The 72,089-nt window shown below is 37.2% G+C and overlaps 4 protein-coding genes across 12 annotated transcripts in view; all 4 read right to left on the reverse strand.

Moving 5' to 3' along the window:
- Window positions 1-964, reverse strand: part of LOC137736984 (flowering time control protein FPA) — a 14,245-nt gene extending 13,281 nt beyond the window's left edge. For 4 of the 7 annotated variants that reach the window (XM_088682677.1, XM_088682678.1, XM_088682679.1 and 1 more), the window contains exon 1: window positions 415-954. In XM_088682677.1, coding sequence (XP_088538803.1) covers window positions 415-690 — 276 coding nt within the window. In that variant the 5' untranslated portion in view covers window positions 691-954. Of the gene's footprint in view, window positions 1-414 lie in introns of all 7 variants that reach the window. The other 3 variants (XM_068476317.2, XM_068476318.2, XM_088682680.1) reach the window with 3 other exon arrangements.
- Window positions 965-27,890: 26,926 nt separating this feature from the next.
- LOC137735886 (3beta-hydroxysteroid-dehydrogenase/decarboxylase) lies at window positions 27,891-37,166 on the reverse strand (the record flags this gene model as incomplete). Its single annotated transcript, XM_088683368.1, is given in 14 exon segments — window positions 27,891-28,218; window positions 28,562-28,738; window positions 28,828-28,894; window positions 32,203-32,359; window positions 32,465-32,639; window positions 33,234-33,354; window positions 33,795-33,990; window positions 35,058-35,139; window positions 35,236-35,322; window positions 35,325-35,349; window positions 35,588-35,758; window positions 35,864-35,997; window positions 36,091-36,180; window positions 36,887-37,166. Coding segments are annotated over 14 exon segments (1,809 nt in total), but the record flags the coding sequence as incomplete, so codon positions are not given.
- Window positions 37,167-38,207: 1,041 nt separating this feature from the next.
- LOC148691642 (uncharacterized) lies at window positions 38,208-39,014 on the reverse strand. Its single transcript, XM_088683369.1, has 3 exons — window positions 38,952-39,014; window positions 38,752-38,905; window positions 38,208-38,659 (listed from the first exon to the last, which is right to left on the reverse strand). Exons 1-3 carry the CDS (start codon window positions 39,012-39,014, stop codon window positions 38,208-38,210), a joined length of 669 nt encoding a protein of 222 aa, XP_088539495.1.
- Window positions 39,015-46,170: 7,156 nt separating this feature from the next.
- On the reverse strand, window positions 46,171-54,942 carry LOC137737216 (uncharacterized). 3 transcript variants are annotated; one of them, XR_015955223.1, is made up of 7 exons: window positions 54,315-54,924; window positions 51,811-51,910; window positions 51,194-51,259; window positions 49,285-49,399; window positions 48,393-48,475; window positions 46,902-47,549; window positions 46,171-46,854 (listed from the first exon to the last, which is right to left on the reverse strand). XR_015955223.1 is itself a non-coding variant. In XM_068476639.2 (7 exons), exons 1-7 carry the CDS (start codon window positions 54,512-54,514, stop codon window positions 46,548-46,550), a joined length of 768 nt encoding a protein of 255 aa, XP_068332740.2. In that variant the 5' UTR covers window positions 54,515-54,942; the 3' UTR covers window positions 46,171-46,547. The 3 variants fall into 3 exon arrangements, 2 of the variants coding, with proteins under 2 accessions (XP_068332740.2, XP_088539452.1); XM_068476639.2 differs by having other exon boundaries at window positions 46,171-46,656; window positions 47,455-47,549; window positions 54,315-54,942; XM_088683326.1 differs by having other exon boundaries at window positions 46,171-46,656; window positions 47,448-47,549; window positions 54,315-54,839.
- Window positions 54,943-72,089: the final 17,147 nt, after the last annotated feature.

Genomic DNA, 72,089 nt, shown 5'->3' on the forward strand with positions numbered 1-72,089 from the left:
TCCTGAAAATTATCGACTTTTGCAGCATTTAGAAACGCTGGAATGAAAATTATTGATTCTAAGCACTCTAGAATGGGATATCTAAGAACATACGGTGGCGCAAAACAAGGGTTACTTAGTTTCCCACTAAAAACATACGCTGGAAGGAAAATTATCAGTGTTCATATACTTCTCAGTTTCCCATTATAAATTATGTTTCTTCAAGCCTAACCTTTTAGATTTGTAAGCGAAACTTTCCCAATTTCTTTAGTTTATAATCTAATAAGCGCATCACTCATACTCAACTTCGCGAAAATTGGGAGGCACAATTTGATTGAAATCAAATAAACCCCGCGTTTGAAAAACAAAGAAATCGATAAATATCAAACAAAAACAACCAAATAAACCTAACGAAGCACAAAGATCAATACGAACCGGTCGGGCAAACTCAATCTTAACAGGGTTTCCGCGCAGAAGGGCACCTTGCAATGCCTCCTTGGCAGCGGCGGAGTCCTCGACGCGCTTGAAGAAGACGAAGGCGTAGCTCCGGGAGGAGTAGGTGGTGACACTATCCAAAGCACCGAATTGGGCGAAAAGGTCCATGAGATCGGCGTCGGTGACGTCGCTGGCCAAATTCCCAACCCAGAGATTGTTGGACGGCGTCTCCGAATCGTCTGTGGCTAGCTTGTTGGGTTTGGTCGGAGGCGCCATTGCGATTGAATTGAATAGAATTGAAACCCTAGCAGTGTTTAGACTGAAGATGGCTAAAGTAATTAAGTTTGTGGATATGTTTTTAGGGTTAGGGTTAGGGTTTGGGAGATTTGATTGATAGTGAAGAAGGCTAGAATTGTGTGTTTTAATACGAAGGATGAAGGAACTCAACTCAAGCAAGTGAAGATATGCCGGGAAAGCCAGTTAAGATACAATAGGCTTCTTCCCGAATCCAGACCCATCTAAAACGTCAATTTATCGTCCGTACGTTTTCAAATTTGAAAATGCCATTTTGTCTAGTTATTTCTGACTGGGGCCCACACGGTCGGACATAAATTATCTGGTGCAATTGGACCATTTTCTTAACTAACCATATTATCTATTCTAAAATCATCTCCAACTCAAGAAATAAAACTTAGGGTTAATTACAAAAAACTACCTCAAGTATGGGTCAAATGACACTTTCATACCTCATCTTTTAAAATTGACAATGTTATACCTCATCTTACGAATTTGTGTCAATGTTATACCTTCCGTTAGTTTGGCCGTTTATTTCTCAGTTAAATGCTGACGTGGCTTGATCGGGGACCCATTTTTATTAAAAAATTAATAAAAAAATTATTAAAAACAAAAAAAATCATTTAATATTATTTAAATATTAAAATAATAATAAAAAAGTACATAAAAAAAATAAAAAACATTAGTCATCATCTATCTTCCCTCTCCTTTCGTGCATCTCCCCCCTCTCTCTTCCCCATCATCTTCTTGCAACCCAGCAACCCAGAAAAGAAGAAGGAGAAAGAAGAAGAAGAAGAAGAGAAAAAAAAAAAAAAAAAAACCCAAACCAAACCAAACCCAGTTCATCCCCCCTCCCCCCACCACAAACTCAACCCTTGCAACCTAGAAAGGAGGAGGAAGAAGAAGGAAACACAAAAAATAAAAAATAAATAAAAAAAAACCAATGGGAAACCCAGTTCGTCCCTTGCAGAAGAAGAAGAAGAAGAAGAAGAAGAAGAGAGAAGGGAAAAAAAAAAAAAAAAAAAAAAACACTAGCAAACCGTCCCCTCCCACCCAACCCCCCCCCCCAACCTAACCCGCAGAAGAAGAAGAAGAAGAAGAAGAAGAAGAAGAGGGAAGCAGAAGAAGAGAGAAGAAGAAAAAAAAAAAAAACCCAGTTCGTCCCCCTGCAGAAGAAGAAGAAGAAGAAGAAGAAGAAGAAGAAGAGAGAAGAAAAAAAAAAAAAAAAAAAAAAAAAACCCCAGTTCGTCCCCCTGCAGAAGAAGAAGAAGAAGAAGAAGAGGGAAGAAGAGGGAAGAAGAAGAAGAGAGAAGAAGAAGAAAAAAAAAAAAAAAAAAAAACAAAAAAACCAGTTCGTTCCCCAGAAGAAGAAGAAGAAGAAGAAGAAGAAGAAGAGGGAAGAAGAGAGAAGGAAAAAAAAAAAAAAAAACCAGTTCGTCCCCCTGCAGAAGAAGAAGAAGAAGAGAGAAGAAAAAAAAAAAAAAAAAAAAAAAAAAAAACCAGTTCGTTCCCCTGCAGAAGAAGAAGAAGAAGAAGAAGAAGAGGGAAGAAGAGAGAAGGAAAAAAAAAAAAAAAAAAAAAAAAACCCAGTTCGTCCCCTGAAGAAGAAGAAGAGGGAAGAAGAGGGAAGAAGAAGAAGAGCGAAGAAAAAAAAAAAATGGTTTTTTTAAATAATTTTTTTTTATTATTTTAATATGTAAATAATATTAAATTATTTTTTTTGTTTTTAATAATTTTTTTATTAATTTTTTAATAAAAATGGGTCCCGGATCAAGCCACGTCAGCATTTAACTGAGAAATAAACGGCCAAGCTTACGGAAGGTATAATATTGACACAAATTCGTAAGATGAGGTATGATATTGTCAATTTTAAAAGATGAGGTATGAAAGTGTCATTTGACCCACACTTGAGGTAGTTTTTTGTAATTAACTCTAAAACTTAAATATAAGGGAGGTGTAGTCAAACTTGGATTTGAGAGTATTTTAAAAGACTTTAAAATCCTAGTGTAGTCAATTAAAAGATTTTAAGAGATTTTAAAATCTATCCAAATCTAAGTGTATTAAAAAAATTAAGATTTTGGAGGATTTCAATAAGTTGTGGATTTTGTGGAATTTGAGAGCAAGAAGTATATATAACCAAGACTAAAAAGAATCCAACCTCACCTCATAAGATTTCGAATCCTTTTCCATCTAGGCAGTCCTCAAATCTCTACCAACCCCAACCACACACAGGTAACCACCATATACTTTGGTGGAATCTCTTATTATGGCCCTTAGACCTTAATTAGGCATGTATGATCATCGAAGGACATGATCAATCTAGGATTTTGGTTAATACTACTCTCTTGCCATTCTGATTTTTTAATATTTGTGGTACGTGGTGATGGTTGTTGGTGGTGTAGTGCTCAAAAGATCACCAAAGTTATGTTGATCTATCAATTGAGAAAGAGATGGAGTCATGGTTGTCTGAAAGGGGACCCAAAAAAGAAGGGGATAAAGTGGCTATTGAGTATAGGCCAAGGGGAAAGATTTTTCCATTTTTTTTTCAATAAAAAAATTATATGAAAATTCACCACAATCCACCAAAATCTACAAACTAAATTCATTCAAATTCTTTAAAATTCATATGAATTTTGTAGGAGTCTTAAATCCTCATAAGTCTTATCAAATCTATCACTTTTAAAATCCTTTAAAATCTTAGTTTGACTGTCATATCCCGGTCCGGGCTGGACCACTTCCCGGGCCCGATTCCACAGTAGCACAATATTGTCTACTTTGGGCCCCAGCACACCTTCACAGTTTTGTTTCTGGGAACTCACACGAGAACTTTCTAATGGGTCACCCATTATGGGAATGCTCTCGCGCGTTACTCGCTTAACTTCGGAGTTCCGATGGAACCCGAAGCTAGTGAGCTCCCAGAAAGCCTCGTGCTAGGTAAAGATGGGAATAAACACATAAGGATCACGAAATGCTCTCGCGCGCTACTCGCTTAACTTCGGAGTTTCGATGGAACCTGAAGCTAGTAAGCTCCCAAAAAGCTTCATGCTAGGTAGAGATGAGAATAAACATATAAGGATTACTCCCTTGGCCGATGTGGGATGTCACAATCCACCCCCCTTAGGAGCCCGACGTCCTCGTCGGCACACACACGGCCAGGGTTAGGCTTTGATACCAAATTGTCACATTCCAGCCTGGGCAGGACCACTTCCCCCGCCCGATTCCACGGCAGCACGATATTATTCGCTTTTGGCCCCAACACACCCTCACGGTTTTGTTTCTGGGAACTCACATGAGAACTTCGCAGTGGGTCACCCATCATGTGAATGCTCTCGCGTGCTACTCACTTAACTTTGAAGTTCCAATGAAACCCGAAGTCAGTGAGCTCCCAAAAGGTTTCGTGCTAGGTAGAGATGAGAATAAACATATAAGGATCACTCCCCTGGGCAATGTGGGATGTTACATTGACTATCTTTAACTATTGTGCTAAAATAAGATCTAGGGGAAAAAAATATATTTTTGGGTCAAACTCCCCTCAGAAATTAAGTCTGGTTTAAAAAATTCTAGACCCATCAAACTCATACTCTCCCCCCACTTGCGAATATACTCATACTCTCTTTTGTTCCAAAGGTCCTCCTCCATTTTATTTGTATATGTTAATGCTTGAGATATAAAATGATATAAGATGTTCTACGTCTAAAAGGCTTACTTTTTTTAATTTCCAAATAAAAATGCACTGCATATTAAAATGACATTGGAAGTTTAGAGAACTAAACCAAAAACATAAACAAACAACATACCTAAATTGAAAGGCATTACAATTTAGCCATTAGATGAAATCTTATCTCTGATTTTAGATAAACAAACTAACGAATAAGATTGAGATATGAAAAACTAATCTAACAGTTCATAAGTGATGATATCTAACTTTGCCAGAATTTGGCTTTTTTAAGGTTGAAATGTTCCCAAATTCTTTTTGAGATAACATGTGATGACCCGTCCCGAATTAAAATATATTTTATCCTCGAGTGCGTGGAAATGACTATTTTGACTTTGTGGGCCTTGTGACGTGGATGTATGTATATAGTCTTCAATTTTTTTTTCATTGACGTGATTAAGTTGTATTCGACGTTACAAGAGCGTGGATACAAGTTAGGGCCGAGTCGAGTATGTAGAGAAAATGTTATGTTGAAATAAGGGAGATTGGGTTGGTTCTTTTAGTTTGATCCAATTGCATGGATCTTGGGTTTGGTAGCCCAATCAGGGCTTGAGGTTGTTTTAGGTGACCAACCCCGTAAACCACACACACACGTGGAACCTTGTTCTTTCTCTCTCTTTCGAAAATTCCTTCTATCCGTACGATCCGATTCCTCCAGTCCTCAAACACCATTAATCACCCACAGATCGAGTGATTGGAGGTCACCATCATATTCCTTGTGACTCCACGAGTCTAGTGACACTTTTGGGACGAAGAACAGTTCACGGGAACATGAGAACTTACAAGCTATGGCAAAGTACCCTGTTACCTTGACGTGATTGTCAAGGTTTTACTTGTTTTTGAGACTTAGAAAGGTATTAATACAACTCCTTTAGTTTTTTAGACTAATTTTGGTTAAGTTTGAACATCGAAATAAGCTCAACTGTGGGTTTCCAGGTTTATCCGGAATTTCAAGGAATTTTCCGACAATTTCTCGTCAGTTTTAGGACCTCTAAAAGGTAAGAACATGTTCTACTCATTTAGGGCTTCAAATTGATATAAAGTTTGTGAAATTTGGTTGAAAAACGAGGAAGATATTAAGGTTAAAGATTTTTCCAGTTTTCGACGGCGCAGTGGTGATCGACGCCGGAATTCGACAAACCATCGGAGAAGGAAGGGGAATATTCCTTCAACTTTAACAGTATATACTAACGGCGTCAGGTAAAGTTAACGGTATATGCTATTATTTAATGGAATATTCCCTAACGGCGTTAAAGATTCCGTCAGTGTGCCAAGCACGTGCCTGCGCATGGCTAGCGCGTGTGGCCGTGCCTTGGTCGGCATGTAAGGGTGCTTTGGACGTCAGAAAATTATTCTAAAAATATGGGGATGCTCGTGGTGTTAAGTAGGACACAATGGTATTCAAACACCCCAATTGAGCAACGTATGAGAAGTTATTGCACGATTTTGGTTATGTACTTAAAATTAATGTTAAAATAGTGGTTTCACATACAGGTGAGACGTTTCCAGAGGGCGAGCGCAGTCAGGCGAGACTCGGGGGTTACAATCCAAGTACATACCAGTGAGTGGGCTTTTGGTTTTCTATATATATATATATATATATATATATGCTTTGCGTTTTCCCAGAAATTTGTTTTAAATGGAGTCACAATTTTAAATGCCATGTCAATTGCATTATGCTTTAGAGTATGCATTAGTATAGATATGCATATTGTTGCTTGATGCTGCGGACGCTCGGGTAAGCTTCAAGTGAGTATATATTGATGATAGTGGATGCATTGTTTGTGGTTATACGTAGATGCATTTAGAGCTCATTATCCTGCACCCCCGTGCTAGTGCTCCCACCCGTAGCCAGGGCACAGTCCTTTATGTGATGTTCACCTCCCACACCACACGCTCACCTTGGATCCAAGTTTGGTGCATAGCCCTGTCGTACAGACCATATTAGGTGGTTCCGACTCATAGGTGACTCGCAATTATTCGCACAGCCTTCACATGATCGTAGCACTTGAGCGTACTTATTTGCACCCAGACCTGTCGTACAAACCACAATAGGTGGGTCCAACTCATGTGCAGGCATATTTGATGAGCTATAGGTTCAGTCGTACAGGTGACATTAGGTGACTCCAACTGGCATATCATTTTACATTGATTTATTTCACTTGGTTACTCATTTCCATACTGGGACACTTGACAAGGCATATATTTGATTTTCACTACTCTCGAGCGTGATTTTTATATGCGTATGTATTTTTATTTTCTGGGAAACTATAAGGGTTTTACGGTGAAGGGTTATTACTTTTGGAAAGAGAAATGGTTTTGAAAAGCTTTGTTTTTACCCACTCACGTTTTCTATTTTGCGCCCCCTCCAGGTTCTAAATAAAAGTGTGTGTTGGTGGCTCATGAGGACTCTGCGGCAGTTTTGACAGACATCCATCAATGTAGGGTTTTCTTTCATACCCTGTATAATTAGTATTTAGCCTGCTTGACTGCACCTTGGCACCTACACTCTAATTATGTGTATCTACACTCTAACACTTCTTCCCATAGTTATTTACTTGTCTTGTGTGCATTAGTTAATTGGTTTTTGATTTCTCACATCTTCACTTCATTGTCACTTCCGCATTGTGCACATGGCTACATCACCATCACGTGACGGCCAACATGCCTCGATTTAGGTTGGGGTGTGTCATAACACGTCCAAAAATCCACTTAAGAAAGGTTAATACAAAAAAAAAAAAAAAAAAATATTTGTCACGTAATCAAATTACCACATAAATAAATATACATAGCCCCATATTGAGCCCGAAAGTAAATAGCCTCTCATTGGGGGAGATTCATTTATAGAGCCCTCGAAGCTCCAAAATTGGCTATATCCACCACTTTTCTAGCCTCATGTAAAGCCCTCACTGGGGATTCTCTAACAGACGCAACTTGGAAAAAAGTGATTGCGCAAAATGTTGGCAACATGGCCTAGCCCCATATATAGGCCACTTACTTTGCTCGGTTTAAGAAGGCTCTATAATGAACATGTGAAGGGACAATGTGATATGGCACTATGTGTATAATGATTTGATATAATTATCATGTTTTATAGTGTGGGTAAAGTAACATCGCTTGACTGGCATATTACATATTCTACTCACTGAGCAACGGTGATTGTTGTTCACCCTTCACCCTTTATTTTACAGATGAGTTTTTTGGTGAGACAGGTGATAGATGGCTGAGTTTGTGTTAGATGAGGGATTTAAGAGTTTTCTTTATTTTTCTGTACACCCTGTAAAAATATTTGATTTTTTTTTTTTTTTTTATAAGAGAAGCTCGGTTTTCATATTTATTTTTATTTTTACTCACAAGCTGGGCGTAGGATTTATTTTTCTACCAATCTCGGTCTGGGGTGTGACAGAATGGTATAGAGCCCAGTTATTAGACACTTTTGGGAAACTATGGAACCGGTTAGGTTGAATTGAATTAAGCTGAATTTTAAGAGTCTATGAATAAGGTTTAGTAAATTTCGAAGATTTGAAATTTCTCCAAGGAGGATGAATTGTAAGGCCCCGTATTTTAAATTATATTTATTTACTTACGAGAAGTTTTGTGATATTTTACAAACTTGTATTAGTCCCACTTAGCCTTTGCATGACACCTATATAACTTAATTTGGTCTCACTATTAGTAATTTAGTATGGAATAATCCATTTAAGTGCGTGTCAATTGTTCCCTCATCTTATTTGCATGCATTTAGACACCTCCTGCCTACAAATTATGTCCAGCACTACCTCTCCCTTCCTAAGTGTCAGGTCCTCATGTCCTTGCTTTAGCCATTCGACACATCAAGTGCTTATTCACCAACATGGCCGACCTATGTATCATATAAATAGCATCACTGCTTCTCAAATTGTATTCATATCATATCTTCACCTTTCTTTAGTTACGTTGCATTGCATGCATATTATATAGTAGTAGTCTTGCATGCATAATGTTACTATACATATAATAAATAAATAAATAAATAAATAAATATATATATATATATATAGGTTCACATCTCTATTTTTTCTATTTCATTGATTAAAACCTTATTTCTTTTCAATTTTTGATCAAGGGCATTAAGTTTTAATAAACGTCATTAATTACAAAAATAAACTATTTACATGTCAAGATAATTAAAATTTATTTCTAGATATATTCATTTAGTGTTTGAAACGTTACATTTGGTATATTTATATTTATAGCTAAACTTTTATCATATATTTCAATTTCTAGTTTGTAACCATTTTAATTTGCAACCCCTTTTTTAAATTGTACCACCATTTCTTTTCAATTTTAATTTGCACCCATATATTAATTTCTTTTGTCCATTATTTTTTAAACTTTTAAGTCTTTTATTTGTACTCATAATTTTTTTAACATTTTATTTGTACCCATAATTTATTTATAAGGTACCCATTTTCTTTACAAATGTACCACTTTATTATATACAAAATGTATCCTTTTTTTGTGTAAGCACCATTTTTTATGTAAATGTACCCATTTTTTAATCTAAAATCTATTTATTTATTTTTAATTTAAAATGTACCTTTTTTTATATATAAAATGTAGGGAACTTTAACAAAAAGCTCTCGATATTGTTCACTTTAACAAAAAACCACATTTTTACACTAAAAAGTCAATCCTGATACTATTCACTTTACCCTTTATTTTGTCTTTATCGTTAAAACTCAAAATTTTCAAGCCATTTTCATTAGTTTTCCTTAAAATGTATCCATTGTTTTTTTTTACATAAAATGTACTCATTTTTTGGTTTATAAAACGTGCCCTTTTTTTTTTGTATAAAATGTTAGATCTCACATCGCTCAGGGGAGTGATCCTTATATGTATATTCCCATCCTTACCTAGCACGAGGCCTTATGGGAGCTCACTGGCTTCGGAGTTCATAGGAACTCCGAAGTAAAGCGAGTTCGTGTGAGAGCAATCCCATGATGGGTGACCCACTGAGAAGTTCTCGTGTGAGTTCCCAGAAACAAAACTGTGAGGGTATGGTCGGGGCCCAAAGCGGACAATATCGTGCTACGGTGGAGTCGAGCCGAGATGTGGTGGGGGCCTCGGGCCGGGATGTGACAATTTGGTATCAGAGCCTAACCCTGGCCGCGTGTGTGCCGACGAGGACGTCGGGCCCCTAAGGGGGGTGGATTGTTAGATCCCACATCGCCCAGGGGAGTGATCCTTATATGTATATTCCCATCCTTACCTAGCATGAGGCTTTCTGGGAGCTCACTGGCTTCGAAGTTCATAGGAACTCCTAAGTTAAGCGAGTTCACACGAGAGCAATCCCATGATGGGTAACCCATTGGGAAGTTCTCGTGTGAGTTCCCAGAAACAAAACTGTGAGGTTGTGGTTGGGGCCCAAAGCAGACAATATCGTGCTACGGTAGAGTCAAGCCCGAGATGTGGTGGGGGCCCGGGCTGGGATGTGACATAAAATGTATCAATTTTTTGTATTTAAAATGTATCCACATTTTTATATAAATTTACCAATTTTTTGTATGTAAAATGTAGCCATATTTTATTATATAAATGTACTCATATTTGATGAAAATAAAATAAAATCCTTTTTTTTTTTTTTTATAATCTAGAATGCACCCATAAGCAATTATTTTATTTTATTTTTTATCAAAACCCATGAGCAATTTTGAATAATTAAATTGGTAGTGTACATGAAAGCAAAAAATTAAAAAAAAATAAAAAAATAAAAAAAATAAAAAATAAAAAGAGTTGAGTCTTTATTGGTATCATTCCATCTCTCTTATTATTATGTCATTTATGTAACAGGAGAAGGACTTCAATAAAAAACCTAAAATGCATAAGGTTTGAGTGTGTGTGTTTGTGTGTGTGTGTACACAAAGAGAGAGAGAGAGAGAGAGAAGAAATAGAGCTTAGGGTTAGTGAGTTGGTTATGTGGAGATTATTAGGGAGCTTGTCTTGCTGGGGTTCTAGCTATCGATCGAGGTGAGTGATTTATGTAATGTGTTTAAAATATCCTTATTTTTTTTATAAATAAAAAGCACGAATTATCATGGGTTTTGATCTATTTATAAATATTCTACTTTAAGTCAAGAATATTGGATTTGTTGAAATGTTTATGATGGGATATATATACGTTATATGTGGAATTACTTGAGATACTTCATGGAGCATGAGAACTTTGGTGTTGCATTAATACGAGGGATAAATGTAAACTGCACACGGGGACATTAGGGCAGAATGGCCATTAGGGGTCATGTGGTGAGTTACATTTGATGAAGGATATAATGAACACATGAAGGGATGATGTGATATGGTACTATGTGTATAATGATTTGATATAATTATCATATTTTATGGTGGTTGTTGCTCACTCGTCACTTTTATTTTACATATGAGTTTTTTGGCAAGAGAGGTGATAGACGGTTGAGTTTATGTTAAATGAATTTAAGAGTTTTCTTTATCTTTGTGTACACCTTGTAAATTTTTTTGATTTTTTTTTATAAGAGAAACTTAGTTTTCGTATTTATTTTTATTTTTACTCGCGCACCAGGTGCCGGGATTTATTTTTCCACCGACCTCGAGTTCGAGGCGTGACATGCTCCTATTTTTTTGGTGAATAGAGGGGGCGAAGACACCCTAGAAGAACTAATACATAGCATTAAGAACAATAGAGTGGCCCATAGGGGGCGCTACAAGATCATCCATTAGATGTTGCATAAGCCAATGGGGAAGAAACTGAAAAGAATACAACCCAAGGCCCAAATTGTAGCTCCATTTAGCTAGCTGATTAGCAGCATTGTTCACTTCCTTGAAAATATGCTTTAGCTCACAATGCTCAATTCGTCTCATCAAATCCTTGCAACTCTTCAAAAGGGTAGTAAGGGGGTGAAAAGAATCTAGCACAAACTGGTTCAATAACAATACAGCAGAGGAAAAGTCCATCTCGATGATTAACTTAGATATGCCTTTTTCAATACCAAGCTGAAGTCTGAAATACAAACCCCAAACTACAGCATCTATAATCTGCCCTTGCCCTAGGTTAATAGAGAAACCTCCAAAATAGTCACCATTGTGGTCATGGAAAATTCCTCCAGCAGCGATGTTGCTCGAAACTTTTTTCTAGATCCATCCACATTCAACTTGTGCCAACTAAAAATAAGAGGCTCCCACTTCAACATAACATGCATCTGAGGAGGTGGTTTATCAATTTTTAGAAGGGAATCCATCCATTTAGATGCACTCCAACAATAACCTTTTTAAAATCACTAGGGAGGGAGAAATCCACATAAAAAATCTAATGGTTCCTCAAATTCTAGATATACTAGCAAGCAAAGACAAACAAACAATTCCATGTTAGGCCACATTACATTGGACGTCACGTTAGCTATCAACTAGGCTTTGAAGTCTAAATCAAAATTATTGAGCAATTGAAAAGGAATTTGTAGAATATCCCAAATCCATCCAGCTCTGCTACATTCCCTTAGAATAGGCGTGATGGTCTCTAAAGGCCAAGAGCAAAGTTTGCAAAAGGAATCCATAGTTAAGTTTCTTTTGGCTCTTTGTTCGTTAGTCAGTAACTTACCTTGACCAATGAACCAGAGGAAGAATTTAAGTTTGGGGGGGGTGGATTTTGAGAGTCCAAATCCCAAACCAATAAAAAAATAATCATTTTTTCACAATCATATAACACATTATAGGCCATCTTTAGGGTGAAAGTTCCATTTGAAATGCACCCCCATATAAGTTTGTCCTCTCCAGCACCAATAGTCCCAACAAGCTAACTGATTATTTTTTGGACTAAGTTTTCTGGAAAAGCAAATCTTAGCTTACTGACGTCTCACCAACCATCCTGAAGGAAATAAGAGATGGAAAGTCTTCCTCAGGAAAGTTATTAGCATCAACATAATTAATTAAAGGATCATTCAACACTCAAGGTTCTTTCCAAAACTTTACACCATCACCTTTCCCAATTCTCCACTTTATTCCTTTGCACAATAAGTCAGTTCCATAAAGAATTTCTTTCCAAGTTTAGGAGCAGTCAGATTTCTCATGTAATTTAGTATCCAAAATAGAGCTTCTTTGCAAGTATTTTGCCTCATAAATTTTTGCCCAGAGACCTATATCCTTAGCATGAATTCTCCATCCAATTTTACCCAACAAAGCTTGATTCATCTCTGCCATTTTCTTTAATCCCACACCTCCAATGCATTTGGGCCTGCAAATAAGGTTCCATTGATATAAATGGATTTTCTTTTTCTGTTGAGAGTCCCCCCAAAAGAAGTTTATGTTCAACTTATCCAAATGCTCGCAAACACTAACTAGAAGCTTAGTAGTTTGCATAGCATACATTGGTATTGCATAGGTGACTACATGGATTAAGGTGGCTCTTCTAGCCATTGAAAAGACATTACATTTCCACGAAGAAAGTTTACTCTGAACTTTATCAATCACACCCTTATAAATTGACTTAGAGACTCTACATTGGATCAATTGCATCCCCAAATAATTTCCAAGATTATCAGATAAAGGAGATCCACAAATACCACTAATTTTTCTAGCCTTAGTTGCATAAGTATTAGGAGAAAAATACAACATAGATTTCTCAAAGTTGACTGCCTGGCCAGATGCTACGCAGAATTTTTCAATACATCTCTTCATCACCCTAGCTTGTTTTGGTGTTGTATCTGCAAAGAGCATAAGATCATCTACGAACAAAAGATGAGAGATGCCGAGACCAATTAAAAAGCTTTAGGTTTCCACTGACCAGAATTGAATTTATTAGCAATAATGTGAGATAAATTCTCAATACAAAGTACAAAAATATAAGGGGACAAAGGATCCCCTTGCCTGATACCATTACTAGATGTAAAGTTGTCAGTTAATTCACTATTAACACAGACCTGGTATTTAACGAAGGATATGTAGTCTATAATAAGATGGATCAAACTTTCAAGTAGGCCAATATCATAGAGCACACCACTAATAAAGCTCCAGTTTAAACGATTATAAACCTAGGAAAATAGTAGCCTGCGTTAAGAGTTTTTTGCGTTAAGGATCAGCCTCCGGAGTGATTTCCACAAACGCCTTCGTGGATTGAGCTTAGAACTTTTGGGTCGTCAGGAGGCGCTAGGCAGCGGAAATGTGGTTTGATGTAGGATCTTCCGACGAGAATGTTGTTCCACATGTAGTAGTGAGCTACATTTATTTGGAGTTTTCTAGACTCCAATCTTTCTGTGGGGAGTGTGCCATTGACTAGGTAGTCTATAATAGAACTTTGTCAGTTGGGAGTTGTACTAACATGTGACACTTCGGTTGTTGGCTTCGCCTCTATGCTTGGCTTGTCTAGATACTCCACCGGGATACAGCATTTGAGTTGGTGGTCAAAGGCGGAGCCTAGGCCGGCTAGCGTGTCTACGTGGACATCGGTGACAAAGACCACGCCTGCTCCTGAGCCTTTGTAGTTGGATGCACTGTAGACATGCAATTGCCAAAAGTTTCCATCAGGTGGATTGAAGGATGCGTTGTCGTTGGGCCGCTATGTTGCATCGCCTAGGCTAGGCGTGAACTCTGCTATAAAGTCTACCAAAGCTTGGGCCTTTATCGCTGTGCGAGGTCGGAAAACTAAATCATATTGGCCAAGTTCCAACGCCTATTTCAACACTCGTTGAGAAGCATCTGGACCATGTAAGATTGATTGCAGAGGATACTAAGTCATGACGATGACTGTATGAGCTTGAAAGTATGGTCTGAGCTTTCGAGTTGCAATAACTAAAGCCAAAATTAATTTCTCGATCTTTGGATATCTAGTTTTCGCATCGAAAAGAGCTTTAGAAGTGTAGAATACCGGCAGTTAGGCTCCCAGCTCTTCTCATATGAGGGCAGAGCTCACTGCTACTTCTGAGACTGCCAAGTAGATTTATAAGTCCTCTGTTGCTTTCAGCTTGGATAGTAAGAGAGGTGATGTGAGATACTTCTTTAGGTCTTGGAAAGCTCTTTCCCACTCATCATCCCATTTGTCTCATTGTGCACTCTTGATGGTCTTGAAAAAAGGCTTGCATCGATCGGTGGACTGTAAGAGAAAGTGGTTGAGGGCGGCTGCTCGTTCGGTCAAGCTTTGGATCTCCTTCAAGGTAGTTGAAGATTTCATCTCTAGGATCGCTTGGATTTGCTTAGGATATGCTTTGATTCCTCGTTGGGTTACTAGGTACCCTAAGAATCTGCCTAAAGATACTTCAAATGTGCATTTGGTGAGATTGAGCTTTATCTTGTACTTTCTAAGGATGTCAAAAGTTTTCGCCAAGTTGCCGATGTGGTCTGATCGATGCTTGCCCTTCACCATTATGTCGTCGACAAAGACCTCCATGGTTACTCCAATTTGCTTCTTGAACATCATGTTTACTAACCTTTGGTAAGTGGCTCTCGTGTTCTTGAGGCTAAAAGGCATGACCTTGTAACAGCAGGTGCCTCGCTCAATCACAAACATGATTTTCTCATTGTCAAGCTTGAACATGGTTATTTGGTTGTAGCTGGAGTATGTGTCTAAGAAACTGAGCAGCTGGTTTCTAGAAGTAAAATCTACTAATAGATTAATTCGGGGAAATGGATAAGGATCCTTTGGGCATGCTTTGTTGAGATCGGTGTAGTCTTTACAAACCCTCAATTTTCCCTTTTCTTTCTTCTTTACCAGTACGACGTTGGCAAGCCATGTTGAGTGTGCTACCTCTTCTATAAATCCAGCCTTCAGTAGCTTGCCCATTTCCTCTTCAATGATTGTTACTCGTTCGGGTGCAAATTGCCTTCTTTTTTGGATCATCGGTTTGGTAGCGGGGTCGACGTGTAGCTTGTGGCAAGCTATCTTGGGGTTGATGCCGAGCATGTCGGAAGGTTACTATACGAAGATGTCATGATTTTCCCTAAGGAAAGCTGTGAGTTCTTCCTTTTCCTTTGGGTTTAGACGTGAGCTGATACTAGTAGTCTTCTCCGACTAGTGGGGATCAAGAATGATGTGCTTGGCGTCCTCTTCGGGCTTTCATCCCGTCTCATCTGCTAGCGTGTTGACTTGAACACCATCTTCTTAATCCAACTACTGTAATTGCTATTTGGTAGCTTCATTGTCCATTTGGACCTCGGTAGCCTCTACGGGGGTAAATGTCTTCTTTCTTATTTCCTTCAGTACTTGCACAATGCATCGTCGAGATATGGCCTGGTTAGACTTAATTTCTCCGACTCATCCTCTCGGGATGTGAAATTGAATTTTTTGATACTTGACAGAGGTTACAGCATCCAGCTTGATCAGCCAAGGTTTCCCAAGAATCCCATTGTAGGGAGACGGGTGACTTACGATCATGAACGTCTGCTTTAAGACAACTAGCAGTGTTCTCACATCAAGTGTAATGTTATTGATGACAGTCGAGGTGTGCCCGTTAAATCTGGTGAGTACCTCGACTCAACGTATAATTGTACTTTCTAGGCCTATCTTTTGAATTACTGAGAGTTGAAGTAGGTTGAATGCACTTCCATTGTCAACCATCATTATGTCGACTATAGCATGGGCTAGTTGGATAGATACCACTAGTGCATTGTCCTGTGGGAAGTCGACGCCTTCTACATCCTACTCGGTGAAGCCAACGATGGGTCTAGGTTGGGTGTTGACTGCCTAGACTTGTGAGACTAGTAGAGCTTGCTAGATCTTCATTTTCTTAGAGTTATTGGTGGCCCCCAAGTGCTCATATTTGACGAAGATGCCATTAATCCGAATCGTCTTGTTGGGTGGTTCTTCATTGACATCTGCATTCCTTCTAGGTTGAGCAGCCGACTTGTCTAAGTATCTGTCGATTCTTCCAAGTGTAGCAGTCGGTTGTGTTGTGTGACCGGGACCTCGGTGGAATGCACAGTACTTGGTGTGGTCCAACTTAGAAGTATCTCATTTTGATTGTTTTGACAGCTTGAACCATAGCTCGTTCTTGATGTCGCAAAGGATTTGGTTGATCAAGATTGAGAACTTAGAGTAGTTCTTGGTCGTCGGAGCCTTCTTTGGTCATGGGTCGATCCCTACACTTGGCCTCATGCCTGCTTTTGTTGTACTGCTTCCCATCCTCATTCTTTTGAGCCACTGCCGACTCTTTTCGAGGCTGTTCGGGCACCTTGTCTGTTCGCCGAGCCTTGTCCCAAAGTGCGTGCTTCTCTGCTAGAGCAAAAGAGTCTGCCAGTGTTAAATCTTGTTTCATGATCAATTCTCCAAACAGTGGGTGGTTAGCTGGAAGTTTTTTTTGGAAAGCTGCACTTAATATTGAGTCATCGCATCCAACTATCTTCGCTTTCTCTGCTTTGAACCTTTTTACGTAGTTAGGAAATGAGTCATTTGTGTTCTTTTTCACATTGAACAAATGGTTGGACTTTTTCTTGAACAAGCGGTAGGATGAGTTTCTTTAGTGAAAACTAAGGAAAGATCACCAAAACTCCAGATGGATTGTGGTGGTAGGGTGTGGAACCAATCTTGCACCTCATCTTGTAAAGTGGTGGCGAATATTTTGCACATAAGAGCATCGTTGTTCCGATAAAGGACCATCGTCCTTCGGTAGCGCTTCAAGTGTCTTTTCGGATCTCCATCTCCTTTGAAAGATGTGAAATGTGAAGTGCTAAACTTGTGTGGAGGCTTTACCTACTCGATCTCATATGTGAAAGGTGACCTACTCATATTGGTTATGTCCCATCGTAGCGCTTCGTTGGTAACTTCGTTGCATTGGAAATCACGTAATCACTCCTTTAAGAACCTCTCTACGTCTTCCTGAATCTGTTTTTGTTGGGGGTAGTGGAGCTCTCGGCTGCCCCCAGTCTTAACCTGCTAATCTAGGCTGCTCTTCTACGTGCTTAGTTCATCTATCCCACGGCAGCGGTACATGTGGTTCGTTCCTAGCAGGCAAGGGAATTCTTCGCAGGCTACTAGTTGAACTTGAGCTGGACTGACTGACTGCTTCTCTCTGTCCTTCATGTTGCCTACACTAATGTGAGGTGGATGATGCTCTTTGCGGGCCTAGCTGCAAATAAACGCTTTGCTTGGAAGGTTACTCATGTTGACTATCGGAGTGTGACCTTAATTGTGAATGTATACTCGTCCGTGGGCCTAGTGGAGAATGCATGCTCCTCCACGTGCTAAGATGGAAGTATACGCTATCTCGGGGGCCCAGTCGGGAGTGTACATTGTCTGAACGCTTGGTTCTTGGCTAGTCGAGTGGCTATTTGTAGGGACACTGCTGGAAAGGTTCTTCTTCTGTCCTTGTTCTACTTTGGACACCTTGTCTAGGGCACATTGCATCTCGGTGCGTTGCAAGAGCTGATTCACCCAAGTTGTTTATTGTGCGAGGGCACTCATCAACTCTATAACTTGTCGAGACAAGTGTTGTTCTCCATTTGGGTTGGAAGAGCTTGGAAGGAATGCGTCTCCTTTAGCAGTGGAAGTGTGGTAGACTTCGGGAGCGAAATTTGAGTTAGGGAATGTCAAATCTGCAGAGAAATGAGGTGAAAATGCCTCTGGTTCAATCGTCGGTCCATAAATTTGGAGCAGGGATGGTTGAACTAGTCTTGGACTGATTTGGGTTGCTTGGAAGGCCATGAGAGTGGGTTGAGCCACGAGAGTGGGCTGCTTGGCGTGCGGCGCAAATTGGTGTGAGGCTAGGACTCAGCTAGTCAATGTGTTGGGTTCACGTTGGGCTTGAGTGGCTCGGGCCGGCTCACCTTGGGTTTAGGCCTGTGTGTGCTTGAATGGCACGGCTTGGGTTATGGTTGTGGCGTTGTGGACCTTGCTGAAGATGGCTGTCATGGTGGCCACTGTGGTGGTTGCCATGGTGGTGCCTTGTGGGGGTCGTGCCACTCCACTTATCATCGTGTTGAGTCTTATGAATCACCGTGGTCCTATTTCTTAAACGTTGGATTTTCCGTTCATCAAGGTTTATGAATCTCTTGCCATTGTACTTCTGTTTTATGTTTTATCTAAGAATTTTTATAAATAAAAATTCCAAGAATAAGAACGTACAAAAAATCTACAAATGAACACGAAAACGAAAAACCTTGAATGTGAGAGTGAGAAGTTTGATGGCATGAACTATGCGGCTTGGAGTGAGAAGTTTCAAATATTTCTTGAGGCACATGACTTTTTGGTTGTTGATTACCTTACCCTTGAGTGGAGGACTCCATCTAGAGTTGTTGATGGGGAAGTGGTGATCAAACCTAAAAGTGAATGGACTTCTAGTGAAGTGACATTTGCCATGGCTAACAGGAAGGCAATAAATGCCATTGTATCTACCATATCACCAACTCAGTTTGCTTATATCCGTTACTGCACAACTGCCAAACAAGCTTGGGATAAACTCAAAATTCTTCATGAAGGTGACAAACAAGTGAGGGGTTTAAAGCTCCAAATGACCTTCTCAAAGTTTGAGGATTTAAGAATGCTTGAGTCTGAAACCTTCTCAACCTTGTATGAGAAAGTTGAAATGTTGACGAATGAAGCTTTGAGATTGGGGAAACCTATCAATGAAACAACGATTGTTCAAAAGATCTTGAGATCCTTACCTAAAAGATTCCAAGCAAAGAAGGTTGCCATCCAAGAGTTCCATGATTTAAGTGAGATCAAGCTCAGAACGTTAGTTGGGAAACTCATTACCTATGAGATGGAGTTTGACATGGATGAAGGTGTCTCCAAGAAGGGAAAAGATGTCGTTTTTCAAAGTGTTGAGAACAACAAAGTTACAAGTAACACATGTGAACAATTTTCAGATGATGATCTTGCCCTTTTTGTCAAGTAATTCAAAAGAGGTTTAAAAAACAAAGGAAGAGATGTTAAGTGGTCTGAGGGGTCATTGAACAATCATGGGAAACTTTTCTTTAGTGAAAAATCTAGTGATTCCTCGGGAAAGAAAGGCAAAAATCTATCAAATGTTTATAGTCGCTATTTTGCATGTGGCGGAAGTGGGCACCGTGCCATTGAATGTGCCAACACTAGACTTCTTAGTTAGAAATGTGAAAAGGCTATGATGGCTACTTGGAGTGACAATGATGAACAAGATTTTTTGTCATCAGACAAGTCATCAGATGATGAAGAAGAGATTGTTGGGTTTGTTGAATCTATTGACGAGGCATCTTCCAATGGAAAAAAATGAAGCATTAGATGATACTAATGTGTCATCATCTTAGGAGTTGTCAAGCTTGTATGAATCCCTGTTTGATGAGATATGTGTCGCATCTCTGGACAATATTGAGCTTACCAAAAAGGTGTGTGTGTGTGTGTGTGTGTGTGTTATAAGAAGAGGTTGAGTCTCTCCGACTAGTCAGAATAAAATTGAGTGACAAAATCAAACGATTAGAGGTCAAACTTTGCATGCTGAATGAAAAAAGCTCCATTTATGGTGATAATGATGAAAGGGATGACTTAATCGCCTCTCTTGAAGATCATGTTTAGAGTTTAATGATATCGCATGAAAGTCTGCGTCAACAAATTCCTTGCTGTGGGAGAATAATGAATTATATCGGGAAGCTAATATGAAGCTGTTTTCTAAATTGAATGAGGCTACATACAAGTTAAACTGTCTATCTATGGGTGCTGACTCATCAAAAAAAGTACTGTCTGTTGAAAATTAGTTTGAAGGTACATATGTGCTTCCTATTGATGAAAGCAGTTCAAGTTCCATAGGTGTCAACTCGCATGCTTTGGAGGAACTTCCTTTTGTATCCCCTTTGGTTGACTCTCCTTCTGGGATTAGATTTGTTCCCAAATGTCGTCATTGTGGTGATCTTGGCCACATTAGACCTATGTGTAGAAAACTACATTTGGAAAGGCAAAATGTTCTAAAGGAACAGGTAGATCGTCTAACTATAGAGATTAGTAGAATGTCCAATATTATCATTTCATCAAGCTCAAGAAATGTCAAGTCAAGTTCAAGTGGCTTTCAATGTGATTTTGATAGGTGTTTGATTGCTCAAAGGTCAATATCATTCTACAAATCAGACACCTTATATCTTGATAATGGCTGCTTTCACCATATGACTGGTAACAAAGATGCTTTCCTATCTCTTATACTATGTAAAAGTGGTTTAATTGAGTTTGGTGGAGGAGACAAGGCTAAGATTGTTGGAAAATGAGTGGTCAAGATTCCTAGACTTCCTATGCTTGAAGATGTTTACTATGTGACTAGGTTGTCAACTAGTTTTCTTAGTATCGGTCAACTCTGTGATGAAGTTGCTAATGAAGTTTGTTTTTCCAAGACGAGTTGCAGAGTTGTTGATAAACATGGGAAGAACATGTTGGTGGTTCGAAGATCAAATGAAAATTGCTATTCAATTGTTGCCTCTAAGTGTGATGATTGCTCAAGTTGGAACACTGATCCTTTTCAACAAATGGTCCAATGTGGACAATTACAAGTTTTCGTGTCTGAATGCTACTTGTGTGAGCCTTGCATCTTGGGATGCCTATTATATCTCACACAAAGGCGTATTGCTCTGATTTTTCCAAAGCCTATTATCTAGAGAATGAAATTTCAATAATTCAATCTCCATGTTGATTCATGGTGAGATGCCTCTCATATTGATTATTGGAAGCATTACAACACCAAGGTATGCTTCTATCTCACTTATGAATGTGAATTCTTCATATGCCTTGTTGGATTACATCTTTGCAGTATGGCTTGTTCTTCAAGTTGATGACCTTGATTTGGTTCTTGATGTGTTTTCTGATCATGATTATGCACTGGTAGTTTGGATGAATGTTGTTAAATATTTATCTTCCAAGTGTCTTGGGAATAAATATCTTGCTCTTGCAAAGAAATGTTTTTATTATAAACTTGGTGCCATGTAAGGAACTGCCAGTTGTGTATTTCATAAGTCATTTGGAAAATTCAAGATGCAAAAATCTTCTATGGTCTGTTGACTTCTGTGTCTTCGACTGAATAGGTTAAGTAATCTTGCTTCCATTTTGTTATTCTTTAGCATGTTCTTTTTCTTGATCTTATGTCTGTCTTGTTAATCAACTCATCAGTTAAGTCTATGTGTCACTTTGTGCATTTCTTAATTGTCTCACATGTTGGCATTTTCTTGATTAGCCTTGATTAATTCCTTCTCTGTGATGTCAAAGATTCTCCCTGTTATGGCTAATAGCTAGTGAAAATCTTTGTCTCATTTGACAAAAGCACTTTTTGATTTGAGGGTTAGGCTTACCTTGGTCTTGATTGAGGTGTAGTGACAATCCTTCTTTATAAATTGGGCTAAGTGTCTTTTTCAGTGCAGAACACCACCTAGTTTGTCCTTCATTGTGCTTAAATCCTCTGAAAAGTAAAATCATTTATCTGGGCTTCAATCACTTCACTCATAAGCAAAGTTCTAAAAAATTTATAAAAAAAAAAGTAAGGGGGGAGAGAAAGGAAAATTCTAAATTTCTCAAAAGTATTTCTCATGCAATGTCATGATTATTCAATTCCTTTCTCCCTGTCTCAAGAAAGACTCAAAATGTGTCTTAGATTGTCAAAGTGCAATTCTCACCAATCCTATCAATGGTCATGTGCTTTGTATCTCATTTGCTAGCTTAAAAGTTCTATTGGGCTTGGTTCTTCATTGTGAGTAGTTTTGTGTTTAGATATTGGCTCAATTTATGTTGTAAAGGTTGTGTCTTAATCTTAATGGGTTATTAAAAGTTTGGTTAGCCTTTGAATTAAATCTTTGCTTAGTTGCGTGAAACTTAGTTTTCAATGGCTATCACTAATCCATTTCCCCTACTAGACACATCATGGCTGTGGAATTAACAAGTGTTAATCTTGTTGTGCTATCATTGTGTGTCCATAAAGAATTGTTTTTGAAGTATTGCATTGCATGTTTCTTTTCAAATGTACTTGCTTTGTCAAATATTTAATATCAAATTGTTATGAAAGCTTGGTTGTTGAATCTGTTTATTCTTGGTCTTTTCGCTTGAAATTCATAGTTAGATGTGGCTAAAATGGTACTAGGTTTGTATCTGTAGCCTGTTTTCTTATGTTTCTGTGTTGTCTTCTATCATAGTTACATCTTGTTGCACTTTACTAGTTTTGTTGAAAAAAACAAGCTTCATAGGGTAAACTCTCCTCCTCCCAATTTCAATCTGACCATGGTTTAAAAATTTTATTTTAATATTCCGTCTAATTTTCTTGAATTTTGTGGGGTTGTGTATGTCTGTGGTATTTTAGTACCCTTTGACCCGTCCGTCATTTGCACGGTTCTAGAACTTGACCCTTCCTCTGCCTTTGTTTTACCAAGCTATAACTTAGCTACTTGTCAGTATGACATGAAAGCATACCATCGTAAGGCTTATGTTGACTTGTCCATCTAGCTGGTTAAAAGTCAAGTGTCCAAGTCTTGTCTCAAACCCTTCTATAGGAGTTGGTTAGATTTTCTGCATAGAAATGTCTTAGGGTCTTCCAACGATGGTAATCATACCCTAGAGTCTGCCAAAGTGTTGTTTGCAATGTTGATTGATTATGATGTTCCTTTTGGGTTTCTGATTTTTAAGTTTATTTCTCTAAGTTGAAATGATCTGGAACCCACCAGAGCGGCTCTTCCGTATCTGATCACTCAGCTTTGTGAGCGTGCTGGAGTCCAAAAACGTCCAGGTGATATTTGTCCTAAAACCACTAAAGATCTTGACAAAAATCTGATGAGCTTGAGCAATGTCATGAGTGCTATTGCTCAGGGTGATCCTAGACCAGTCCCATCACCAAATGTTTCCTAGGAAAGGAAAATAGCACATCTTAAGTTCGAGATCAACTCTCTTAGGCAACAATTAGTTGATTTTAAACTTTGGTCAGTCCATCAGCGTCTTCTCTTAATATTAGTCACTCGTTCTCCACACCGTCTTAGAGTCTAACCTCCTTGAATCCTCTGCCTTTTGTCCCTGAGCCATCTCCGTGTCTTCCAAAACTTGTCCCTTAGCGTCCCTTGGATCCATCTTCCTTGTCCTATCACACTGCTACCTCATCTGGTCATTTGAGGGCTATTGCTGCCAAGATGGCAGCAATCTATGCTGCTAAAGGAAAGGAAGTGTCCATCAATGTCCATCAACATTTTCCTTCCATTCTTACCTCGAAGGGCAAGCACATTAGGTTCACATATTCCTTTTTTATGAAGATAAAGATGCAGAAGGTTTTGGTAGTGGTACCCGCATTGAAGATGCCCCTGTTGAAGATGCCATTACTGATGAATCTCCTATTGGCTCAGATGGCTCATCACAATCGGAGGAGTTCTAAGTTTATGGGGGAGTTCTTGTAGGGTTTTAGTCTAATTGCAAGCAAGTGTTATGGGGGAGTTATGTTTTGTTAACTATTGAACAATGTTTGTTAAATTTGAAACTCCAATTTCTTTTGGTTTTTGTTGTAATTAATCTTGCTACTCTTTTGATTCTATCTTGGATCTTGTGGCTTTTGAGCTTAAAATTGTTATATATTATCACTTTGGTTCCAAAACTTTGCACCATTGTGGGTTGTTTTGGTTCTCCAAGATGCATTGACCCTTCTTTGTTGCGTGCTATGCTTCACTATTTACTCCTTGTTATGTATTGTGCATCTTGTTACTTTCTTCCTTTGTCTTACCATGACAAAATGGGGGAGAAAATTTTGAAACTCTGTTAAACGTGGTAACTAGAATATCCTATGTTGATCATGCAATGTGTGGTGTCAAATTTTTTTTTTAAATGAGCTTATGTTATAATAACCCATGATGAATCTCACTTGTCTCTTGCCAAGAATTGTATGTTTGCTACAGGAGTTATTACTTGCTCTTCTCTTGTCACTGCATGATCTCTTGAGTGTGGGTGATGTGTGAATTAGTCATAGGTTTAGGGTTATTTTGTCAAGGAAAGACAAAGGGGGAGATTGTTAAGTACTAGGTTTTTGTTTGGCTCCCCTTGTCAAAATTTGTAAATGCTACCACACATGCTCATAATTTAGAGTTAGGGCACAATGTTGATGTGGAATTTCTACTGGGATTGAACTTGTCAAAGCACTTGTCATCTTCACTACAAAAAGGTTTGAATCATACATTTGTATATGCATGTCAAGCTTATTTTTCCATATTCCTTTTGTTTATTGTTGTTATCTAGTCAGAAATTTCATTTGTCGTCCAGCTGTTTAGGCATGCAAATTAAGACAGCACGCATGGGCCATCTGACACCTTTTCCCATGTGTGGATCTCTCACCCTTGATCTGGAAAGGTCTCTTTGGCTTGTGACATGTGTCTCCTTGCTCCCCTTGTCTGAAACATTCATCTCTCCCATTAAAAGGGTTCTCAAGGATTCAATTGTTCACTGGTTAGGGTTTTTACATTTCAGGAAAAAAAAAAGTGCACTTAGCCTAAAGCTACCTCTTAAGCTTCCAAATAGAAATCCTAGCCTTAAACAACATCTCATGCACAAACACCCAATCACTGCATATTAGGGTTGCATTGTTTTAATGGTTTTGGATTAAGCTTTGGTCTAAATTTAAGTTTCATATCCTTCATAGACCAAGCAGTTGGATTCAAGTTAGATTCTTCCTTCAATTGTTTGACTGGAGAACTTGACTGGTCATTTGAATCTAGATTTCATAAACATATCATAACATCATATCATTGATCATGTTGATCTTGGTGCCATAAGGTGAAGAGCTCATGAAAACTGAAGGAGTCCATCTTGTGTAAGACAAAGTTATACAAAGGTAAAGCTGCTCCGTAGATAGAGATCTAGGAATTGAGCTGGTATGGTCTTTGTATGAACTTTGTTTACACTAGTGGATTGCACTCAGTGGAGAGTCCTCGGTTTTTTAACTAGAGGTGGATTTTTCCAGCCAAAAACTTCCTTGTGTTCAATACTTTACAAAGCTTTATTCATAACCCTTGTTGGAGTTAAACATTGTAGGGTTTGCTAGTATTGACACTTAATTAATCAAGTGAACTTAACTCAAGTACTAAGACTAAAAGTTAACTGAAGTTCACATTGTTAAGTGTTAACTAAAGTTCACTTTGTACTCAGTTGACTAGTACGTTTGGCTAGTCAGTACAGTTGGTTTTAAGTTTTATTGTAGGGTAATCCACTTGGTACCAATTTCACCACTACTAGCTTACCATATCCATCACCACCACCACTCCATTTCCTACCACCATCATACCACCCCCACCACGAATGTCATCGTTACCTTTGCTAACACCACCTTACAATGGATAGTACCACCACTGCAACATCACCACCGCCGTCACCCCCACTTTCACCATCCCCACCACCCATTGCCTTTGCAACCACCTCACTACCATCACTATCCATCGACAGCTTTATTGTCACCACATTTTCATAGGCATCATCATCACCCCTGCATCGCCACCACCAACTTCAGTTCCATCATCACCACCACTATTGTCGTTGCCACCACCTCATTGCCAACACCACCACAATTCCATGGACATCTCCACCACCCCTACATCAACCACATTGCCACCACATCACATACACAATCACCTTTATTTGTGAAATACCGTTCCTAAAATTCACTGTTTAGTGACGCATTTTCTAATTCAAGATTTTATTTTATTTTCATTGAATTTGAAAATTTCAAGCTTTAAGGCATGATTTGACCTTTCTTTTTCGAAAATTTCCATTGGATTAATGGCCAACTCTAGTACTTTCATAATAGAGCTTTATCCCACGAGCATTTATGTGAATATAGTTCGCGAGTTGAAGTTGAAACAAAGAAATTACGAGCCTCAAAAGTGAGAGACATTTTGATCCTTTGGACTTAGTATAAATAGTAAGTTTCCTAAGTACGAATTGTCAAAAATAGCAATTTTTCATTTCTGGAAAGAGAATTTAGAACAAGTCCAACGACACATGACCCCTTCCACCAACTCATTTTCCTTTCGAACTTCTTACGCGAATTATGGCTAACTCAAGAGGAACTAGACCATGCCACCACCACCACTTTGAAGCTTCGACTTCCCTCCACAAAACCCACTCTAGAAATACCTTGATTAACCTGTACATGGCGATTTGAAGCCACAAAAATCAATGAAAACCAACGGATTTCAGTGACTCTTTTTGACTTTCTGATAAATCGGCTAATTATTGATCGATGCCCCCACTTGGCTTTTGTAGCCCATCATCCAAGGAGTAAAACCCGATGAACCTCGACATTGTTAAACCAGAGTAAGCGGCAAACCGACACCATGAAGTCTTGGGCACCCACAATGTTTACCTACGAAAATGGTCATCTTACTTCCACTTTGGACTTCGTGGCAGTTATAAAAGTTGTCCATTGTATTGAGCTCTACATGCTTGTAAAATTTGGTGAAATTTAGAGTTGATCGAAAAGCTTAGTTTCCATTCACCAGAAAACTCATGTAGTGGTGCGTGGGAAAATCATATTTCATGGATTTGAACAGCAAGACGTTCTCGATGTCCTGAGACCATATCCAAGGTCCATTTGCTGAAATTCAATTCGATGGTTTGATTATTCAACTTTTGCGATAATTGTATTGTTGTACGATTCTCATAATTAGCGACAATTTGACCATTGGATCATCGTGCAATTTATTCAGCTTGCTATTTATTGATTTTCGAACCTTTGAGAACTTTTGGAATGAAAGTTTAACGTTCAAATCTTCCGAATTGGAGAATCTTAGGTTGTTGATCCAAGTGGGGCCCACTTTGACTTTGAACAATGATTGACTTTTTAGTTCACATGACCTGAATTATTTTGTTGTATTGTTTATTTATAGGTATCTACGATAAGACTTATGTGTTTTATAGGCGTTGATTGTGATTGAGTGCTTCGACCTTCGTGCTACAATTGTTTGTAGCTTGGACTTCAGGTTAGTTGACTTTAATATTGTGTGATAAATTACTTGGCATATGAAAGATTCCCTTGTTATATACTTTGTGTGTTTAGTATGGATTTACAAATGTGTTCTTATCTAGTCATCGATCTACTTTGTGAAATGATATATGTATACAAGTTTGAAATGATTGCGAACTAAGAGGGTTAATAGAGAACAGTTGTCGTTGCATATTTTCTTTCTAGTTGCATGAGTGTGATCGTAACCCTAGATATCCATCCTTCTTTCTTGTTTCATGAGTAGATCTGAATCCCTGTGAATACCTTCATTCTAAGCTTGTCATGAGAAAGCCGGGGCCTAGAATTCTTTCTGTCAACCTTGAGAAAGTATGGGGCAGAACCATATTCGAATTGCCATGAGAAGATCTGGAATACAATATCTAAATTTTTCTGTTATCGGTTTGCCATGAGAAAGTCCGAAATCCAATTTCTATATATTTCTGTTTCCTGCTTCTATGAGTGCATTTGGAATGCAGATCATTGTGATTTGTGCTAGACTACCATCTCTATTATTTTATTATATGTGTGAAAGAAAAGTCAGTTGAATGTCTCTGTGGATTCAATCAAGATTTTTAAGTGAGACTTATTTTACTTACGCAAAGGATTGTGAAATGTTTATAACAGAGATCAATTGACTTTTAATCACATATGTCGTATTACTATCACTTACACGAGCTTCATAGCTTATCCGGGTTTTGGCTATGCCCGATGCACCATTCCCACGATGTAGAAGGCGATTTTGCAGGATGACAGGTGTTGATAGGCACGAGATGTTTGAGTAGCAATGCTGGGAAATTGATCGCTTCAAGTGATTAGGTTAAACTTGAGGGGCCTCAAGCACTAATCTATGTTACCAATCTTTCCCACTCAATGCAAAGCTTGATTCCTTCACCCAAACTGAAAGAAAAACAAAACTTGATTCGAACGACCTCATCGTACTTGTAACAATAAGAACATCAAACTCACAAGAGATTAATATTTTACCAAAATATTTCTCGGTTTTACAGATATGTCGAAAAGGCATTGATTTCTACAGCCTATAACTTTTTGGTTAACAATAAGAACAGAGCAAGAGTCTGTATTGTGCTATTTCGTTTGTTGGGTTTGCCCCAAAATCTATATTTTCATAAAAATCTAAGCTAGCTAGCAGACCATTGGATTGGATTGGATTTATACAGTTAGAAAAACCTCTGCGAAAAGGCTATTGAGGTGACAGTGGCAGCTATTTATGATGCGTTACCTTTATCGTGATGCAAGATTCCATGTTTTTCAAGATACAGTTGCATAGAAGCAGGTAGTTTTCTTCTCAATGACTCAGAAACTGTTATGAATCCGTTGAACAGGAGCTTTGCCAATCCATCTATTTCCGATTCATATTGTTCACAAACGAAAAATAGGGCGAAGGCCAACACCAGCGCTGCAAAACATTTCCAACGAGATCAATACAAAGTTTATACAAGTAAGCGATTAATTGACTCCGGCATGGTGAAACTGGCATTCCATTACCTACACCTATTAACACAGTCAAGGCTTGAGACAAAATCAACTTGAGGAAAAAGAGGGATGCTGCAAACTGTAGAGATGGCCACGAGAGAATAATTGCTGTCAATGAAAACTCACCCATTCATATAAAAGTAGTATGGAGAAATATCAAAATTTATGCATCACAAAGAGATACTTGTTAATAAAATAAATGAGGTTTAAACGGTTATTTTTGAAAAGAAAAAGAAAAAAGATGCTGAAGTTCATACTCCGCATGGATCAAGTTGGTGCAAACATTTTCTAGACAATTTGACTATATGGAAACATTTTCCAGACAAATGACTATATGGAAATATTTTGTAGACAAATGATTATATGCAAACATTTCCACCAAATATAATAAGCAGGGGATACAACAGTGTTGGTCAGTAGCGTTCAAATACCGCCTGTCAATTCCAATGTAAATAATTAATGCGTCAAAATTGAATAGTTAAATATCATAATAATTCTTGAGAATCTGTCCATGACTTATTGATAGGAGCATATTTAGGCGACTTACTTAGCTTGTTTTCGTGCATCTATGTTGTTAATTCATAGTTATTTTAGTCCTTTATGCTTCTTTTGTGTGTTTTCAGGTTCTAAGGGCAAGGTATGCAAAAGGATGCCTTTTGGAGCCTTTTGGAGCAAATTAGAGATTGGAATGGATATCATATGCTTGGAGCCAAGAGGATGGACGAAATTAAAGACTTGAAGTAGGAAAGTTAAATCCTAAAAGACCTCATGTTTAAGCATCATTGAAGACTCCTACGCATTTTAGAACACAAAAACAACATTCCTTGCAACCTTAGGACATTGTCGTGTGTTTCCTTGTGTCTCCCTTCCTTGCCATGCAAGGAAGGGCTTTGTTCCCTATTTTAAACACTTAAAGCATTCACTTATCATATCATTCACTTAACATATCATTCAATTATCATATCATTCACTTATCATATCATTCACTTATCATATCATACACTTATCACTTATCACAACAACAACCTTGCACATGCACTTCCCCCTTTAACAATCCCACACCTTGACATTATTCTTTCATCAACCCACCACAAATCCAACTATGCCGTGCCTCCCATCATAATTACTCCACCAATTCAGCCACAAGACATTATCATTGCATAACATTCCATTTCCACCTCTTTCCAACCTAATTCACATGCATACCTATTCTTTAAATCAACACATGCATTCACATGCTTTCACAACCTAATCCACATGCACATTCATCCACCTTTCTTCCAAAACCACTCCACCTTGCCGTGCATTACTACCATCAGATTTCCAGCATTTCCATGTGCTTCCCCCTTTGTTCTAGCCAACCCACATGCACCCTTATTCCTTCATCATTGCAACCATTGCACATTTACACCATCAAAACATCCTTTGCCGTGGCCTACCTTCCTTTTCCAGCTTTGCACATTCAATTCCAGCATCCACAAACCTTTAGAGCCGTGCATTCACCACTAATTCCATCCATCTTCCACACCTTTCCAACCTAGCTAACCCTACATGCATTATTTATCAACTCTTCATCATTCACACACCATCACACAATCCAATCCGTAGCTTTCACAAACAATTCCACCAGAAAACAAAAGCCTAACCCGTGCCTATCCTACCATTCCCTTCACATTCACCCACATGCACATTCAATCATTCACTCATGCATCCTTTATTCTTCATCATTTCAGCCACTCCACATCTCTCACCAAGAAATCATTCAACACATGCATCCATAATCATTTCTTCAACCTTGCCGTGCACTCCCACTTCAGCAGCCAAAACCCTTTGTGTCGTGGGTTTCTTATGCAATTCCAGCTTGCAACATGCTTTCCAGCTTTTCACATGTTGTCCTAGCTGTTTTTCCATCATTCCACCACACAAACACCTTAAACAAACAGCCATATACATCTCCACTCCTCCTATAAATACCCTTGCATTCCCATTACCTAAACATCATCTCATTTCATACACAACACACCACAAACACATTCCTTTCTCCCTTGTGCCGTGAGTCTCCCTTAGAATCCAAAAACCATTCTTCCATTTCCACCACTCCTCATCCACTTCCATAATTCCACACTTCCATCCCCCCAACCAACTATCCCTAGACCTTATGCTACAATAAAGAGGAAGAGAAGAGGGCCTAAACGTTCATACAATTCAAGTTTGAGTTGTTGGAATGTTTAGGCGTTTCTTTGATTTCAATGTTTAATTTCAATTCTCTTTGTTTTGTATGAGGAACTAAACCCCCTTAGCTAGGGGGTGATTCGAAATATATGTTTATGCTTGCAATATGATTTGATTACTTTTAATTACGTTTCATAAGTTGTGAATTCAATTTGTTTAACTATTTGATTGATATCCTATTTATGTATGTTTATTAAGAATGAACGCTTAATTTTCATGCATGAATTTGACGCTAGAATATAAGTGAGTTTCACGTAATAGTTATGAACTTATATTCACAAGTAGTGGACGTTGCTTATAAACAATCGCGTTAAACAATTTCTTGGCATAAGTTTCATGCAATCATAGTAACGAATGCCTCGTCAACACTTATAGTTTTCATGTTGCTTAATGATTCTTGCTTGTATCTCTATTATGCAATTCATGTAGAGAACTTGTGAGGAATGCTTTGGGTTGTCGTATGCAATCATCCAATTCATTAACTTAAGGAAAACTTGACGGTTAATTTAAGCGGACCTAATTAACCCGGAGCGTTGAGAATTCATGGTTTATTGAAATGCAATTAGAAATCTTTTTATTATGCAAGTGTAACATGTGTGGAGATGAACCCCTTGGCTAGCATCCATTCATTCCATTTCATCAATTTCATATTTACATTCTGTTTTAATTGCAATTTGTTCATTTAGTTTAATTCCGTCCAAAACTCAATCCCCCTTTACGTTATTGTTCAATTTAGTTAGAAATCAATTTAGTTTGTGTTTTTAAAGTATTTTGAGTCTTTTGGTTTGTCTTAGTGTTTTAACGTTTAGTTTCACATTCTTTGAGTCTAGTTTAGTGTTTTATATTGTTTTTACGTTTTTGAGTCAGTTTCCAAGAGATTAACAATCCCTCCTAATCCCCGGTCCAGAACGATCCCTACTTACACACTTCACTACAATTGACAAAAAGAGGGTTTAATTTGTGCGCGTATAATTCTCGCATCACTTATAAATAAATTTAGGTCCAAATTTTCCCAAAATGCTCGAACTTCGACAGCTACACCTGCAATAGTCTGCCGAAGAAAAGGTTTCGGATAAAAGCTACAGAAAACATGAAATTGGACATTTCCTGGAGTCATGCACTTCACCGAAGGGAATGAGTTATTATGGTCCATACCTTGAAGAAAATACCCCAGCCATGTCCTCGGGCCAGTAGTCTCAAATAACAAACCCCTTTGTTCCACAAATATGCTATGCTTGCTATCTTATCTTTCACTACCGTTTCAGGAATCTCAAAACAAGATAAAGATAGTGTCTCAAGGGTAAAACCCAACCTGTTCAATAGACATTATGGTCGGTATATAATAAAATAAAGCACGAAAGAATTCTTCCAGCACTTAGAATTTAATCAGCAAAAGCTTTATAAACAAAATACTTACATCTTGGGTGGTAGAATCCTGTATCCATAAAGGCCAAATGAAACAAACAGCAGAAGCTTGGACATAGATGAGGCAAAAGTTCTTCCAGAAAGGAAAAACCAGTAATACAACATACTCAAAGCAAGGAAATATGTAAAAGATTTCTTCTCATCATGCCATTGCAAAATGTCTGCAACTGCAGCGACAGTTCAAGGTTATTCTACAGTCCAAATAAAACAACAAACAGCTTTCATGAAAGTTCTAGTATGCATATATTTTCATTTATTATAAGCAAAAAGCATTCAAAGAAAAGAAAAAGTACAAAAACAGAGGACAAAGCTTCCTCTGGCCTGTGCGAATGCATATGAACAATCACGTTTGATCCGGATATGTATTCTGAAACGCAAAGCCTGTCTAAGTTGCCAGCTTGGTGTGTTCCAACTTATTTTAAACCCTTTTCATCAGTAGAAGTAAAGCTGGGGACCAAATTACGTATTACCATGGGACCATGCAAAATCAAATTAAAATATGTAGCACTTGCACCAAAATCAGGCACAAAGGTCTGATTCAAGCCCAGCCCTACCTAGTCATAAATTTTGTTACTAGGAGTCAAACACACTTGAACAAAATCTGGAACATCTGATTTGCAGGCTCAAGGATAAGTCCCAGATAAACGAAAAAGTAGAGCAGAGAAAAAACAGTATAATTAAAAATAAAAAACGACTTCAGGAATACAATGTGAAACTGATATCAAAATAGAGCATAAAAAAATGCTACAACGGAAAACGGCCTTCTCCACTGCCTAGCAGCTTCTCCACTTTTGATTCCTCATTAAAGTTTCTGAAAGTTGGGAAAGATGAGTTTCTGGCTAAATTAGAGAATGACTCGTCAATGGTTAATGTGACACCTTCCTGTACACAGACAAAGTAGAATGTTAAACCTGGAATTGTATGCTCTATAGTAGGCATAAGAGAATATGACAAGCTACACCCCTTTATATGCAACAAAAAACAGTGGGAATTTATTTTCCAAAACGGAAGGAGCAGGGAATAGTCTTCATTAATTTTCTGCTATGTATTGTGTTCTACAGCAATCAGATACTGCTCAGGATCCAGCATACAAGATGTGGCATGACGATGAACACATGGGGGCCTAAACTAGCCAGACAGTTGTAAAGGTCAAAAGCTTCAATTGGATATCTATAGAAGGATGTAAAAACCCCATGGATATTCTAAGCATGCAACTTTGCAAAATATATTTGAACATGGAGAAAAACATAGGGCAAGGCAAGAGTACACTTGCAACTAAATAACATGAAGGACTAACAATAATAAATGAATGAAAACCTTACTTCCAGTGAGATAACTGGTGAATACCCAATCTGCTTTTGAGCCGCAGTGCAGTCGAACATTCTAGTGCGTGAAGATAATCGAATGTATTGCGCTGACATAGAATCATTGTATTTTATCATTCCATACTTTTGGGCTATCCATTTGATGAACAATATGATGTACCAAGCCATCTTAGCAGGAACTTTCAGTAATGGTCTGCAATGAGAAAAATGTGGTAAAAAAATGACTTATGAGGCGCAACATGAAATGATTCCAAAGAAACCTCAAAAGATCCTAAAGAAACATAAAACTAATAAAAAGTGAAAACCCATAGTTTTTTTTGAACACTTTGGACTACAAAGTACGTGAGTAAAAGCACATAAAAGATGCCAATACAGAAGATCACGTATCAGAATCAGAAAAAGGTGAAGATAAAATGAAAACTATACTGATCAATTTAGGGTCTGAAAAGAAACTTATTTTTCAATAATTTCATTTATATAAATGTTCCATACGATAAGTAAGATGAAGTGTTCACTGAAATTCCAAAAAGAGTACGCCCATGTACACAGGTGATATTAAGCATTTTCTTCTTTTACACCTTAACTATAACATCAAATCAAGCAGAATAATGCATGATAAATAAAAAACTGCACTACACAATTAATTAACAATTCAGAAATTACCATATCTGGGACAGCTAGGGTGGTTAAAATTCTTTTTTCCTCAACTAGCATAGAGGTGGAATACAATCATTTCCGTAACTCTACTAAGAAATTACATATTCTTTTCTTTCCCACTCCCAAGGTGGGGCCACACTTCTCTGTTCCTACAGCCTATTGCTGAAATTTAGCAACAAATACACAGAGAAAATTAGCCATGATGACAACTTAGTATGACTTGAACCATGGATAAATTTTTATAATGGTGGTAATCTTTGCATATCTTATACATATAGAATGTCAGGGAACCAGCAAATATACTAATAAAGGAGTCAAAGTTCAAACTATAATACAAGTACACCCAAGTACCAAGCACCACATGGTTAAGAGCCTTTTGTGCCTTTCGCTGTTCTTGTAAGATTATGCAATTTACTCATTTATAGTAGGTTCGTTTCAGTCTCTTGGATTCCTAGACTAAACCTTTGGGGCAATGCCAAAGGCCAGATTGAGTATGGATCTCTCATCTCTTTCTTTCTCTTACTATTGTCCCTGCTATGCAATAACATAACAAAGAAAGAATGTAAAGTCCCTCTCAGAAAAAAATAGGAATGTTTGCTTTACCTTTGTTATCCCAGGCATTCCAAGATTAGTAATACAAATGCCGAAAAATTCGCAGGCTTGAGAATTGTGATGAAAAAGGCCTACAGATTGATCACAAGTAACCTCCTTAACTGTGGACCCAGAAGAAACAGAAAAATAAAGTGATGTGCACCAAGGAGACATAAAATTGTAAGTCCCTTTCCAGCAGCAGAGACCATCCGAAATTCTAAGGCTTCTTCCGCACAGATATGAGCATGAGTAACATTTTCAGCATAAGTAAAATCGACATGTTTTCACCAGTCCCTATAATAAACTGAAATGAGAATCTCTGTTACTTCAAAAAATACTGAAAATAACATCTGTACAAGGAATGATAAGATAACAAACAACATGCTGACCAAGATACCACAGAGAGAGAGAAAGTGTTGATATCGTAATTGGTGGTACACAAACATCAATTATGCATGATTATCAAATAAGGCTCCAAGTTGACAAAGTGTACATGAAAGTGAAACAGTACATAGGATCAAATGAACAGATAGTTAGAAAACCTTTCCCTAGCCAGGTTTTGCCAAGTTCACTAAAAATGGCACAAGATACGTGTCTCCAGGTCCAAATGCATTGCTAGGACGAAGTGCACATGTTAAAAGACCATCAATGTCATTAGACAACAGGACATGTGATTCTGCTTGAGCCTTGAGATCACTCAACATATCATCAAACTGTATCAAGCATAATAAAATTAAGTTAGAAAGAAATTTTAGCAGATAAAAAAGTAGACAACGCTCAACTATAAACATGAAGAAAGTCCCTTGCCAGTGGCTTACTTTCCAAGGGTATGCCAAAGATTCATCTCCATTTAATATATCTTTTGAACCATCAAAAACTACACCAGCGGAACTATTGTATATTAACTGCCTAACTTTGCACACCCGACAAGCACTGATGACATTTTTTGCACCTACACAAGAATTTGAGATGAAAGTAACCATCTCTTCCTCCAAAATACGCATTGCACAAAATCTGATTTGTTTCTTCATTAATAGGGATTTACCTTGAACAACAATCATATAGCACTGGTAGAAATCATCTTTGGGTAAATCAGCCCCATCCAAACACAACACTACAGATGAACCTTCAATTGCTGCAAGAGATATAGGTCATAATATGGCAATTAATTTCTGAACTCAAGCTTTGATATAATAAGAAAAGTCCACAAATGCCTGATATCACACCCATCGAATTTCATAACACCTATTTTATCCTAATTTCACAGATTGAAGCAAATATATATATATATATATATATATATATATATATATATTGCAAAACACTTGTAATTCGCTTCTCTCCTCCTCTACGGGCATGGCAGGGTAGCTAATGAATGCCATTCTAATGTCTTCTCTAGCAACCAAACACTACCTGAGTAAACATTAGAGTCAAATTTGAATCACAAGTTTTGATCAATGAAACATTCTTAAGTTTATGCCTCTTCCTCCATTCCTTCAGTTTGGTTTCAAGAATCCTCTAGAGGTTTTATTTTTTACTTTTTTAATGTTTACAAGAATATTCAACCAGTAATACTTATAATCTTGGAAAAACAACCCTTATATTTTCCACCTCTGATCAACTTTTCTTCATTTAATTTCGCATTTTCTCGAAAATCCTTGTAACGAATTACTAAAAAACCAAGTAATGAATCAAAACTTAAGGCCAAGAACCACTCCACTCAATCAAGAAAGTGCATCACTTCAGTCTTAAGCTACCATTTGATTTCATCAAAAATTATCTCAGCATCCAAACAAGAACACGAAACGGATAACAAAATGAATACGGAATTTATATTTTACCAGTGATGATTTGAGACGTGTCGCGAACATCGACGCCGTGCAAGGAAGCGCGGCCGGAGGAGAGAGCTTGCGAAAGCAGCGAGTCGCGCTCGGAGAGATCGAGATGGAGGGACTGAGTCGAATGGGCGACGCGGACGATCCACTTGCCGAGGTTCACGAGCCGGAGTGGGGGCCCAAATGGTGGAGAAATTTTTCCAGGTGACCGGCACTTAAGCTGACATGGAGTTCCTAACCAATACGTAATTGACAACTGTAAATTTGGTTCTTTCAAATATGCTATTTAAGTGAATTATGATTTATCTTATTAATAAATGCATTTAACTTTCAGTCTTCTGATTGATTTGATAACTCATTATTCTCCTCTTCCCACTCCTTTCTCCTCTCTGCTCTCTCACTCAGATGAATTCGAAATGAAAAAACCCAGAACCCAAATCCAACTTATTTTGCCGGAGAGACACAGATGGAAAAGTCTCGAAATTATGGATTGATTTCTTACATGTTTTAGTTTTTCCAAAGACCAAAAAAAAAAAAAAAAAGACATTAAATTCACACCCACAAAAAAATTGTTTTGTATGTGGTATTTGTTTGGATTTTGAATGCTAATAAACAATAAGATGAACCCGTAAAAGAATTGATTTGATGAGGAAAAGAAACGTCATTGTCCAATCAGTGCACCATGCTCACTACGATGACAAGACGTCGTCGTGGGCTAAAACAGATCTTCAGACATTGGATTTTCCGATAAGATCGATATATATTAGAATCAAATCCTTTGGATTATTTGTTTTGTGTAGAAATTTGATTATTATATATATGTGAGCTCATATTCTGCTGGGTGACTTTACTTTTTCTAAATAAACTGAGGTTCTCCATGGTAGCCTAAGAAAAAGACGGTGAAAAGCCGACTGGATCAACATGACAGTAAGGGTTGGTTTGGTATTGCTGTGTTTTGAAAAAAAACTGTTTCTGTTGTGCTGTGAAAAAAAACAACTGTGAAAAAAAGCAGTAGAGTGTTTAGTAAACTTTTTTGTGAAAGTGCTTTTGGAAAAAAAAGCAGTATGATAGTGTTTGGTAAACTTTTATGTAAAACAGCTGTGACTGTGTAAAATGACCAAAAAATGTATAATACTAGATGTGCCATTAATTTAATTTTCTTAACCAATAAAGGTGAATTACTAAATATACTTTATTTGTAAAAGAAACATATTTATAAACTTTATCTTAAATATTAATTAGTATGACAAACTACTTCAATTGAAATATTTTAGACTGAATAGTTAGAATTCATTAGTACAATATTGTTAATGTACTTAAAAGTAATCTAATTAGATGCATTCATCAAACTTACCGCTATTCTATTTCTTAATGCTTCTATCTCATGTGATCCTTCAACTTCATAATTTTGGTATTCCTCATCATCATCATCACTACTATCGTTCTCTTCACAATTGTCCCTAGGGCCATCAAAATGACGATCACATTCAGAATACCTCCGTATGTAGTTATGAAGAGCCATTGTAGCAATGACAATCTTCACTTGCTTATTGAACGGGTAATTAGGCATATCCCTTAAAATTGCCCATCTTTTCTTCCATACGTCAAATGTTCGTTCAATGATGCTCCTAAGAGAAGAATTCATGTGGTTGAATACCTCTTTATGACTCGTTGGTTTAGCACCCTTACGAAAGTCCGGGAGATGATATCTTTCACCTTTATATGATCCCAAATAACCTCTCATTTGTGGGTACCTCCCATCCACCAAGTAATATTTTCCTGACAATTGAAAATTTTGTTTTGTATTGTAATAATTATACAAAGCAAGTATGTAAAATGTTATAATAATACAAAGCAAGTATGAAGATTACCATTTGGAGGTTTAGAAAAGTTTAAATTTGGATTCCGTAGCACGGATAGAAAAACCCTTGTATCATGTGCAGTGCCTTCCCATTCGGTACAAGCAAATGTTATGATATTCAAAATCCTTCTCGAACCCCGCTGGTGTTTAGGGATGATTTTGGACTACATGGATATTTGAGATTACGAAGAAGATTATGAATAACTAAACATCGGTCAAAATTTTTTTTGTTAGAGGACAGCAATTGTTCATAATTGGTTTGATCTTGGACATAATAACAATTACGAATATTTGTTTTCTTCACATTATCTTCTCGAATTGGGGTTCAACATTAGAAGTTCTTTTCTCAAGTCTCAACATTAAGCAAAATGAAGAAAACAAAAGGCCAAAAGCAAAAAGCCACCTCTTCCGCTGTTATCACCTTCCCTTTTCTTCAATGCTCACTCCCAACAGAAAATCTATGGCAAGAATACACTTTCCCCCCTTCCTTTTTCTTCGAGCCTCAACAAATGGGTCTGCAACCAATGCCAACTGAAATAATTGAGGCTAAGCAAGAGGAGTTGATAAAGTTAGCAATTCACAAACCAAATTGAAAATCTAATTCCAAAATTCCAAACACCCACCAAATGGTTTCGGATAAAGTTTTAAAGTTGAATACACGTTACCGATACATAAGGGTACATAAGAATGAGAAGTATGAAAATTTTAAAACAAAGGGCCAATCGTGCTCTTTGGCAAATTGCAATTTAAGTTTGGCTGCTTTTCAGTTTCACTCTACCATTAGATTTGTTCTTCTTTATGAGTAGACCTTCCAACCCAACATCCATCCACATATATAATTGTCCCTAGCTACACCAACACGAATCCAAAATCATATATATTGTCCAATGTAAACTAATTCTTAGCTAATTAACATGTTCAAATCCTTATTTTCTCATAATAAAATAACAGAAAATTAAACAACCCAAAAATCAAAACAACCCCACTTGTAGTTTTAGCTCATTAATCCATTGGATAAATTGATGCCAAATTCAATCATAAAACATACAATTAACAACAACCCAGAAGAGCCATCCAAAAAACCAACAAATTAACCAAAAAAACCACTTGTACTTTTAGCTTAGTCTTCCAATTGAATCAGATATACCATCAAATTTCAATCAGAAAATAGAAAATTAAGAACCCAGAATTTTCACTCACCTGCTGTGAAACTCGTCCCTGTCGGCAACGGCACGTTATAATATCAAGCACATCTTTTGTGTTTCAGAACAACAAAATTAGGAATCGAACAACAAAATTAGGAATCGAACATAAATATGAACATCAACTATTATACAGAAGTTCGAAATGAAAATTAATTAGTCATTCAAACCTTTTTAAAGCAATCGCGATTCTATCTCTATTTGAATACAACACCATTGAGCTGAGGTTCTCAATTTTCTTAGCTTGCTGTTGCACCATCTTCTCTCTTTCAGCTTGGGCTTCTTTTTTCCTCCAACTCCAAAGCCATACGCTCCCTCTCTAACTCAGTCTGCACAGAAAGTACGCATGTCCCAGAATACACTTGCATTCAACTAATTACAATAAACATAAAGTGTAACCTCCAAACCTGCAATAACGTGTTTTGCAGATTGAGGATTTCCTCTGCCCGACGTTCTGAATGATATAAAAGAGAACTACAAATTGAAAAACTTCAACTTAAAACTGTATCCTTTCCGTTTCATTTTTCCCTGCTCAAGGCCCATTCAAATTGAAAAGAGAACTACACAACCACTGTAAATACAAATCTTTTAACTTTCTCCAAAAAATGAAATCACAGAGAATTGCATTTTAAGCGTGAATCTAAGGCAAACGTACCAAAATGCCCATGATCCGTTACAACACACCGCCCTTTGCCATCAACTTCAGTAGGTCATCTCTCGAAAACTCCTTAAGCCCTTCCGCAACTACATTCATTTGTCCTTTCCCACTGTCAAGAACTCCAGTGAATGCTTCCTCCGCCGCCACCGGCAATGCCACTTCGTCACCCGATAACGTCGACTTCAACCGGCAAAACGTCGGACCAAACCACATTTTATGCAAAAAAAATGAATCAAAATTCGAAACTAAAGGTGCAACATTTGAAGAGTATGGCAATTTCGAGCTAATTTGACAATTATCAAGGAAAAATTCAAAAATTAATTGGCGATTACCGATTTCGAGACCAGATTGGAAATAAAGGATGATGGCGCCCATTGCGGTGCCTTCGCAGCAGCGTCGAGGTCTCTCCAACATAACTACTGGTTCGAGAAGATGATGGGATTTGGCGACGATGGGGTGGACTCCGTTACATTAGGCAACGATACGATTTTTGTATGGAGGAGTAAGACCCAAGTTAAACATGTGCAATCATCAATAAATGTGATAAACCAACGAAACTCATTTGAAGTAATATTAGTAGGACCCCATACATCGGAATGTACCAAATCAAATAACTAAATAGCTTTATTATCACTTAAGGGAAAAATAGTACAATGACTTTTGGCCAAAACACATGTTTTACACTTAAAAAAAGTCTCATCATATGAACGACATAATGAAGGAAATAAATGTCTAAGATATCTAAAAGAAAGGTGTCCCAAGCGACGATGCCATAGCCACAGCTAATGCTTGTCTTTGTCACTGCCACTCTGAACTTTATTAGCAATACAACCATAAACTGCTTTTGTTGGTAGAGTCAAGTAGTATAACCCCCCTATCCATTTACCACGTCCAATCGTCTCTTGAGTTTTGTGATCCTGAGTGAATCAAGTAATCGTCCCACAGATGATAAATTACAATTAATATTGGGTACCAATAATGCATGTTCCAAGGACAAGGTAAGAGTAAGTGTGATTGTGCCTTCTCCAGTAATTGGAGAAGCCATACCACTAGCAGATGTGATAAATAGGTCACTTGTTTGACTAGACAACTCATCAAAAACCGTAGAATTATAAGTCACATGATCAGTAGCACCAATGTCAATTATCCATGTATTGGAACCAATACCTGGTAAAGAATTTGTAGCACTCAAATTCATGGAAGGAGAAGACGGTTCACTCTTGCCCAAAGCCACGGTATAAGCAGCCTTAGGTCCGTACTTACAAGCTTTGTACTGAGGAAACCAGTTTGGAACACCATGGAGCTGAAAGCACTTCTCTAACAGGTGGTCACCTCTATAATGAGTACACTCACGAGAACCAGAAGGAACCTTTGCTACAAGAAAGCAGGAAACAACAGATTTGGAGTTTGAAGACCCTCTGGAATGCGAACTCACAAAAGACGACTAACGACCGTTAGTCGAGGAGGAGCCACTTGGTCGATGTTGAGCTGTAACAATCTTTAAAGCAGCAACACCCCCGAACATAAAGACTTGACAAGTGCTTTCTTCCACGACCAAAGCATACTCCTCCAAGATAGAGGGCACCAGAGTCACAGCCAAGATACGGCTACGAACACCATCAAATTAAGGATCAAGCCCTCCAAGAAAATCATAAACTCTTTCAGATTCAATTTCCTTTGCCGAATAGCCACATCCTTAGGATTGGTATGTGGATTAGGGTGAAGATTGTCAATCTCCTCCCAAATAACATGAAGTTTCTCATAAAACACAGCAATAGATTCACCATTTTGGGTTGTAGTCACCAATTGTCTTCAAAGTTGAAACAAACGAGAACTATTTTGGGTGACTGTAAAAGTTTTTCTTGCAGCTTCCCACACATCATACGCTGAAGTACAACGCTCAAAGAGACTTCTCATATTCCGAGTTATAGAGTTGAGAAGCCATATTTGCACCAAACAATTATCCTCCTCCCATTCGAAGAATTCCACATAATCAACATCCTTAGGAGCAAGTTTTTTGCCATTAATGAATCCTACCATACATCATCCAGTTATTGTAAGAAGAGCACTACGAGACCAGGAGACAATTGGAGCCATCCAATTTTTCTTGTGCAATAGGAGCAGAGTAATCATGATAGGGTCGTTCATCCTTGGCATCGAATGAATCAGAGTTCGGTTTGACATCTTCATCACAGCCATGGTTGTAGAACACACACAACAAATTACAACAGAAACAAATAACACACCCAAATTTAATTTGGCAAGACACGAACATAGAAATTTTTCACAAAAAGGTTAGGGTTTCTCACGGGTAGGGGTATTTTGGTTTTGGTGGGCACTCAAGGTCACCAGAATTTTAATTCTCTGATGCCAAGTCAAATTGTATATGGGCAAATAATATATCTTTATCCCTCTCTGAATGGAGTATGTATAGGTTTACAAGGAGTCCTATACAAGTAAATCAACTATACAAGGAAACAAATAAAATCCCTAAATCAAGTACAATTGCTACAATCAACACCAATCGGTACAAAGATTAGGGTAAAATATATAGTATAAATTCACCTCATCAGGTTTCACATAGAGCATTGATTTGTGTGTTAAGCTGAAGGTCCTCTCCACGTTGCAAATAGGACTACAATTCTTCAGTATAGGAAAGAATTTCTTGTGTTTATAGGAAAGAATTGCTTAATGGCCAAGCTTGCCGAGGTATAATTCAAATAGGACTAAAATTCTTCAGTATTATGTGACAGTACTTGGAATAATCATCACCAATCGTTCTTTGACTAGAACACTGCCGCGGTTGAGATCCTCATAAACTAGGATTCTAAATCTGGCTATATTATAAAGTGAATTCATATCTTATACAGGAACCAAACCTCTTTTTCTTTTTTCTTTTTTTTTTTTTTTTGGAATTTTTGGAAAAATCCGGGAACCAAACTTAACCTAACCATTATCTCATACTCTCATCCCGATCTCTAAATAGTTCTATTCTTCATAGAACTCGGTCGAGCTCTTAGCGTCTATTACTAGGCTGAATGTCTTACTTCTGGGTTATCACCTGATTCAGCCCAAACATCAACTTAACTGAACTGTGGGTTCTAGGCCCAGTACCACTTTAACCGAAATGTGAATTTCAGAAACAAACATATATATTTACCATGACCAGCCTATGATACTTGATGACTCGCCAGTAAAAGCATGTTCAAATGCGGACAATCAAATAAATAAATAAATATGGGCTTAAACAAAATGCTTCTTTTTTGTACACACATACATACATATGGATGTTCAAGTGCGGATGTTTGCACATGTATTAAGTTGTTTAATGTAAATTTTGAATTGTAGTAGATGTAGGTGCTCAACAAAGCAAATGAAGTAATAAGTTTCACACAAACAAATATTTTAATTAGCACAGCACAAACAGATTACTTTTCTTACTGTAACAACACCAACAACATAATATATTGAGAGGTGGTGCTATCCACACCTCTCTTTTTACATTTCACACATTCCTTTTAATTATCGATCGTCAAATCGAATAAATTGAAGAGGGTCAAAAAACAAATATGGAGTGTGTTGAAAGTAAAATGAGGTGTGTGGATATCACCACTCTATACTGAACATTCTTAGACCTCGTCTCATATTTTTTACTTACGTGTCGATGACCTGTTGATTCATCCGCCGTCAATTTATATCACAATTTAATTTAATTTTTGATCAATTTATATTGGAAAAGAAGTACTATTTGACTAAGTGCTAGTTGGTGATATGTCTTGTATTTTTAATGTATAGATTTCTAACATCTAAGCTTCTAACGAGTATGGACAATGGTATAGGACATAATTTGGGAGGGAGATATGCATTCTTATTGGAAAAAATGTAGTAGGACCCAAGGATTTTGAGGTTTGAAATTTTTTTAAAGTGAGCCCTTCCATCCATATTCCAGCAAGAAAATTAAATAAATTTGACAAGTATCGAAGAATAGATACAAAGTTTGCTGGTGTATACAAATTAGACAAAAGTTGTTGGAGAGTAGTTTCACATATATGATGTAATAAAATAATATAGTATAGTTATATGTGGTACGCTTCAAAACTGATATTATTATGGCCGTTATTGTGATAAAATCTTACACCTAGGAATCATGTTTATGCATTTTGGTGTGAGTTTGAACTCACTGATGTTTCTTCCTCATAATAAACCATTTCAGGTAATTTAGTAAAAAATCAATAAAAACTTTACTACTTAGTCATATATTAATGACATCTTTTTGTTTTGGACTTAATCAATGATATATTTTTTTTATTAGACATAGGTCAATAATAAATACCACTTGAGCTGTAAGTCATTACAAGTAGTTTAGAACTTTACTATTCTATCCTTCTCTCTCTCTTCCTATGAATGTATGTTTCCTATCTCAAAAGAGGAAAATTAAAACCCTAAAATTAAAAATTAAGCACCCAAATGAACACATTCTCAAAACCTGCCTTGTTTCCAATCCTGTACAGTGTGTTTGTCTTCTAACTCTTCAATTTTTTTTTTGTTTTTTTTATTTTTTTTCAACAAACGATATTATCTACACTAAGGGGGTGGGGAAGTGGGCTAAGTCTCACAATAGGCTAGCAATAATGTGGTTCAAATTCACCTTTGACGAGAATCGAATATAAGACCTCTCATTTACTAGTAAAAATTAACTTTTCAAATTAATCATTCAAATTAAATCATCAATGCCGGAACTGGTTTTCTTGATTGCCCGAGTTTTGAGGGCCTGAAGTGCCAACCCACGTTTGGAGACTAAACCTTCAGGCAAATTTGTTTCTTTGTGACCAATTTTTTCTATATATATAAAAAAAATAAAAAAAATAAAAACATAACCGTTCTTAGTCAACAATTAGGGTTATAAACGTTGTTTCACAGCTGGTAATTATTATCAATGATACACTAGCATCAATATGCTTATTCCATTAAAGTCGGTCTCTATATATCTGCCACAATACATAAAAACTGGAAAAGATATCTAGCTAGCTCAGTATTGGATCACGTGTTACAATTATATGTAAAAAGCAGGAGTCGAGAGAGATGTGAAGCGTACGAGGCGTGCTAATGATGGAAAAAGCAAGGCTAGGAAACAGATACTACAACGCAACATCCGAATCCAAAAGTAAAAAAGATAACGGACACTGAATTGCAGTGTTTGAATCTAAATGTACAAAAGGCGTATGAGTGATGGAAAAAACGAAACCAGGAGATGGAAACCAATACTGTCACTTGCATTCAACACGTTCTTAAAATTGAAACTAATAATCACTCACAGTATGAAACTGTTTATGACAACTACATTCGACAAAGTAAATGTAAACCGTGCGCTTATACTCATGGTTTCTCTTCATTCTTCAATCTCTTTATCGTCACGTCACCAATACTCGATGAATCGAACTATTACTGCACCTTCACTCACCAATCGCGCGTATAACCCCAAGTGCTTAACCATATGTTTTGCTTAATCCTTAAGTTTCGCCGAAAGATAACAGCATGGCACTATCGATACACGATACACGGAAAAAAATACAAGAAATCAAGTACTTATTATTACTTTTCATTCCCCAATACATACGAAATATAGCAGAAAGAATTTTATTTCCTACTTTCTACAGGGAAGCTTAGTCATGGCTAGCTATGGAAACAAAATTATGAAATCAGATCTGAAATACTAAAACATAAAGGGGAAATAGGAAAAGAAGAAAAGAACTGACATCTGCGTAAACAATTAGATCCCCTGCAGGTTTTTTGATGGCAAAGGTGGGTCAACTCCGTTTGTTACCTGGAGGCTGGGACTTGATTTGAAGAAACTTCGGCCAAATTTGGCATCTTGATGTGTTTTCGGTACTAATCAGAAGAAGCCCATTTGGAAACAAAAAACACGGATGGAAGCTGAATAACTGATCATGATTGCATCTGATGGGGTGGGATGCCGACATGGGTTGCTAGCTCTTCATTCATTTTCACTGGAAGTGGTGGCATCTGCTTCATTACGTCTGGCATGTCATTCAAGCTGTAGACAGATTTGAAATATAAATTGATGAATATACATACACAAATGTGACAGTTCAACACGCATCGATGTTTATCATTTTAACAGAAATTTATATCACTTGAGGCATTTTATTCACTTCCGCAATACATATAAAGTCGTAACCAGTGGCTGGGAAAACTAGCATGACACCAATGCAATGCTATAGGTTTTTAGGAACTGAAATTTCAAGAATTTCACATTGTATGCCGGAAACAATCGTAAACTGCATTGGCAACGGTAATCAGACAGAACAATCATTTTTTCACCAAAGATAACCGTGGAGGTAAACACAATGATGTCAGATTATGCACTAAAGAACTCATGTACTCAAAGAACCCTACAATTAAGGTGAGTTTTGGACATGCAGACTGTCAAAGACCAATATGATGTAGATCCATGGAGACAAGTACGCATCCTGCCATGAAAAATGAAGTCGTGTGTTCCTCGCATGACAATCTCCCAGTACGCCTTGTTCTCTTTTGTTCATGAGCTGTCAATTTAAAGCCAAAGGTCTACAGAGAAGAAGTTACAAAAAGGTGGTTTTCATAGCTCGTAGAAAGGACCAGAGTTGAAGAAAACATAAGTATATGAATTTGTCAATCCCTGTTCTTACAACATAAAAATAAACACAGAAAATATGGCATTTAAGAGCAACTGTTAGCATTTAACAAAAGAAAGATAACACATGCGTATTGCTTTTTTGAAGAAAATGCCTCGAGCTTCCCTTTAAAGTTTATAACGAACAAGAGAAAAACAAAGGCAAAGATTACATCATACTCATTCATAATTTTGAGGATGTTGTCTCGAGTTTGGCAGAAGAGGTTGATGTTGTTATCTCGACTTCGGCAGAAGAGGTTGATGTTCTCCTGTATCTGAAAAAAGACAGGAAAAAAAAGCCCACTCCAGTTACAAAAGCACCAACAATGTGTCTATGAAGGACAGACATTATTACCAAGATTATCATCTTTTTGGACAAGTCATAAATTAAAAGTATGCATATATTGTTTATAAATGCCAAACAAAAAAAGAAAGGTCAAATGATTTTTAAAGCGAGTACTGAACTATGAGGTCAAACAAATCATGATTTTTAAGAGCAGTTCCACCGTCGGCAATAGCCCGGTGGACTGGCTCTCAAACAGTGCCAGAAGCCCGAGCAACTTGGTCCAGCGTGTGCTGATGATGGAGCCCAAGCTGGCCCGAGGGAGATAAAGACAAACATGAAATGATCCTCCGATTCATCAACCAGATCACTGAGCCATCTACTACAACGTTAAGGAGAAAACTGATGAAATTTCTAGAGTTTTGGCATCTCTTTGGTCATTAATGTCGTCAGAATATAGGGAAAGCACATTTCTGCTATATCATCAGATTGGAGTCCTGCTGTTTCTTAATGTTCTGTTGATGACAGGAATTTTAGTTGACTATTTTGGTTTTTATTTTTTGTTTGACAGGGCATCTCTACAATTGTCTTGTTTCCGTAAAAATAAATAAATAAATTTGAGGCCAAGGAAAAACAAATGCAATAAAAACATACAATTCAGTTAATTATCAAGATAGCATCAACAAATAGATGTCTGTTTGCGTCACCTTGCAATGCATAAATAGCAAGTGCTATTAGAAACCCTTTGGCTTTGAGATTTCTGTTACCATCGGGCGTTCAGATAAAATAATAGCTAACATGACAGGAAATAAATAATTCCATGACAGCTCTCTACCTGGAAAGCTGAAAGGTTTGCTGAAATTTGATTCAAGGCTTGGGCATTTTGCTCCAGAAGCTCTCCTGTAATACCACCAATGGCTGAAAACAGAAGAAGCAAATATTAACAAGCTATTGCAACAATACGTTTCAAAGAGGAAGCTCAACAAACTAGAAACCCAAAACTTTTTAATTGCAAGGCGAAAAAATTGCAGTCCATATACAGAACATCAACACCACTCAACTGCCAATAAGTAGAATTAATGTATGTACTTATTTTAACATGAATAAAAATTTTCACTTGACTATTATTACTAATAATATTATGACAGAACTGTTCAGGTTATACTTGCACATACCATGGTCCATATCTCAAAAAGACACCAATCTCCTCATTACAGACATAAAAAGGGCATGCAGAATACGTCGCTAGCTGTTTCATATATTGTGCTATGCCTTCCCACAAGTTTTAAAATGTAAGAACCATGGCTCCAATTCTATATCTAGTCTAAATGGCTACCAAAGTCCATAGGTGCAAACCCCACCCCCACTCCACCAAGCCCAGAGAAACTTAATTGATTTAAAATGAGCTACTCAAACTAATAAGTACAGGTTCATAAGGAAATCAGACCAAGCACCATTTTTGAGGCATATATATTTGGGTTTGGTTGAATTCTTTTTATTTATAACCACAATATATTCAGCAATAATTTTCGCGCGTGGGATATGGATTTAGCAAACAATGCCAAAAGCAATACATGTGGGCATGGGTGTGTGTCTATATAGGTCGCTTATGCTGTATATAAGATAAGAACTGAATTTTACTTTACGTACAACATATATACACACTGAACTTGGGTTAAAAAAGTATTTGAGCCTCTGCAGAATAAATACAGAGTATTTAACCAGACCTTTATATGGGATACCATCATCATTGTCCATAGTAATCATTGGGGGAGCATAGGGAGCAACATTAGGCCGCCCAGCAAAGTGAGATGGCTTCGCTGAAGTATCAATTACTCTCTCCTGAAAATCAAATGCAATGATGTTCCATGAGAACTTTGGGACAGGTAAAACAGGTATGCAAACTTTAAATATAGAGAGAATGATGCAAACTGGTATATGCACTGTCATGTTTAACAAAGAACGAATTGGGGATAATCCATGGCCAAAACAAGATGAAGAAGAAAAACGTAACACAGCTCCTCACTTTTTTCCTATTGGAGTGAGAGCACAAAGGAATACAGTACTTGGGCTGGAGAAAACACTATGTTCCTATTGTTAATTTTACAGAACACCAAGTAATTGTATGAGATGAGTTGTGAGGCTGTTCAAAACCTAATAGCACAACTGCCACAAGAAAGTTTCGAAATCCTCTTTATCAGTTTTTGAATGAGATCGAAAAATGTTTTGAAATCCTTTTTATCTAGCTATACATGTTTTTAGAATTTTTTCAAGATATTGCTAGGACGTTGCAAAATGTGTTGCATTTGCTTTCTTCCTTCATAGGAATAAATTATTGTGTATCTGTACCATCTCAATTTTAACTTGATTTCATAGGTAGATTTTGCTAATAAAAGAGTGTCATTTTACCATTCTTCCACTTGCTTATATATGCAAGTAAAGAAAACAAAAAAAAATGAATCTCTTGGTTATCAGACTCGAGTATTGATTAGCGAAATTTGGGCTTTGGTAGCATTGTTGCAATATTGTCCTTTAGGCTTTGTTAGCGTTGTTACAATATTGTTCTTTGGGATTTGTTAACATTGTTACAATATTGTCCTTATTTTTATGCTACATTACAGATATTATTGTGATACCTCATTTATGGTATTTGGATGTCTTCTTTTTTTGTGCTGATTGAATTTGAATGTTTGGAAATCCTTTTAGCAAGCCAAAACGATATTATAGTTTTTGCTTGAAACAGACAGAAGCCGTGACAAGACCTGAGTGCTCACAAACAATACCTAACAAACAGATTCTATGTACTATTAACAAAAGTGAGCTACTGAATAAAATGCTTCATGTAGAAGCACTACCGAAGATGTACAAATACAGCTCCAGAGCTAAGCTGCCCATTAACTGCAATCCTATCTCTAATAATCTCCCTATCTTCTCTCGTATTCTCACAATCCACAACTTAACATAGTATCAGAACACCATATCCTGAACTTGAAACTCTGCAACTACAATTTCCGCATTTACTTAAAAAGTACCATATATATATAGAGAGAGAGAGAGAGAGAGAGAGAGAGAGATGAATTCCAAAACTCCTTAATCCTATGTTTAGATGAGGGATGAGGTACTTTAAAGTACCAACGACCTTCAGAATCAACTGTTAAGGAATCACTACAAAGCTACTACAAATGCACTACAATGACATTACACAAAGGACTTTCAGATGACACCTTTCAAGGTGTAATGCCATTTGAGAGTTCTCCCATACGTAGTGCATCAAGTCATTTTGAAGTCCATCTATCTAATTGCTGTAGTGTGTTCCTAACGAATTTAGCCTAAGTTCAAAGTTCAATGGAATCTTCAAGTTCCTGATCCAAACGCACCACAAGGCTTAGTAATTGATTTGCACAAATTTACAAGTGAAGAAACTAACTGCTAGGGAACTGATATTAACAAACAACAAACGCAGATGCACTTCGTCACAGGGGCAGGGCTAACTAGAATATTTCACACAACTTTACACAAACAGAAAAGTAGTATAGACAAAAGCCAAAAAACAAAAGCATAATCAACCCGTATTTTAACCCCATGAGCCTCAGTCCAAGTGTTATAGGATGGATAGGAAGAGACTACAGATCATACCTTTTTATCCTTGTTTTTCCTTGATAAGTTATGGTCTTCCTTCCTTCTCTTGCTATTTTCTTTTTTCTGGAAAGTACGTGAACCACTAAAACAATCAAATACAGTTTCAAAGTTCGACCAAAAAAAATAATAGCACAGATTTAAAGATATTAAAGAATACTTCAAACAAAGAGCTTCAGTAAAATGCTAATGTATTTGCATTATTTTTTGCTAGCTTATATCCAAAACCTACAGGTATAAACGCATCTCACAAGTCACAGTAGATATAATAGGAAAAGTTCTTTAAATTCTTTTTGAAATGGTAAGAGCATAAGCTTCAACAACCAGCAGTCTACCATACAACTTGAGAGCAGCAACTCCATACACAAAGGCCCAAGAAAGGCCCTTATGTCACAAAGATCATGACCAAGACAGTAAGATATTGTAGGTCTTATTTACGCAAATTGCAAATATAATGTTAACAAGTAATTTCACTACGCTATTCACATTTTTTCAAATTTCAAAACAAAATATAGTAGTTAATATTTATATCAACAAGAGTAAACCTTAAAGCCCAAACCCACAAACATTAGAAGTCTTCAAGAGAAAAGGACAGAAATAAAGGTAATAAAGCTTACAGTCATCCATCTGCAACGTAAAGCCACATCTCGGACAGTCTTATTCTGCAGCAGCATGGCTATCTTTGCATACCGGATTATGTTTGATTCTGTTGCATATCTGCAAGAGAAAATACAAAGGATATGTAATTAGAGACACTTGCAATGAACAAGAATCAGAAAAGCCAAAGTACATAAGAACAAAATTCCACAGCGCAAGACGAAGGTTTTGTAAATTGTAAACAACCATCATCATATGGACAGCAACTTAGATGTCGTTTTTCATTTTTCTCCCTTTGCCTGGAAAAACTGACATTGCTTAAATCAGTTTTCAGCATATATTTTAAGGAAAACTAACAAAAAGTCCAAAAAAACTTTAGTTTTAATAAAAAATGACAAATGAAGGTGTAGTGAATAGTACCACGGAAAGGTAAAAATGTGGTTTTTCGTTAAAAGTGAACAATACCGGGAGTGTTTCGTTAAAACTCCCTATATTTTACTCACTTGTAATGATAAGCAAGGTATTAGGACCGTATGTATGACAATGTTCAAATGTGACACATGGATATATTGGCAGAGACTTTAGTAAGGAAATAATTTCTAATATTGATTCAATTAATGGTGGTAATCCATGAAAAACATGGAAAATTTCAAGAAATATTTGGATAGTTATAACAAAAGGCAAATGATTTAGTTAATAGGGCTTCCTACACTAATTGTTTTATGAATGTGAAACAAATACCATTATTTAAATCTTCATCTATGTAAAACTTACAAAATTTTACTGGGTTTTGAAATTTGCTAATCTCTTTTTAACCAATCTAAGTTCTATTTAGTGAAGGACTAATGAATATAACACTGAAGCTACCATGAGCCACCATGACGAAGCTCAATCAAATGCCACATTTCTGATTCAACATGGTCAATTTTTTGAACTAAATATGTCACAAGAAACTGTTTCCAAGTTAGGGGGAAAATCAAGAAATTATTCAGTTTTCGTGTAATGATGAGGTGCATGATATCACTGATTTGGATTTTTACTTTGTATAAGAAACTTCTTTTGAAAGCATCAGGAGTACACAACCTTACCGAAACAATGACAATCAAAAAGCAGCATGCACCAAAAAAGGAATCAACAACATGTAATAAAAAGAAAAACAAGAATAGCAGCAAAGTTATATGTATAGTGGTAAAATTTGGCTTTGGTCTCCAGCAAGCTACATTTTTCAAACAAATCCCAATTCCTACCAAGCACACCTTACCAACAATTAAATATCCAGCTTCAGTACTATCCCAATAGATATTACAAACAAAAACTCCTTGATAACTGGAATTATTTCAACAGATCAATTAGCACATGAGACCCAAATAACGAGCAAATGAAACATATTTCTCAAGCTACCAAACAAGCATAATTTGGTCAATTTCAAATTCATCATTCCAACATATCCAAAACCAATCTGAACGTATAGAACTCCAACGGAATGGTACACTCAAATTACATGATATCACTAAATAAGGAAACAGACCAAATGACCAACTATAGGTTGTTAGATAGATGTTCGTATGTATGTATCTGACATGTGCATATGATATCCTAACTTCTACTCGGCCACTTAACTGAAACTTTCCAACAGAATTTCTTATTTTATATGTATATCAGAATGGAAAGTATAAAAGAAACCTTAGACAGCTAGACACTGCACAAAAGCTTTGTTTTGATTTCTTTGAAGTACTCGAACTGAAGATTACCAAACATCTTCGCAAGTATGCTGCCATACATCCTGGCATAAATTCACTTAGCATCACTGACCACATTAAGTTCTTTATATGCTATTTAGAATCTGCTTATGGCACTCTACAGCATTACACGCATTATATTTTAATGATCTTCCTCCAAACTATATATTGCAGGCTATTTAAAGGCTTCACATTCCATAATTTTCATTAAATACCATAATACCTGTCATATCATAAATTCCTACAATTCCAAAACCTTGATATCACATATTGATATGATTTATATATCGCATAAGATTTAGAAGTACATAAGTAAATGACACAGCATACAGGTTTAAGCACAAAAGTACAAATGATATTACTAATAATATACCATACCATCTCACACCAGATACTACAATTTATTTGTAAACAATATTAATCCCACCGGCCACGTTGTATACAATAAAGCAGTATTCACTATTAGAGCATTCAAACTCATTTTATCAAAGAATTATAAAAATAAAAAATAAAGCATTTTATAAACTCCTACAAGCAAACAGTCACACACAAAAATTGCAAAATATAAAAGTATTCTAAGACTAAAAATTGAACTTATAATAAAAAATAAAAAAAACCCAAATAGAAAAGCTCAAAATTCAGGCAATTTCCCAATTCAATCAAACGCCCAAAAAATGGCCACAATACATCTAAATTCAAAAGAAAACTCAAAATTCCCAGCTGAATACACACTGCAAGGACCTCAAAGAGACCAAAATAGCAAAATCCCCAAATTTACTACTTACTTGGTGAGTCCATCTTCGAGAATTGCCTGCTCCTCTGCGCTCCAATCCATAGAAATACCCGGGTTGTGTTTCATGGTCATGGCGGCGCCAGAACTCTCCGGCACCGACACAGGCGTGGAGTTTCCATTACTGGGGTTGGTGCCGTTGAAGGACGAGGAGGCGTGGCTCGGTTCTTGGTGGTTCCCAGATGGGTTCGCCATAAAAAATTCTTGAATTTTTGCTCAAAATTCAAAGAAAAATTAACAAATTTTCAATTTTTATAGCGAATCTGAGCAAAACCAGTTCTCAGAATCACGGAATTCGGCCGTTGGTTCCCGCCAATTTCGATTTCCCCCTCCACGAAATATCGAAAACCCAGATAGAATATATGTAAAATATGAAAACAAGAAAAACAGAGAACGGATAAATGAGAGAGAAGGAGAGAGAGAGAGAGAGAGAGAAGGGGAGAGAATTTACAAAATTAAATTATTTTTACATGTGAATATACAAGAATTGAAGACTGAAGGGAGCTCTAGGCAAGGTGAAGCACAGAAAAATGGAGAGGAGAGGAGGGATGGGGGGAGAGAGAGAGAGGGAGAGAGGGAGGGGAAGGGAAAATCCAAGGGGGGAGGGTTTTGAGTCACGGTGTGTACTGTTTTACTAATAATGTTTTTTTTTTTTTTGTTGTTTTGTTAAGACTGTTTTACTAATGATTAAATATTAATTATGCATCTCTACTAATTAATAAAACATTTATTATCAACTAAAATTTTATGAAATTATGAGTTTAACTCTCTAATTAAAATAGAAAATGAATAAGAAATATAGGGCAGAAATGTAATTTCATACAATCAAATTTTGTTGTTTTTTTTTCCAAAGATTCATCTACATGTAATCCTAACATATCTCTTATTAAATTTAAAATAAAAAATAAAAATAAATAAAAAAAAAACTTCTCATTCCCACATTCTTTTTCACTCTCTTCCTCTCTCCTTCTATTTCAAAAACAAAAATAAAAAAATTTCTCACACACTTTGTGTGTGCCCATATATGCTAGTATAAATTATGAGAATTGTTATTAGCACTTCAAAAATCTCATTTAGCACTCCAAACTTTCTATAATTAGAAAAAAAAATACACTTGTGAGGAGTGTAGAATGAGATTTTTAGAGTGCTAATAACAATTCCCTAAATTAAATGATTAGAATTAATAAGTGTTGATCCTACAACTTGTTGCGCCGCAGCAGGCCGCACCGCACCAAATAAGGAATCTCTTGAACTACTTGTCTATATTTTTTTTTTTTTTTTTGCCAACTATAGATCTTGTTAAATTAGATATTATATTAACCATCGATGAAATTCGAACTTAAGCGGTCATGACAACAGAAAAGCATAGAAAAATAGAATAAGGGTTTATTACACTTCTAAAAAAAAAGTGTTTTTTTTTTTCAAAGCATAGTAATCTGTGCCCATTTAATTAAATTTTCAAATAGCAAGTATACCCCCACCTATTTTACAAAATTACAATCATTGCCCATACTGAGACATCCCAACCAAAATCAAGGCGTGACCAGTGAGTTCCCAAAAACAAAACCATGAGGGTGTGGTAGCGGCCTAAAACGAACAATATCGTGCTACGGTGGAATCGGGCCGGGATGTGACACATACATTATTATCTTTGACAATTATTATATCATTTTTAGTCGTTTAATATATTCACAGCAATTTATATAAAAGTTTATCAAGCACTCAAACACTTTTTCTGTGAAAAAACACCTTTACAAAAAGAAAAAAAATTAAAACACTCAACAAATTGTATTTTATAACTGTTTATTCTTATAGTACAGCAGAAGCAATTTTTAAAAAGCATGATAATAGCAAACTAGCCCTTAAAGTTTTTAGAGATTTGATCAAACCACTTTTTCACCATTTTAATTAATTTCTAATTACACAAATTTTTATTATAATTAATTTACCAGGTAAATCCTCAAGGAAAACATCAAGAAAATGCCTGACTACCCTTACATCCTCCACACTACTAGAAGCAGCATCGTCCAACACCACATGAGCTAAGTATCCCTGGCAACCTTTCGATAACAACCTTTTCGCTCGCATAGCAGAAATAACGCCATGTCTCACCCTACTCTGCTCGCCCACAAAAGCAACCACAGGTAATCCAGGACGATGGAAGGTAATTATTTTCCAGTAACAATCAATATTGGCACGATTGAAATGTAACCAATTCGTGCCCAGAATCACATCAAAGTCAACAATATCCAACAGGATAAGATCAGCTGGCATAATAACATCCTCCACCATCACTGGACATCCTGGATACACACAATCTACAATACATCTCTCCCCTATAGGCATAGCAAACTCTAAATCATACCCTAAAGGTGTAGGGTGAGGTTGCGTCACTTGAGCAAATGTATGAGAAATCACAGAATGTGTAGCACCACAGTCAATTAATACTCTAGCAAAATAACAAAGGATATTTAACGTACCCATGATCAAGTCTGGATTATTTTGAGCATCCTGCAGAGAGATATTGTGAATATGCCTCTGGGTCTGCTGCCGTCCACCACGACCTCTACTCGTCCAGCCACCACGACTCTGCGCACTACGCCCCTGACTGGGATGACCAAATTGCCTCGAAGATCCTGCATTACTCGCAGCAATCTCCCCTTGCTGAGGCTGTCATCCCTGATACCACTGAGACCCACTGGCTGGAACTGAAGGATACGATATATAGCTACCAGAATACTGGGGATAACCACCCTGAAAATATGGATCCTAAGGATATGGATACTGTCTCAGGGCATAAGGAACATCATCACCCTGATAGTAATAGGCACCACCACGACCAGTCTGCCCATAACTACCAGGACCAAGAACCTGTTGGTTCGGTGCAGGTGGTGACAAGAAAGTCTGCTGGGGCCTCTGCTGACTTTGGGGACAATTTGCAGCCCAATGTCCCATTTGCCCACAAGTGAAGCAACCACCGCTGCCTTGCCTGCACTCACCAAAATGTTGATTATTACACCTGCGGCAAACTGGGGCCCTTCCTCTACCAGCATCACCCTGTCTCTGGCCTCTAGCACCCCCAACAAATCTACCACTATGACCCTGACCAGTGGCACTAAAACCACCGCTAGAAGAACTAGAACTAGTGCCACCCCTCTTAAAGCTCTGGGTCTTGCGAGGTCAGAGCGACGCCTGACCCTTGCCCCTGTCATCTTTCCTCTGGTTACCATCTTTTTCTTCCTCTTCACTCTTGCTGGGCATGTTCTCGGAATCCTCAATCCTCAACAGAATCTCATAGTGTTGGAAATGTGCCCTAAAACCAATCATATGATGATACTTTATGGACATTTCACATGTTAAACTAATCTAGTTTAATATTAAGGGCAAACATTATTGTTTGAGCCGTCTCTGAAGGAAGATTTGTGAAAAACATGTTCATTTAAGCAACATCAATAGCATGCAATTAACAATTAAAGGCGGAATCATGCTTGTATGCACTTAAAAACAAAACATTTACCCATGAAATTCAAAGCCTAGTAGATAGGTGAACCAAGACTCAACTCAAAACAAAGTGAGTTGAGAAATCAATACCTTTGTAGATTCCACTTTGCATAAGCAAAGGCTAATCACCCAAAGAGAGGGCCTTCATTCCTTGCATCTTAGATCCATGGATTTGGATGGATGAAAAGGTTTCTCCAAGTTCCCAAAATTGAGAACCTCTAAGTCTCCACACCAAGGCATATTGTAAAAGAAATGAGTGACCTTGAGGAAGTAAGATTGCTAGATGTTTTTCCTCAAGGTGGCCGGCCATTTCTAGAGAGAAAGGAGAGTTTGTGTTTTCATCCTTACTCCTTAGAAAACCCTAAGGATGAAATGGCTATAAAGATGTCTTTATACCACCTCACAATGGAGTGGCAAACTTGCAATTAAGCCAAGTTCACTACCCTCCTCTAAATGGCCGGCCATATGGGATTTATTGGGCTATTTGGGCCTTTGTGAATCATTATTCATTAAGTTGTCATACAACTTAAGTCAATGGACTTGACGTTCGAAGCCCATTGGGCCTTAAGGTCCAAAACTATCCCGAGGTCTTTTAACGAACTTATTCGTTTGATTAATAATCATATTAATTAATCCTTGCCATAAACAATTAAACCATTTAATTATTCTTACTCATCTCCGTTGAATCTTCAATCTCTACCTTACACGGTGTACGATCCATTAGGTTCCTTTTAGCGAGGTAGTGGGCGATTCAAACTCTTTCAAATCGATTGTGAATTGAAACTTACTTTCAATTCTCCCGTTAGTGATAATACACTTTTAGGGCTTCCACAAACCATGGTTGACGCCTAGCAGCATGTCATGGTTACCCAAGCTAATCAGAAGAGGTGGAGAACCTATTCAGTTTTAGGATTACAAATGCAATACGGTCTTTCTCTAATACAATACTCTTGACCACATTGTTTGGTTTGATAGTTTATTCATGTCTACTATCCAATGTGAGTCTTGTGCTTATATGATTACCTTGAATGTGATTTGGAACACATTCCTAAATCTCATTCATACTTTGGCCAAAGATTCTTAATCATATCATAGAGTATTCTCCCTCAAACAGTTTGAAGGTTAGAGATCCCTTGTTGCGCATTCACTTGCCTCCATGGCTAAGTGGCTTAACCCCAACGATGCCGTGGACACCCTCCTGATGGAGTAACTTTGACATAATCAAAGATTAAGGACCTAACCACAAGACAACTATGATGCCTCAGGTCAAAAGACTAATTTGCATTATCCCAACCATGAGTTCTCATGTGACATGAACATGAGAACTCTTCGTTGATTGTGTTCAGTGAACTCATTCTCTATTGAGCACCTACGTACTTGTCTTGATGTCACACACACCAATGACTCGAGACTAGTCACTCTCCCTGAGAGAAGACATAGCACGTACTGATCTTAACGGACTGTCAATGCCCAATTGACAATCCTATGATCAGGAACGTTTAGGATGTGTCAACGAAAGAATGGTCTCATGAATCTAACTTCTTTAGATCGCATTCTTCCAATCACATATTCCTTGGACTTATCGTTTAAGCATATAACATTTATATGAGACGGCTCAAACAATAATCTTTGCCCTTTACATTTAAACTACATTAGTTTGAAATGTCCGTAAAGTATCATCATATGATTGGTTTTAGGGCACATTTCCAACAATCTCCCACTTGCACTAGAGCCAATCAGCTTAGTCATCATTGATGATACCTCTTCTGTAATTCATTTCATAAATGGCTGAGTAGTAGGCCTAAACAATGGATATCTATATGTTATCCATAGAAGCAACCTTGAGAATAACGACGTCACCATTATACATGATTCTCAATCATGTGGTTCAGTCTCTCATTTGAGTTCGGACCTTGATGAGACCTTGATTCCCTGGCTTGAGCTATCGCCCCATTAGTGTCATACACTTTCTGGTTGGAACCGAATGGAGAGTTCATGAATGAACTTTCCCATCCAAACAACAATGTTGTAAGCTTCTATATGGCAATATATTTTGCATACATGATGGAACACATTAAAGTCATTTACTTTTAACGTTTCCACCCAAATATCTTTTTAGTCATAATAAAGAGATATCTCATTATCACTTCATTCATAATGAAGAGATATTCTATGATGGATTAGATTCATAATCTAATACATTTACGCTTCCATTATGTTATTCTAATTCTTCCTCATTCTTGAGGAATCCATCCTTAGTATTTCTTAAATACCTAAGGATTCACTTGACAGTTGCCATGGTTCTGATCCTGGGCTTGCACTGATATCATCTTGTACCGTTCTAGGTACAACTTATATCAATGTTTTCATACAATATGTAATACATAAATCACCTTTCTGCGTATGCATAAAGGATTCTATTTACGCATTATTTCTTTGGGAGTCAAAGGGTACATTCCCTTTGAGAAGAACAACTTCCTAGTCTCACTAGAATTGTCATTCTAATTGAAGTTTATCATCATATGAGAAACTTCCTAGCATCTCATTGTCTATTTTAGGGATTGATATAATCCAATTATATCTTGAAATCTATCATTATAGATTTCCATCCCATGTATATAGACTATGTCTCCCATATACATTCTATCATTATAGAATGTTTAAAGTCATAACTTTAACGATGAAGAATTCTTTTCATTTTCAAAATTAATATATATCATGTATATATATTCAAATTTAGGAATATGATCAACTCCCACTAATCTTTTGTAAACCTAGTAAACAAAAGATTCATTTACATCTTTATGAGAAATCAAACAATTGATCTTTTCTCATAAGACGCTTATAGCTCCCACTAGCTTGCTAAGATCCATGATGGATGGATCTCTACAACTAACATGTCTTAGAAGTATATATCATATATATATGGGTAATTGATAATGTCCAACGAACTAAATCTTATTTATGTTCATTCTTCTCCTAATGGAGAAATTCATTATCTTACGATGCTACTTTCCTTGATATTTTTCAAGGAAATTAATCTAAAGTGTTACTTTTTCCTTGGATCAAATCTAAGGAGGTAAATACTTTAGACGTTTTACTCATCTACTTACATTTCTTGAATTCTTTGAAACCTTTTGCAAAGTATTCGGACTTGTGTTTATTCAAAATAAACTATAGTCCAACCGAGAGTGATCTTCGGTGAATGTCATACAACATGAGTAGTATTATGTTGTGGACAAGTGCCACTAACATCTAAGTGAATTAACCTCAACAACTTTGTGATTCTTTCTTCTTTCCAAAAGAATAAAGATTCGAACATTTCGCCTCTATACAATTTTAACAAGAAGGTATTGGATCCGGATCTAACGATCCAAAGCATCCATCTATGACCAACTCGTAACTTATGTTTTAGAGGTATCACAACTCAGTTGGGATTAGTCACTACCTTGCAACCTTTTGGGTTTTAAGCATCGTTATATTCTTAAACAGTTAACACTACCACATCATCTCTACTACAGAGACAATTAATTAGATTACCACAATCTAATCATTCATTAATAAAGAACAATGTTTTGTCAAACAAAACATTCATCCATCTCTACTATAGTGACGGATTTAAGTTCCTTAAAATTGGAATGTAAAGACAATCTTTAGTATTTTCCAATTTCTTTGGTAGTTCATATGAGGAAGTAAGTACAATCCGCTTTCGCAGAGATCTATATTTTATTCACTTTCCGAATGTGAAGTACTTTCTCTTCTCTCATTAATCTTCTACTTTTTATTAGCACACTTTTACAACAATTGTAAAACGTAGTTGCTAATACAGAATCATGTATTCAAGTAGAAGAACCAACTGTTTTGAATTATTCAAGAACATTTTACAACACCTTCGAAAGGTGTGTTCTTTGACACTTGCAAGACATTTCTTGCAAATACCCCTTCCAATGTCCATCCTTTCATAAAGAAAGTTTGTACCCTTGGAGTTATTTTGCCTTCTTCATTTGACTTCCCTTTTGATTACAATAGTCATGGTCCCTAAACTCCCACTATCTCTTTTGAAACTTATTTCAAATGTGTTATACACATCAAACGATTTGGAGAGCGTGCGGTTCTTGTTCACTATATAGTTTACAATAAACTTAGTGAACCATTAGGATAGGGACACAAAGGTGAAGTCCTTGCCTAGTTTCCGTCTCGTTAAGTGGTTTAACACTTCAACACTCAATGATTCAAAATCATCATAAGTCCATATAAATGGACTATTTTTGTCAACCAACCATTATGTTCTAAACATAAAACTTTCAAGAGTTGTTCAAGGCAACTCTCATTTCTTCATACAACAATTTGTAAGTGAAGAATCATGGCACATAAAGTGTCCATGGCCTTGTGCTTACTTCTCAAGTTCCTTGTTCGTGTAACAAAGAGACAAGCGCTAGAGTTTGCGTTGATTAAGGGTTTGTTCAAAGCAACTCTTATTTCTTCATACAACAATTTGTATTTGAAGAATTATGACATTAAAAGTGTTGTCCTTCTCATGTTTAGACTTATCTAACATATTCTTCCAATGATACATTATCAATAGGAAGATTGTGAGGATGAGACTACTTAGTTACATCTACAAGCCATTAAAGACAATCTATGGGATTGTAGAACTAAGTCCGGAAATTAAAGCGTTCGGTTTTTCTTTGTCAAGTTTTGGATAGCGTTTGCAAATATATTGGTAAACAAATACATAACGAATATAAATTGATTGATTTTAAGCCATTTGATTCGGGTCTTTAAATCAAATAGCACCACCCACTATTTTTGGCAAATTCCATATCCCTCATCGGAATTCGAGAGTTTTGGAGGAAACTCTTAGTAGGGTATGGGAGGCTCACTATTACCAAGCCCACCTCACGATGATACGATATCGGCTAGCATTAATAATAATGAGAGAGTACGCTTACTCATTTGCATCTCTTGCAAGTACCCATCTTATTTAGCCTCTAGAGAATGTTGCCTTACAATGATATGATATCGGCGCCATTGCACTTAGTTAAGTTATTCCCACCATGCTTAGTTCATGAAGGGGTTCAAGAATAGCCTCACAATGATATGATATTGGCCATCCTCGTTGCCTACACTCACCTCATCATATGCGTATAGACTCCTCCTGAGTGTAAGCATGCACTTTGTACTCCCCCATGATAGGGTGAAGCCGGTGTACAAGTCACAAACGATTGGAGCCTACCACGGTGGAAGGCCACGAAGAGATATTCAAAGCATCTCTCGCTTATCAACTTAATAATGGTTTGGTTGAGGGTTTTAGGTCTCATCACATATAAACATACATTTTAATCCAATTAAAACATTTTGGTCCTATTACAACTATTGGTCCATATGATTGATTTAGTAGTATATAATACTCCCACTATGCTTTTAAAACGGTTTTTAAAGCAAGACTATATGGTACTACTAACATAAGATTTGCATTCATTGATGGACTATATAGTTGCCTTAGGGCCTTAGGATGACTATGAACCTTTGATTCGATTCACCACGAGCCTAGTGTTGAATCTCGGTCTAGGGATGGTGATTGATTTTAGTTACGCGTTTAATCACATTAAGGCGTGTTGTCTTATTGGGCGTTGGACCCAACTACTCTAATTTCATGCATATCGAATAAAACAAGAAAGGAGTACTTCAAAGTAAATAAGAGCTTATGCTCTTTTACAACAATTGATCAAATCAAATTACTTTAAAGTAAAGAAGAGCTTATGCTCTTTTACAACAATTGATCATATCAAATTACAACCAAAATTTAATCTACACATTCCCATGGTTCAAACAAATTTGAAACGGCCTTTCACATAGCTCAATTATAGTAGGCTTAGGTTCATAATCACCCTTTCTTTAATTAATTAACGCTTTAACTAATTAAACTTGAATGCAACATTTTCATTTGGTTTTTGTATCCATAGAATTGATTTAAATGAAGCTAAATGAAATGAAAATCCAATTCTCATTTAAAGAGACAAAACAATTTTGTTCTCTACCTAATTTGGGCCAAAATGCTATGACCTCAACTTGTTTGGGCCATAGTGCAATTAACCTCAACTTTTGGGCTATTTTGCAAAAACTTAAACTTTTGGGGTCACTTTGTAAAAACACAAAAGTCCACTACTTCATGTAATTACAACTAGAACCCAAAAATTTCCACAAAAGCTAAAACTTCATTAAAGGAGCAAAACAATTTGTCCTTTTAGTGATTTTGGACCTTTACGTAAAAACGTAAACTTTTGGGTCAAAGTACAAATACACAAAAGTATCAAAACTTTATGTAATTGCATAAAAGCTCCACAAGGACCCTAATTGAGTAGGGTGGCCGACCATTTGAAACAAAGTATATAAAAAATTTCAAAGTTTTGTAAGTGGGGTGTGTGAAATGGAATAAATCATTACACACCTACCCACTAAAATTTCTTTAATTTTTCAAAACAAATATCTAAGATATTTAAACATAAGAAATATTTCAAAACAAAAACTTTATGAAATAAATCAAAACTTTGAATCAAAACACCAAACCTTTTGTTCTTGGCAAGAACATATCAAGAACAATGAAGAACATCCATGAAAACCCATAAGAGCTCCATGAACATTCTTCACCCAAAAACATACCAAAACCACTCAAACTTAAGGGAAATAACATACAACCATACTAGGGTACATAGGGGTTCCAAAAGTCACTTTAAAACACTTTTAACAAGTCAAACAAGAACCCAAAAATCCACCCTTTGGATTTGGCCGAATTTCCCCAAAAACATGGCACCAAATTTTAGCTCCAAAATTCATGCTCATATGAACTACATCTACAACATTTGAGATGGCAAATTTTCTAACAAAATTTACATTTAAAGAAGCAAGAATAAAGCTTGTAACAATTACAACATTCAAATCACAAACTATGAACTACAAAACCCAAAAGGATTCACCAACTACTAGACTTAGGCTCTTGATACCACTTGAAGGAAGATTTGTGAAAAACATGTTCATTTAAGCAACATCAATAGCATGCAATTAACAATTAAAGGCGGAATCATGCTTATATGCACTTAAAAACAAAACATTTACCCATGAAATTCAAAGCCTAGTAGATAGGTGAACCAAGACTCAACTCAAAACAAAGTGAGTTGAGAAATCAATACCTTTGTAGATTCCTCTTTGCATAAGCAAAGACTAATCACCCAAAGAGAGGGCCTTCATTCCTTGCATCTTAGATCCATGGATTTGGATGGATGAAAAGGTTTCTCCAAGTTCCCAAAATTGAGAACCTCTAAGTCTCCACACCAAGGCATATTGTAGAAGAAATGAGTGACCTTGAGGAAGTAAGATTGCTAGATGTTTTTCCTCAAGGTGGCCGGCCATTTCTAGAGAGAAAGGAGAGTTTGTGTTTTCATCCTTACTCCTTAGAAAACCCTAAGGATGAAATGGCTATAAAGATGTCTTTATACCACCTCACAATGGAGTGGCAAACTTGCAATTAAGCCAAGTTCACTACCCTCCTCTAAATGGCCGGCCATATGGGATTTATTGGGCTATTTGGGCCTTTGTGAATCATTATTCATTAAGTTGTCATACAACTTAAGTCAATGGACTTGACGTTTGAAGCCCATTGGGCCTTAAGGTCCAAAACTATCCCGAGGTCTTTTAACGAACTTATTCGTTTGATTAATAATCATATTAATTAATCCTTGCCATAAACAATTAAACCATTTAATTATTCTTACTCATCTCCGTTGAATCTTCAATCTCTACCTTACACGGTGTACGATCCATTAGGTTCCTTTTAGCGAGGTAGTGGGCGATTCAAACTCTTTCAAATCGATTGTGAATTGAAACTTACTTTCAATTCTCCCGTTAGTGATAATACACTTTTAGGGCTTCCACAAACCATGGTTGACGCCTAGCAGCATGTCATGGTTACCCAAGCTAATCAAAAGAGGTGGAGAACCTATTCAGTCTTAGGATTACAAATGCAATACGGTCTTTCTCTAATACAATACTCTTGACCACATTGTTTGGTTTGATAGTTTATTCATGTCTACTATCCAATGTGAGTCTTGTGCTTATATGATTACCTTGAATGTGATTTGGAACACATTCCTAAATCTCATTCATACTTTGGCCAAAGATTCTTAATCATATCATAGAGTATTCTCCCTCAAACAGTTTGAAGGTTAGAGATCCCTTGTTGCGCATTCACTTGCCTCCATGGCTAAGTGGCTTAACCCCAACGATGCCGTGGACACCCTCCTGATGGAGTGACTTTGACATAATCAAAGATTAAGGACCTAACCACAAGACAATTGTGATGCCTCAGGTCAAAAGACTAATTTGCATTATCCCAACCATGAGTTCTCATGTGACATGAACATGAGAACTCTTCGTTGATCGTGTTCAGTGAACTCATTCTCTATTGAGCACCTACGTACTTGTCTTGATGTCACACACACCAATGACTCGAGACTAGTCACTCTCCCTGAGAGAAGACATAGCACGTACTGATCTTAACGGACTGTCAATGCCCAATTGACAATCCTATGATCAGGAACGTTTAGGATGTGTCAACGAAAGAATGGTCTCATGAATCTAACTTCTTTAGATCGCATTCTTCCAATCACATATTCCTTGGACTTATCGTTTAAGCATATAACATTTATATGAGACGGCTCAAACAATAATCTTTGCCCTTTACATTTAAACTACATTAGTTTGAAATGTCCGTAAAGTATCATCATATGATTGGTTTTAGGGCACATTTCCAACAGTCTCATATAAATGTTATATGCTTAAACGATAAGTCCAAGGAATATGTGATTGGGAGAATGCGATCTAAAGAAGTTAGATTCATGAGACCATTCTTTCGTAGACACATCCTAAACGTTCCTGATCAAAGGATTGCCAATTGGGCATTGACAGTCCGTTAAGATCAGTACGTGCTGTGTCTTCTCTCAGGGAGAGTGACTAGTCTCGAGTCATTGGTGTGAATGACACCAAGACAAGCATGTAGGTGCTCAATAGAGAATGAGTTCACGGAACACGATCAACGAGGAGTTCTCATATTCATGTCACATGAGAACTCATGGTTGGGATAATGCAAAGTAGTCCTTTGACCTGAGGCATCACAGCTGTCTTGTGGTTAGGTACTTGATCTTTGATTATGTCAAAGTCACTCTATCAGGGTGTCCACGGCATCGTCGGGGTTAAGCCACTTAGCCATGGAGGCAAGTGAATGCGCAACAAGGGATCTCTAACCTTCAAACTGTTTGAGGGAGAATACTCTATGATATGATTTAGAATCTCTGGCCAGAGTATGAATGAGATGTTGGAATGCGTTCCAGATCACATTCAAGGTAATTATATAAGTACAAGATTTACATTGGATAGTAGACATGAATAAACTATCAAACCAAACAATGTGGTCAAGAGTATTGTATTAGAGAAAGACCGTATTGCATTTGTAATCCTAAACTGAATAGGTTCTCCACCTCTTCTGATTAGCTTGGGTAACCATGATATGCTGCTAGGTGTCACTCATGGTTTGTGGAAGCCCTAAACGTGTATAAACACTAAAGGGAGAATTGAAAGTAAGTTTTAATTCACAATCGATTTGAAAGAGTTTCAATCGCCCACTGCCTCGCTAAAAGGAACCTAATGGATCGTACACCGTGTAAGGTAAAGATTGAAGATTCAACGGAGATGAGTAAGAATAATTAAATGGTTTAATTATTTATGACAAGGATTAATTAATATGTTAATTAATCAAACGAATAAGTTCGTTAAAGACCTCGGGCTAGTTTTGGACCTTAAGGCCCAATGGGCTTCGAACGTCAAGTCCATTGACTTAAGTTGTATGACAACTTAATGAATAATGATTCACAAAGGCCCAAATAGCCCAATAAATCCCCTTAGGCGGGCCATTTAGAGGAGGGTAGTGAACTTGGCTTAATTGCAAGTTTGCCACTCCATTGTGAGGTGGTATAAAGACATCTTTATAGCCATTTCGTCCTTAGGGTTTTCTTGGGAGAAAAGATGAGAACACAAACCTCCCTTTGCTCTCAAAAAGGCCGGCCAATCTAGAGGGGAAAATCTAGCAATCTTACTTCCTCTAGGTCACTCATTTCTTCTTCAATATGCCTTGGTGTGGAGACTTAGAGGTTCTCAATTTTGGGAACTTGGAGAAACCTTTTCATCCATCCAAATCCATGGATCTAAGATGCAAGGAATGAAGGCCCTCTCTTTGGGTGATTAGCCTTTGCTTATGCAAAGAGGAATCTACAAAGGTATTGATTTCTCAACTCACTTTGTTTTGAGTTGAGTCTTGGTTCACCTATCTACTAGGCTTTGAAGTTCATGGGTTAAGTTTTGTTTTTGAGTGCATATAAACATGATTCCGCCTTTTAATTGTTAATTGCATGTTGTTGATGTTGCTCAAATGAACTTGTTTTTCACAAATCTTCCTTCACATAGAACTCCTGGCAGGTGTCACAAGGGGTAGTGGTTGCCATCGAACGCCACTTCTTCTTAGTCCCTAAACAGAAACGACGAAGCATCTCTGCCGGATTGCCAGCAACATCCGGATGATAACGGGACAAATCAGTAAACCTCCGGCAATACTCGTTTGCCGTCAACTTCCCCTGCCTCAACTCAGTGAATTCCTGCTTTTTGCGGTCAATATACTCAGGAGGCACAAACCTTCTCCTGAACAGCTCTTTGAATACCTCCCAATCAGTCCTCTCCTCTGGGGATAAACGATGAACCTCCTGCTTCCACCATGAAGCAGAATCCTTACCCAAAAACCAAGATGTCGTCTCAACCCACTTCTCAATAGGGAGATTCCCCTGATTATGCAGTACACAAAAGGTCTTCTCAATATGTTCTAGCCACCGCTCCGCTCCCTCAAAACCTTCGTGGCCCTTGAATTTATCCAAGTTCAGATTGTACATAGTCTCCGGATGAGTCCTCTGGGGAGGGCGGAGCGCCGACTGAATAGCGGTGGCGATAGCTTCCCTTGGCTGAGCAACATCGGGGAAACTAGGCTCAGCAGAGCGACGTGGTTCCCTACAAGGCAGCATAATTCTCATAGAAGACACCAAACAATTAGAATACTCACAAAAGTACAGGACTGCCAAACCTAGACTCTGATACCAAATTGACACACCCCGACCGAGATCAGGGCATGCTAGTCGTTACGTGGAAATGACGTAACCATGTGCACAATGCGGAAGCTAAGAAATAATAATAAACGTACGAATAAATAAAAACCAAGCTATACACAAAGTAGATAATATACATGTGCAAGCGCAAGTGTGAAAAACAATGTTTAGAGCAGGAAAGACCTAGTGCAGTCTGGGAGAAACAACACTAAATAAACACACCCAAAGGTGGTTCTACACTGGTGATAATCTGTCAGATATGCCAAAAAATCCTCTGGGGAGCCACCAAAAGTGCTAGCCAAACTAGAACCTGGAGGGGCGCAAAACGGAAAACGTGAGTGGGCAAAAACAAAGCTTTTCAAAAATCATTTCATAAGCAAAATTCTAACCCCTTGCTGTAAAACTTGTATACCTCCCAGAAAAATAGAATATATACATATATATATATATATAATTCATGCTCAGAAATATGCCATGTCAAATGCCACTAAATAAAATGCAAGTACTTAGGTAATGTTAAATCAATGCCATGTAATCTGTCAGCCGGAGTCACCTAATGTGACCTGTACGGCTGAATCTAGAGCTTAAATCCCCAACTCATTAACTATACCTGCACACGAGTCGGAACCACCTAAAGTGGTCTGTACGACAAGACTGGGTGTAAAATAAGTACGCTCAAGTGCTACGATCACGTGAAGACTGGGCGAATAATCGTAGGTCACCTACGAGTCGGAACCACCTAAAGTGGTATGTATGACAGGATTGTGCACCTAACTTGGATCCAAGATGAGCGTGTGGTGCGAGAGGTGAACATCACGTGAAGGACTGTGCCCAACTCTGGGCGGGAGCACTAACACCGGGGGTGCAGGTTATGAGCTCACTATGCATCTTATATCACCACTAAGCATAAATATAAACCATAACTTACTTGTGCGTCCGCAACACCAAACATATGTATATGTGTAACTCATAATGTATAATTAAACGGGGAAACATAATGCATGGCATATAAACGTATAAATGTTTCATTTCACTTTCTAGGATAAACACAAGTATATAGGTATATACGGAAAACCAAAAGCCCACTCACTGGTAAGTAGAAGGGTCGTAACCCCCTTACCTCGAGTGATTGCGCTCGTCCTAGGGATAGGTCTCACCTATATGCGAAACAACTATAAAAACGTTAATTTTAAAGCACATAACCAACATTACGAAATAACTTCTCATACAATGCTTAAATGGGGTGTATGAATACACCAACGTGATCTACTTAACCTCACGAACATCCCTATATTTTTAAAATAATTTTCTGACACCGCACTCGCCCCCACGCGTCGGCCAAGGCACGGCCACACGCGTCACCCACGCGCAGGCACGTGCCTGTCACACTAACGGTGTCAGTTAACGCCGTCAGGAATATTCCGTTAAGTTTAACAGATTCCGTTAACGCCATTAGGAATATTCCGTCCAAACTGACGGAATATTCCATCATCTTCTCCGGCCAAACTCCAGCGACGTCACCGTCGTCGGAAAACCAGGAAAACTTCCAAACTTCGTATCTCACTCGTTTTTCATCCAAATTTCACAAAATTGGTACCAAAATGAAGCTTACAACTAGAGGAACAAATCCTTACCACTTTCAAGCACTAAAACCAACGGAATCTCGCCGGGAAAACACCATCAACTCCGACCAAACCTGAAACTCACGATCCCGACGTCCAAAACCTTCAAACAAACCACCCCGAGCCTCCTAAGGACCTTACCAAGCTTCCTACAAGCTTGAAATTCCCAAAAACACAAGAATTAGCGTGTGCATGAACAGTACCCCGATTTATACCTCTGGGGTTCGACGTGAAAATGAAGGTTCCCTTACCTGAAATAGGTATGGTTGAACTCCTAAGAACCTCACGAGCACAAATATGTAGTTTGTTTCCTCGATCCGTGAAGTTTCCAATGGTTATGGTGTTGTCCGTATGTATGGTGAAGAAAAGAGAGAAAGAGAGAGAGAGGGACAGGGGTACGGGACAAGGAATGGATGAGGGTGAGTGTGGGGGTGTGTGTGTGTGGTCCAAAATCAACCAACCAAATTCCAAAAATGACCACACAACGAAACAACATACTAGGGGCAAAACTGTCATTTCACCCCTACTGTACGAAAAGTCCGGGACGGGCTGTCACATAGACTCTTCTATACTTATGTTTTTGTATGCTTCTACAGTATTACTTTGGTATGTTATTATAATACCTCTTTTGAAAAATGTTATGTTAGGATTCATAAATAAAAAAACCTTGTAAACTTTTCAAAAAGTTTAAACCTAAAATGAATGGGTATGATCCTACTGGTGAAACAAATGTTAATGATAAATTAAATTGCTGTTTTTCTACTTTAATAGACTTATTATTAATGCAATATGTTAAATGAACTGGTCTCTCATCAAACTGTGTTATTATCACTAGTTTTGCTAATTTTTTTTCTATATTTTTCAAGTACTAACTCTTTTCTTGTGACACTCTTTGTGCTTCTTGTATCTATCATAGTTGTTGTTTGTATTTTGTGTTATTTTGCTATTTCTATTTCACAATTTATAGTAATTAAAGAATTATTTTTTGGCTTTTCTATACTATAAACAATATTTCCTAATATTTCAATACTTTCTTATGATTCTGCTGAATTAATTTCTAATAACCTATTACTATAACACTTTTCAGAATATTGAATGTGTATTATAATATTTATTTGCAACTAACTTGCTACACTTAGGACAATTATCTAGCCTACCTAAATTTATATATTTGTACTCTTCTTCATGTTGTTCTTCTATAAATGCACACATATATTCTTCTAAATCACTATTTGAATCTTTCGAGTCCGAATCTATCATATTTATACTCTATATACTATAAATACTCTCATTATCACTTAAATCATCTAAACTATATATTAATTGTATATCCTTATCTTCTTCTAGCTTAAACAACTCCATCGAATGTACTTTATCTCTCGGTTGTTTTCCTAATTTTGGACATTTATGTCTAATATGCCCAACGTGTCCCCATAAATAACATTT

Source organism: Pyrus communis, chromosome 13 (assembly GCF_041283825.1).
Source record: "Pyrus communis isolate YQ-2024b chromosome 13, ASM4128382v1, whole genome shotgun sequence".
Taxonomy (NCBI): domain Eukaryota; kingdom Viridiplantae; phylum Streptophyta; class Magnoliopsida; order Rosales; family Rosaceae; genus Pyrus; species Pyrus communis.

What these genes read in the sequence shown, in the direction of transcription:
- LOC148691642 (XM_088683369.1), bottom strand. Translation starts at nt 39,014, where the DNA reads ATGTCCAAGATCAAACCAATTATGAACAATTGCTGTCCTCTAACAAAA. An exon ending in CAAAAAAAATTTTGACCGAT is followed by an intron (nt 38,906 to 38,951) that starts GTTTAGTTATTC and finishes ATATCCATGTAG; the next exon opens with TCCAAAATCATCCCTAAACA. An exon ending in CTTTTCTAAACCTCCAAATG is followed by an intron (nt 38,660 to 38,751) that starts GTAATCTTCATA and finishes TTCAATTGTCAG; the next exon opens with GAAAATATTACTTGGTGGAT.
- LOC137737216 (XM_068476639.2), bottom strand. Translation starts at nt 54,514, where the DNA reads ATGGCGAACCCATCTGGGAACCACCAAGAACCGAGCCACGCCTCCTCG. An exon ending in TGATGGTATCCCATATAAAG is followed by an intron (nt 48,476 to 49,284) that starts GTCTGGTTAAAT and finishes TTCTGTTTTCAG; the next exon opens with CCATTGGTGGTATTACAGGA. An exon ending in CAAACCTTTCAGCTTTCCAG is followed by an intron (nt 47,550 to 48,392) that starts GTAGAGAGCTGT and finishes GTCTTTTTTCAG; the next exon opens with ATACAGGAGAACATCAACCT.